The sequence below is a fragment of the Eschscholzia californica genome, unplaced genomic scaffold, assembly GCF_041429995.1.
Source record: "Eschscholzia californica isolate CP2 unplaced genomic scaffold, dmEscCali1.0.p SCAF_1, whole genome shotgun sequence".
Lineage (NCBI taxonomy): Eukaryota > Viridiplantae > Streptophyta > Magnoliopsida > Ranunculales > Papaveraceae > Eschscholzia > Eschscholzia californica.
Genome location: NW_028238198.1, coordinates 73,560,450 through 73,631,727, shown reverse-complemented (window position 1 = coordinate 73,631,727; position 71,278 = coordinate 73,560,450). Strand labels below are relative to the sequence as shown.

General features: G+C 37.5%; 5 protein-coding genes and 1 long non-coding RNA gene across 6 annotated transcripts; 4 read left to right on the top strand and 2 right to left on the bottom strand.

Moving 5' to 3' along the window:
* Positions 1-8,178: 8,178 nt before the first annotated feature.
* Positions 8,179-11,546, top strand: LOC147569017 (cytochrome P450 709B2-like). Its single transcript, XM_086655473.1, has 5 exons — positions 8,179-8,576; positions 9,136-9,359; positions 10,071-10,321; positions 10,407-10,779; positions 10,942-11,546. The coding sequence occupies exons 1-5, from the start codon at positions 8,297-8,299 to the stop codon at positions 11,371-11,373; spliced, it is 1,560 nt and encodes a 519-aa protein (XP_086511599.1). The 5' UTR covers positions 8,179-8,296; the 3' UTR covers positions 11,374-11,546.
* Positions 11,547-13,237: 1,691 nt separating this feature from the next.
* LOC147569016 (cytochrome P450 709B2-like) lies at positions 13,238-18,840 on the top strand. Its single transcript, XM_086671559.1, has 5 exons — positions 13,238-13,711; positions 14,587-14,810; positions 17,207-17,457; positions 17,543-17,915; positions 18,253-18,840. The coding sequence occupies exons 1-5, from the start codon at positions 13,432-13,434 to the stop codon at positions 18,682-18,684; spliced, it is 1,560 nt and encodes a 519-aa protein (XP_086527685.1). The 5' UTR covers positions 13,238-13,431; the 3' UTR covers positions 18,685-18,840.
* Positions 18,841-34,964: 16,124 nt separating this feature from the next.
* Positions 34,965-38,826, top strand: LOC147569015 (cytochrome P450 709B2-like). Its single transcript, XM_086671552.1, has 5 exons — positions 34,965-35,373; positions 35,741-35,964; positions 37,104-37,354; positions 37,441-37,813; positions 38,222-38,826. Exons 1-5 carry the CDS (start codon positions 35,094-35,096, stop codon positions 38,651-38,653), a joined length of 1,560 nt encoding a protein of 519 aa, XP_086527678.1. The 5' UTR covers positions 34,965-35,093; the 3' UTR covers positions 38,654-38,826.
* A 9,084-nt stretch (positions 38,827-47,910) lies between these two features.
* Positions 47,911-50,420, bottom strand: LOC147569014 (uncharacterized). Its single transcript, XR_015231157.1, has 3 exons — positions 50,300-50,420; positions 49,593-49,657; positions 47,911-48,137 (listed from the first exon to the last, which is right to left on the bottom strand). It is a non-coding gene; the product is annotated as an uncharacterized LOC147569014 (long non-coding RNA).
* Positions 50,421-53,069: 2,649 nt separating this feature from the next.
* HYH (HY5-homolog) lies at positions 53,070-57,251 on the top strand. Its single transcript, XM_086655469.1, has 4 exons — positions 53,070-53,404; positions 53,521-53,720; positions 56,732-56,888; positions 56,986-57,251. Exons 1-4 carry the CDS (start codon positions 53,312-53,314, stop codon positions 57,061-57,063), a joined length of 528 nt encoding a protein of 175 aa, XP_086511595.1. The 5' UTR covers positions 53,070-53,311; the 3' UTR covers positions 57,064-57,251.
* Positions 57,252-58,146: 895 nt separating this feature from the next.
* LOC147569012 (uncharacterized) lies at positions 58,147-60,098 on the bottom strand. The gene is made up of 3 exons (XM_086655468.1): positions 59,580-60,098; positions 59,442-59,475; positions 58,147-58,704 (listed from the first exon to the last, which is right to left on the bottom strand). Exons 1-3 carry the CDS (start codon positions 59,932-59,934, stop codon positions 58,326-58,328), a joined length of 768 nt encoding a protein of 255 aa, XP_086511594.1. The 5' UTR covers positions 59,935-60,098; the 3' UTR covers positions 58,147-58,325.
* Between the last annotated feature and the right edge of the window lie 11,180 nt (positions 60,099-71,278).

The window sequence follows — 71,278 nt, the reverse complement described above, 5'->3', positions numbered from 1 at the left end:
AGTAGATATACAAGCAACCCCAGTAATCTGCACTGGAATGCTATCAGTAGAGTTCTAAGATATCTGAGAAAAACTAAAGAATATGGGTTGAATTACACCAAATATCTTAAAGTACTAGAAGAGCACTCCGATTCAAATTGGATCTCAGATACAGATGATAGTTAGTCAACTAGTGGATATGTGTTTACACTAAGTGGGGCTGCCATTTCATTGAAATTTTCAAAGCAGACGTGCATAGCTCGATCCACAATGGAATCTAAATTGCTCTGAATAAAGCATGGGAACAGGCAGAATGGCTGCGAAACTTCCCGGAAGACATTCCAATGGCCCAAGCCTGTGCCTGCAATTAATATACACTAGGATAATGAAGCAGCAATTGCAAAGGCACATAGCAAAATGTATAATGGTAAGTCTCGTCATATAAGACGTTGACATAATACCGTAAAGAAATTGCTCTCGGAAGGAGTCATAACTGTAGATTATGTCAGGTCCAAAGATAACATTGCGGATCGGTTTACAAAAGGGTTATCTTGAGAGCTGTAATTGCATCATCGAGGGGAATGGGGCTACTGCCTAATGAAAATAACTAAAGTCATAACAGAAACCCAACCTAGCTGACTGGAGATCCCAAGATCTAGGTTCAACGAGAAACTGAAGTTATATACTGACTCGATAGAAACGTTGAAGAGACATATCTCTTACCTATTCCTAGGATGAATCAGTGTTGCCTGCAGATAAGATGGATAAACATTTGGCTTCTAGTAATTCCTAATTTTCAGAATTGTATTGCAGGATACCGTTCAAAGAATTACCTATATGTGCGTGAGCTAAGGCCGGTTCTATGAGAAGGTCGTAATGGCAGACTTCCGTTTGAGAACTCTATCAATGCTAACAGTATATTCGAAAGATCAATTTTTATTCATGTGGGAGATTGTTGGAATCGACACTCCAGCAGGAGCATTTTTTTTTGCCTTTTTGATGAGGTTTCCATTGTCGAAACAACTCAAATACGTTGTCTGGGTTTTCCCATGTGTGTCAGCAACCAGTGAGGTTGTGCCGATATTAAAGTGAAGACATTGCCTCAATTTTTGGTAACCCGAGCTATATGGTCCAATGTGACACAACAAATTGCTATCCATCAAATTGCATTCAAAATTGTTAAGAGTTAAACCTTCGAAGAAATAGAAATTTGTCCTAATCGTGAATCATTTCCATGATAAGGCACATTACATAAAAATCTTTTAAGTGGAAGTGGCAACTGCAATGGTAGCTCAATGAAACCCACTTTAGTTGGGTACTTGGGTGGTAATTAACCCATGCATTTATCCACTCCGACAGATCATGATTCAAATCTTATTGTATCTAAAAAAATGAACTGTTTTATATGTTGCATAAAGTCTTTAAATTTTTCCAACATAACCTGAAAAGTGCAAGAAATTTGTTTGAATTTCATAATTTAGTTGGCATGAGGTGGGAAGTAAAATATTATGTTGATAGAGTACATACCCACCGTATTTCCTACCTTACCTCATTTCTTACGCGGACAAAAGGAAAAGAGGTCTTAACGGCATCATAATTTCCAATGTGGATCATTTGGATTATTCTCAACATCTGTTATCATATTGTCCACAAAGAAAATGAAGTAACACGGGAGGTAGCATTATTGTTTGTCAAGAGAATAACATACTTAGAGTGGGTGCATGCATGTTTTCTCAGATGCAATTACTTGTCGTAGTGAAACTCCATGAGATGATAGAAAAGAATGATAGTTTGTAGTACTTATATATGAGATGAATAGAAAGGTTATATTACGAAGGGTTATTTCTCAAATAGCCCCTAACTTTGTGACCAGCTTCCCGCCTAGCCCATAATTTTATCAATAATTTCCGTATGACCCCCTTTTTCAGTTATCTTTAACTTTCCGTTACTCTCTCTCCTCCATCTCATTTCCTCTCTTTGCCACATCAATGATCACGACACATCATCATCTTCCTGGGCGACCTTCAAACAATTAAAAAAAAAAAAAATTTCTTCACTCTCTCTCTAAAAAAAATTTGTCAAATTTTTTTTTTTTTTCCTCTCTCTAGAACAGATCTAGAGAGAGGATTCATCACAAGCAGACCTCTGTTGGTGATGAATCCTCTCTCTAGACCTGTTCTAGAGAGAGAGGAAAGAATTCTTTTTGTAGAGAGAGAAAAAAATTGAAGGTCGTCGGCCGAAAATTTGGCGGCCGGCGACCCCTGCCAGGGACGACGATGATGTGGCGTGATCAATGATGTGGAAGAGAGAGGAAATGAGATGGGGGAGAGAGTAACGGAAAGTTAAAGATAACTGAAAAAATGGTCATACGGGAATTATTGATAAAGTTAGGGGCTAGGCAGGAAGCTGGTCACAAAGTTAGGGGCTATTTAGGAAATAACCCTATTATGAATGACCCCAAACCTCATTGATGTGCTCTCAATCAATAATGAATCTAGTTATATACATTCACAACAAAACAACAAGTAATACCAAAAGAAGAAGAAAAATGAGTCAAAAACTAACCTTACAATTCATACCCACATCCATATCTTTCCATAATAAGATAGAAAGTTGTGTGGGGATGGCAAGGAATCTAGGTGGGGGATGAGTTGAAGCCGGACCATACTATATATTCCTAGGGTTTTAGGCTTTTAGCTCTCGGGGGGACTATTTTCTCTTTTGAGTGGTCCTCCTAAGACACAAAGTAAGCCCTCCCCCAGTTCCAACTCACAATCTCCCACAAATGATCAGTCTGACTGAACCATACATTCCAGATCTTAAGATACATTGATGGTAAGTCATATGATCATAGATTACATATTTATTGTTGCAACTAGGTTGTAGCTTAGTGTTGTGCGGTTCACCCAATGCACTTGCTATTTGATCCAAGAAAAGAATCCCGAAAGGTCCGACAAGGCCAAATTTACACACCACGTTAGCATGACATCAACAATTTGGTTTCACTCAATGCACTTGTTTATGGTCGGCTTTAGAGCAAGGCAATTGTCGGTATTTTATATTGTTTTATGGAAGCTACGCGGACACCATCTTAAATAACACTGGGAAAATTTGTCTCGCGTTGATATGTTTTATCCTTGCTAATAATTTTTTTTTGAGAAATCAACTACGATGTACGTTAGTCTTTACAAGGCATTGATACATCATGAAAATGTGATGAGCACTATAACCGCCTAATTTAAACCATAATGAAAGAGGCCTAAAACCCGACAACATGAAATAAGCCTAAAACCCGACAAATTTATTATACTTTTTACTTATGTATTGCCTAAATTACATGAGGTAAATCTTTATGGCAAACTGCTTCCACCAAGATTCGATCTAACAACCTCATGGGCTTAAAAGGAGTGACCAACCGCTGCACCAAAGGGTGGTGGACTTATCCTTGCTAATAAGATCAAACAATAAAATTGAATGTTTAACCGGTACAAGTTGTTCTGTTTGCATCATGGCATTATTGAACAATAGAGTGGGCAAGAAACCTAAAGTTTTATTCTGTGCTTGTCAAAAACACACACAACCATGGCGGATTTTTTTACATAAGTTTGTCACGAAGAGTTCTTGCAAATTTTCATTTGTATAAACTTGGTGGATTGTTGGAATACCAAGTCTAATAACGGGGAGATCTTCAACTAAGATCAGGGGCGGATCCATGGGAGTGCGAGGGGGATTTTTGGAATACTTAGTTTAAGATGCAATCAGTCATTTGGTAGTCATGATCATGAAGTGAAGATACAATTATTGGCTCTAGAAAGTAGGTCACTAGGGGACTTGCCTTATGTGGTCGCTTAGATTGTCTGAGCATCTTAGAGAGAAGATGTTTGTTCAATCTAGACATGTCAATACTGGCGGCCAACCTATATTCTTACCAACGGTCAGGACATTCAGGGTTGGTCTTCAGATTTTGACGGTCCAAAGCGAGTTTTTAAGAATGTGACCCACATGCTTTTAGTAAAAAAAAAATTCTTATGTCAGAATACTCTACATTTTTCTTACACCTAATGTGGAATTTAAGATAATGAGTCAGTCCTTAGTCGAATTTCGAGAAATTAGGTCAAATTCAGACGAAGTACTAGTCAGTCCTTAGTCGAATTCCCGATTTGGTGGTTTCACGAGCAAGTGAGCAACTCTGTGAGTTTGGCGAAGTTAATAGCTTGGTTGGTTTCCTTCTTCTTTTAAACAAAAAAAAAAAATCAGAAATTAAAAAATAAAAGAACTAAACGATTATGAGTCTTAGAGAAGATGAAGTGAGAGAGCAAAAGTTTCCAGCCTTCTTCTTTCTTTCTCTTTGGTGGTTTAGTGATCTAATGGTGATAATGTTGATTGTGGTATGAAAATGGTGGAGGTGGTGGTTGTGGAGGTAGATGTGTAGTGATATTATGGTTGTGGTAGTGAAGGTGTTGTGGTAGTAGTGGTGTATGTTTAGTAATGGTGACGGTAGGGACAATGGTGGTTGTTTACTTATAGTAGGGGGAGGGGGTGGGTGATGGTGGTAAGGGAGGTATGATGGTGGCTTAGAAAAGAATAGAAAATGACAAAAATGAAGGTTGAGAAAAACTAAACCTTTAAAAAAAGTTAAAATTTTGATTTAAATCAAGTCATAGTTTTTGCGTTATTAAATAAGTAAAGACTTCTTTATTTTTTGTTGTCAAACGACGCCCGACTTGCGTCAACTAAAGTGAGATAAAACAAATATAATGTGAATAAAAAGATGCATTAGGTTGGGATTGAACTTGGAATGTTTGGTGTCATTACCAAATCATTCACCCACTAAGCTAAAGGACAGTTTTTGTTACTATTAAAAATTTTATGTAGAAATATAAAACCAGAGGCCTCCTTCACTTCCATTTTCCGTCTTCCTGGAGACCCTGGGGCCCGAAGCGAGGCTTTACTCGCTTTGACCCTAGGGCCGGCCCTGGGGATAATGGTCGGGCATAACACCGCGGTCGTTTTCAAAATATGTACACCTACCTCAGGGCCGTGGCTGAGAATCGAGAGGCTCAGTGGCAAAAATTTTTTTGGGCCTCTTTTATAATCAAACGTAAAAAATTACGGTTTGACCTTAAAAAGATAATAGATTGAAGAAGAACAATTTTTATATACTATAAATTTTAACCTTTTTTTTTAATTTAAAAGAATAAAAATTGAAGTAAAATAATTTAGATCTTAGAAAAAAAAAATTGAGATAAAAAAAAATGAAAATTTGTAAGGATTATGGAATGTTTTTGTTTTAAATAGTATTAAAATTAGAGAGACTCTAAATATTGAAAATGCATTAAATTTTCGTCACCCTTTTTAATAGGAAGATAAGAAAATTATCTATTAAAGCAAGAGAGAGAAAAGTAGTTTTTTTCCGATCAAGGCTCTTGTGGGCCCAGCATTAATAAGAATCGTGAAAATTTAAGTTACCCGGATTAAAACTACTTTGAAAGACCAAACCGCCCTTTTCAAATATCAAAACCGTCACACCTAAGTACTTTGTAGGTTGATGATAAAGCCATATGGACTCTGAGTAAATCGGATAATTATACTATTAAATCAATGTACAATTATCTCAGAACCAACATGAATGATTCAAATAATGAATTACCAGAATGGAACTACATTTGGAACATGAATACGATGTCGAGAATTAAACTTTTCCTATGGAAATGTTGTACCAACAGTCTTCTTGTGAAAGATAAAATAGGTAAGTTCATAAGGAATGTCTTTACTTGTATTAACTGTAATGCAAATGAAACAATCAAGCATTCGCTACTGCATTGTCACTATGCCAAAGCGATATGATTTTATTTTCAGGTTAGGACGGAACATCTCACTTCGGTAAAACAATGGATTCTTCTTTGGAAGGATCTAGATGAGGAACTAACAAACTTATATGCTAAAATTATGTGGTTTATTTAGAAAGTCAGGTGCGAAACATGCTTCTCAGCAAAAAACAATCTCCTATTCAGACCATTCAATTAATCAAAGCCTCCTGAACAGTCCCACTGAAGATACTAAAGGCAAAGCACCAAAGCAACACCAATGAAGTCCTCCATCGACACCATTTCTTAAAATTAATACGGACGCATCGTTCACAAACTTAGCTGCATCAGCAGGGATCAGATACATTATATTTGTTGCGGAGTCAAATTTTATATCAGCGCTCGCAGATACAGTCAGAGGTCAAAATGCGGAAGAATGGAAATGTTTAGCAATTAAATCGGCTCTCCTATGGGCCATAGATCTTCAGCTTCACCACGTCCATATAGAGAGTGACAACCTCAACGTTATTTCTTATTTGGAAGATTAAAGCTACTCCATTCAATGGCAATCCAGGAAGTACTTAACCGAAATCCTCCAGTTGAAAAGAGAATTTACTAAGATCAAATTCTTCTATATTTCGAGATCGATCAACATAAAAGCGGATGTCTTAGCTAAAAATGTGGAAGGAAACATCAACGAAAGAATATTTGGAACTCCCTACCGACTTTTATTAAGGATGTTGTTTAGTTTCTTTTTGGTTTTTGTTCCCTTTCATTTGTAAGCTCAACAAAAAAAGTACTTTGTAGGTTTCAATTAGTTGGGGGCCCAGTGCGGGCGCCCAACCCGCACTAGGTCATCCACGGGCCTGACCTGCCTAAATACTCCGTCACTAATTTCATAAAGATCGTCTCTCAATTCTCTACTGCAACACAGGGTGGATTCAGGGGAGGGGCGAGGGGGAGCGACCCATTTCTCTTAATGTAGTAATAAAAGAAAATGGAAGAAAATCATGTGTTTTATTTATGTATATGTATTACTTTGTCCTAAAAGAGTGGTAGGTTGGTGGTTGTTGGTTTAGTTGAGACACAAGAGATTAGAGGTCTTAGAGCATCTCCAATGCAACACTCAACTCGAAAAACTCAATTTGACACATAAGATTAGTTGACTTTTTAACTGAAAACACTCTCCAATGCAACACTCTCCAATGCAACACTCAACTAGAATCTCATTATGATGTGGCAACAATAAATGTTGAGTTTTCTTTTGAGTATCTCAACATTTATTGTTGTATCTCCATTGGTCCACATTATCATTTTATATATTAAAATAAGAAACAAGAGTTCATCTAAAGTAAATGTTGAGTTTTTTTGAGTGTTGCATTGGAGAAGAATTTTGAATCGAGTATCTCAATAGTGGCACCTAGGAAAGAGAAACTCAATTCACACTTAACACATTGAATTAATTGAGTTTTTGTTGAGTGTTGCATTGGAGATGCTCTTAGGTTTAGACACCTTACCTTTACTTCTTCTTTTTTTTTTTGTTTTCTTTGAGAAGATAATTTAAAATATTATGAGTTTTAGGTTTCTAAACTATCCTTTGTTTGCCTTTAGAAAACAAATACAACTATTTGTTCAACAATGAACATATATAGTCAAGCAACTGTATTCACACAAAAAAATTTCTGGTCTAAAATTAGTCCTCCGAACTGATTTCCTACTTTTTAATTTATGGTCAGCTCTATCTAACGTAAAATTCTGGCTCAGCTCTTGATTTAATATACAACCGTAATACTCTATACTATATAATTTATTTGTGTTGATAATTTTTTTTTGTTAATTATTGTATTTACAACTTTTTTTCCCATTTCGTATATAAGTTCATTACCTCTGGATCCAAATCCTGGATCCACCATTGCCTCACCGTTGACAAGGTTTGGCTAAATAAGAGAGAGCGAGAGGATAAAATCTGGACGTTTCCGTTAGATTTGGGACTTTCCATTTTTTGGCAATCTTGCTTCTTATACCAAATTTTCTTATTAATCTACTTTCAACCTTGACAAAATTTCGAAATTCTCTTAACTAAAAGGGAATAGAAACAAAAACAGAAGGTTCAAGTTTTCTGTCCAAAGTGAAAGAGAGGAAGTTGGTTAGTCATGTATGGAAGAGAAATGACAAGGTAATGGGTTGTATATAATCCTAAAATAGAACACAATGGAAACAAATGTATTAAGTGCATGAGGTCATTCCCTAACCCTTAAAGATATGAAGGGTCTGATTTATTATATGCATGTCAGCCACGGAAACTTGGTCCATGGTTACACATCTATCATACTTGCCTCAGCAATGACATCATCTTACCTAGGTTTAGCCCTCTCCACACATCCATCATCACATAATACATACATGCATGCATGCAATCACATACACACATATTCAACAATATATAAATACCAAAGGACTAGTATGTCTCTAAATGGCATGGAAAGGAATTGAAAGTGAAGATTGAAATAATGGAGTGGTATCTACAAGCAGGGGTGGCTCTGTTTTCAGTTGTATTGGTTTCAGAGCTATGGAAACTGATTAAGATTCTCATATGGAGGCCTTATTCTTTGACTAAATGTTTTGATAAACAAGGAGTAAGAGGCCCTCCTTACAAATTTATATCTGGTTCTTTAGATGAAATCAACAAGTTGAAGAAAGTAGCAAGAGATATTATATTCATGGATCCTAACTTTCATGACATCACTCCTAAACTCTTACCTCACTACCTCAAATGGTCCTCTCAATTTGGTATCTCTCTCTCTACTCTCTGTATATTTTAATCTCATATCCTCACATGCTTTTTCTTTCTCTATTCTTTTGTTTTGTTAATGTTAGTTTGAGTTGGTGTATATATATGTTTGGAGTGTGTGTGGCTCTTTTTATTATTATTTAAGCCATTCTTGTAGAGTACAAAACAAACAACTAAATAGTGAGGAACTCAATCACTTGAGATATTTGGATACTTTTCCAATGTGTCTCGTGTTTCATTGTCGTTCGTCTCCACTCATTGTCAATTGGTTTTGAATTGGATGACCGCAAACTTAACACAGTTAATACAGTATTTCTTTTTTCTGTAAGATGGTGTATGTGTTTCATCATTGTCTGTCTCCTCCGAATATGAATTGTCTGACTCATTTGAATCTGAGGTGTCTGACTGATTCGAATCTGAATTGTCTGATATATATTCCCATCAGACAGGAGGTCTTAAACATCTCCCTCCCAAAATTAAATAGAAGTAATAGTTTAGATCAGCAGTACCATGTTCCTTAAATCTAACATCTCTGATTTTCACTTTTGTTTCCAACAGGAGAAACATTCCTGTATTGGTTTGGAACAGAACCAAGGATTTGTATTTCTGATCCAGAGCTGGCCAAACAAATTCTGTCGAACAAGTTCGGTTACTACACGAAACCTGATTCAAGGCCGACAGTGATTGCTATGATAGGGAAGGGATTGGCTCTAATCACCGGACTCGAATGGGTTAAACATAGGAGAGTTCTCAATCCTGCCTTTCACATTGACAAACTTAAGGTCCTCTAAACATTCAAATGATCCTCGGGGTTGCTTGTTCTTTTTACTGCCTAAGTCTGGCTCGCTTGAAACTAGCTCGCCGGTGTCTGACTTATTTTGATCAGAGACACAATAGTAATTTCAGGTCATTTTAGACAATGGCCCCATAATTTATACATATATTATATTAGTCTCAACTGCACCCAAAATTAGACTTAGTCAGACATTTAAACAAGTGAAACACACGAGTCAGATAAACACAAACCTTCTAAACTACTGACTCCAGTCAGTTTGAATCTTATTAGACTTCAGAACTAAAATTGAAAAGAAAAAAAAAATTCAAAGAGAAGCAAACACCACATTCCTCTATTGCCTCTAAAGCAATTGCAATTAGTGGAGAGGACTTATATATTATCTTATTGGTTGCAAGTTACCCTTTTCTCTTATGTGGGACTATTCTCACACGCCCACGTGTTTTTCTTTTGTTTCGGGTGGCGTGGAGCAGGTGTGGCTTCTAAGCCTATCACGTGTGGGCCTAGCTCTGATACCATGTTAAGTTTGTGGTCATCCAACTCAAACCCAATTGGCAAAGAGTGGAGATGAATTATATATTATATTCTCGATTGCTAGTTACCACTTCTCCCATGTGGGACTATATATTCTCACAATTATATGCATCATAAGGTATAGCTTCAAACTTCTAACCCGAAAAGTTGGCTTTGGGTATGTTAGGTGATGACAAAAAGAATGGCAGAATGCACTCTGGCCAGGTTTGAGAGCTGGGAAATTCAAATGACTCAGTCAAAGGATCAGCGCAAAGAGATTGAAATTAGAGGAGAATTTCAAGATTTAACTGCTGATATAATTGCACATACCGCCTTCGGAAGTAGCTACAACCAAGGCAAAGGTGTATTTGAGGCGCAACGAGAGCTTCAACGATACGCAGTTGCCTCTAGTACTAAGATTTTCATTCCTGGGAGCCAGTAATTCATTCACTTCCTCATCCTTCACTTTGTAGGACTCTAGATTTCAAATAGACGTCTAATATATCTTCTTATCTGTTTTCAGATACATTCCAACCCGATCAAATCTTCAAATGTGGAAGCTAGAGAAGAAAATAAAGAAGACATTGAGAGCAATCATAGTGAGTAGAACAAGTAAACGTCCAGAATTTGGTTATGGTGATGATCTACTGGGGATGATGATTGGTGTATCTGCAAGTCAAAAGAAGCAAGCAGGTCCGACATTAAACATGGATGAGATTATAGAGGAGTGCAAGACATTCTACTTTGCAGGGCATGAAACCACCTCCAATTTGCTAACATGGACTCTTTTCTTGTTGAGTTTAAATCAAGAATGGCAAGAAAGTCTAAGACAAGAAGTCTTGAAGGAATGTGGAATGGACATTCCGGATTCGGAAATGCTCAACAAATTGAAACTGGTAAGGCCTTCAAAAGTTCTTTTTACAATAAAACTAGAGATCGAAATTGATTATGAAAATTTAACCTAGAAAATGGATAGATTGTTTTTCACAAAAGAAAAATTAACCTAGGAAGTTTTAGCTATTTTCCCACAAAGAACTAACTTGATAGAAACTGTGTAGGTGAACATGGTTGTTCTTGAAACATTGAGGTTGTATTGCCCGGTAATTATGTTGATCAGAAAGGCGTCGGAAGATATAAAGTTGGGGGAATTAATGGTTCCTAAGGACACATCGATATCGATTCCTATAGCGATGATCCATAGGAGCAAAAAGTATTGGGGTGAAGATGCAAACGAGTTTAACCCATGGAGGTTTAGTGATGGGATATCGAAAGCAGCTAAACATCCAAATGCTCTACTTGCGTTTTCAATAGGACCAAGAGCATGTATCGGGCAGAATTTCGCGATGATGGAAGCAAAGATTATAATAGCTATGCTTCTACAGAGGTTCTCTTTCTCTTTATCTCCGAAATACAAACATGCACCGGTCGACAATCTCACTTTGCAACCACAGTTTGGACTTCCGTTAGTACTAAGACCTTTGAATGTCTAACTAAGCATATTCTTCTTTCCTCTCTCTGTTTGGTTATTTTGGTGTTTAAAAATCATAGTTAGGTACTTAAGAAAGAAAGTAAATTATATATCATATATGTAAGAGAGTCTTATAAGTGAGTTTGTTGTTTGTCTAATAAAGTTGGCCCATATCTAATTGGGTTGATTTCACAAGCTTTATGTTTGTTCTAAGAAAAAATAGAAGCCTGAACTAGAAGAATGGATCATGACGTGGGAACAGTTGGAGCCTAACTAGTCAGACAGTATGAAAGAATCATATGGTTCGTATGGAAGGCCAGATGTGAATACTGCTTCCAGCATCAGAAACCAAAACCTCAAAGGATTATCCAAAATATACAACAAATGCCAGACATAACTTTTAAAGTCAATACTAGACCAGAAAGTAAAAGGAAGACCAAATGGAAACCACCGGTGGAACCGTACATAAAAATAAATGTAGATGCGTCTTTTAGTAAACTAACGGAAGCAACAAGAATAGGTTGCATCGCATACAACTCAAATCAACTTTGTATCAAAGCTATAGCCGGAGTTACAAGAGCGCTAGAAATTCAGAGGAATGTGAAGCTAAAGCCATTTTGAGAAGTCAGATGGGCAATGGATTTGGAAAAAGAATACATTCATATAGAAAGCGATAACAAATCTTTAATCGATTACCTACACAAGCCTAAGACAACACCATTGGCAATCAAATAGTGCACCTGAAACAGATAAAGACAGAAGCATCCGAGTTTAAAGGAACCCGGTTCACATATATCCCAAGGCAAGCCAATAAGAAAGCAGATCAGCTAGCTAAATGGGCGAGGAATGGCAATAGATCTTCGAGCTGGAATACCACGCCTAGTTTCCTATTAATGTAATTTTTAGCTTTTGCCTTGTTTGATGTACTGAACGACAAAAAATAAATAAATAGAAGCTCTACCAAAGCAAGAAACCTATGAAACATGCCAACAACCCTTGGCTCAATTGGTAAGAGGTAAGTCTTCCAACTTAAAGGTCAAGGGTTCGAGGCACACGCTTACCAATTCAAAAAAAAAAAAGAAACCTATGAAACATTCTTGGAATTAGAAGCTAGTCTTTAAATTCTAATGGATACTTTTGATTAGAAGCTTATTTATCAATCATGATTCATGAAAAGACAACCTTGTTATCAATCATGAATTCCTAGAAGCTATTTCTTTCAATAAAACATGAGAACCTCTTTCCAAGTTCAAACAAAGAAACAGTACATAGAAATTAGAAAAAGAACGAAAAAAATTTGATTTGCCAATCTTGTTTGAAAGAAAAATCGAAAAAAATATTAAAAGTGGATCTTGTTAGAAAGATAATCCAAAATCCTCTCTAATTAGGTAAGTTTTATTGAGATTCCATTTAATTAAAAAAAAAATTATATATAGGAGTTCAAATTTAAAGAGAAATAGAAAAAAAATCAGTTATGAACTTTTTCTTTTTAGTAATTTGGACTTACGTAATAATTATAAAATACTCTCTCAGTCTCAAAATTAATGACCTATTTTGAAAACTTAACTTATTAAGGGAACATCATTAATTAAGGTTTGACTTTAAAAAATTACATGACATTTCTAATTGTATCCTCACTAACTTTTCTAATTTACAACAAAAAGTTTAATTTACTTTTACATAAAGTTGTCATTAAATTGATAGTAATGGGTACTATTGGAAAGAGTCAAAAGTTCCTCTCTTTATTTTTAGAAATAGGACACAAAATGGGACAACTCAAAATAAAAATTAGGTCATTCAATTTGGGACGGAGGGAGTATTCATTATCTTTTTCCTATTTTGTTTGTCAAATATATAAAAAGAGAAATGATAAGGTGATTGGTTGCATGTAACCCTGAAATGGGAGAAAATGGAGACAAATGTAGGAAGTAAGGTCATTCCCAAACTCTTAAACGGATGAATGTGTGGGATTTATTGCAAATGAAAAGGTTGAACCTTTTCAATCCAAAGTGAGCACTACCCTAACAATAAATACAAGAGAATTGAGTAGGTTTTTGAAGTGAAAGTGAAGATAGAGATAATGGAGTGGTATCTACAAGCAGTGGTGGCTCTGCTTTCAGTTGTATTGATGTCAGAGTTATTGAAACTTATTAAGATTCTCATATGGAGGCCTTATTCTTTGACTAAATGTTTTGAGAAACAGGGAATTAGAGGCCCTCCTTACAAATTCATATCTGGTTCTTTGGATGAAATCAAGAAGTTGAAGAAAGTAGCAAGGGATATCGTATTCATGGACCCTAACTTTCATGACATCACTCCTAAACTCTTACCTCATTACCTCAAATGGTCCTCTCAATTTGGTATCATCCTCTCTCTCTACTCTCTGTATATTTAATCTCACACCCTCACATGTTTTTTTTTTGCCACCGTTTTGGGGAAAGCAGAAAAATTTCCAGGGAAGACAGTGGGAAACCAAAAAAATCAAACCAAACACACCTTTAAGTTGCCGGAAGAAAGTCGCCGGCGACGACCGACATCTTCTCTCTCCCGTTTCTCTCTCTCTTCTCTCTCCTGACTCTCTCTCTATCTGCTCTCTCTCTCTCTCTTCTCTCTCCTGACTCTCTCTCTCTATCTGTCTCCGGCAAAGGGAGGAGCCCCTTCGCCGAAGCTCATCTGGTTACAACCAGACAAGATCTGGTCTGAAGAAACTAGATCCTGTCTGGTTTGCCCCTTCGCCGGAGAGAGAGAGAGAGAGAGAGGGAGAGAGAGAGAGAGAGTAGATAGAGAGAGGATAAAGAGAAACAGAAGAGAGAGTGAGAGAGAGAGAGACAGAGAGAGGCAGAAGAGAGAGAAGGATAAGGAGAGGAAAAAAAGATCTCGCCGGAAATGGTGGAAGTCGCCAGTGATGGTGAAATTCGCCGGAGGTGGTGGTGATAGGTGAAAGGAAGAAGAAGATAAAAAGTGGAGTATAAATATTTGGTTGTTTGGGAGAAACTAAAAATTAGTAATTTTTTTTGTTTCCACCCAAAACTTCACACCCCGGAAAATTTCTTTATTTCCCCATAACGCCGACCTTTTTTTTCTCTATGTTGGTATTTGTGTTTCATCATTGTCTGAATCTAAATTGTTTATCTCGTCGGAATCTGAATTGTCTGACATATATTTCCATCAGACAGGAGGTCTTAAACATCTTCAACCTTATATCTATGATTTTCATTTTTTTTGTTTTCAACAGGAGAAACATTTATGTATTGGTCTGGAACAGTACCAAGGATTTGCATTGTTGATCCAGAGCTGGCCAAACAAGTTTTATCGAACAAGTTTGGTTACTACACGAAACCTGATTCAAGGCCAACAGTGATTGCTATGATAGGGAAGGGATTGGCTCTTATCACCGGACTGGAATGGGTTAAACATAGGAGGGTTCTCAATCCTGCATTTCATATTGACAAACTTAAGGTCCTCTAAACATCCAAATTATCCTCGGTGTTGTTTGTTCCTTTTACTGCCTAAGTCTGGTTCCCCTGAAATTAGCTCTCCCGTGTCTGACTAATTTTTTATTAGAGACACAATAGTAATTTCATGGTGTGTTTGCATGACGGAAACATGAATCCGTGGATTCATGAGTCCTTAGGATTCATAATTCTACGGATTCATGAGTCCAATTTATTTTTCGTGGTTTGTCTGGTAACTAATAAAAATCCTATGACTTATTATTATTTAAGCTTTTTAAACGATTCTTTACATTTTTTTTTTCTTTTTCCCGAAACTCATTTTCTCAAAACTGTTTTTTTTTCAAAAATCGTTTTCTTTGAGAAATTTTTTAAAAATTCTTCATAAATTTTTTTTTTTGAAAATTCTTTTTCCAATTTTTTTCGTTAAAAGTTTTTTTTTCCCGAAGAAACATTTTTTACCCTGAAAACCATTTTATTTCGATAATGAAAATTTCCTGCAAACTGTTTTTTTCACGAAAATTGTTTTTTTCCAAAACAATTTTTACCTTAAAAATGGTCTTCTTAAAACAAAATATTTTTAGCTAATTTCGGTTATCGAAAAAAAATGATGTGTTAGAGAAAAACTGTTTTCATGAAATTTCGGTTAAAGGAAAAAATAGCTTTTAGGGAAAAATTATGTGAGAAAAAATAGTTTGGGGGGGGGGGGGGGGGGGAGGGGGGGTGAAACGATTTTCTAGGAAAAATTCTATTTTCTGGAAGAAATTAACAATTATCTGGGGAAAAAGTTTCAACAAATTTTGGTTATAAAAAAACGTTTCGATAAAAAAAAGGTTTTCGAGGAAATAAAAGGTTTGTGAGAAAAAACAGTTTGTAGGGAAAAATATGTTTTTGGAAAAAAAAATTCGGGAAAAATGGTTTTGGGGGAAAACTGTTTTCTTGAAGAAACTATTTTCGGGGAAAAATATCAGTTTCGGGAAAAAAAATTTATGACAAAAAATTATTTCGGAAAAATGGGTTTCCGGGGAAAAAACGGTTGTCAGAAAAACCTGGTTTTCGGGGAAAAAATGAGTTTTCCTGGAATTTTTTTTGCTGCAGGAAAAATGATTTTTGGAAAAAAAATAATGTTTTTTGAAAAAAATAATAATTATTATTTTGCAGAAAAATATGTTTATAAGGAGATATTTTTTTGTTGATTTAAGTTTGGAATTTAGGTTTATTAATCCAATATCCTAACAATTCTTAGGGGGTAGGATGGAATTTTGTTCAATACAAATTTTGGATTTAAAAATCCTGAGAATTTAAGAGTCCTAAGATTTTTGGTAGCCACCGGAATCTGGATTCTGCAATCAAATGCACCATCAAGTTATTTTAGACTATGTACTCATAATTTATACTTATTTTAGGTTAATCTTAGCTGCATCCAAAGTGAGACACACGAGTAAGATAAAAACAAACCTTCTAAACTACGACTCCAGTCAGTTTGATTCTTAAGTTAGATTTCAGAACTAAAATTGAGAAGAAAAATTATAAGAGAAACAAACACCATCTTCCTCTCTTGCCACTAAAATTAATTGATATTGCATACCAAAGCAGAGATGTATGCTTCACGGTTACACTATTATATCCAGGGACGGATCCAAGATTTTCACTTAGGGAGTGCGGATTTATGTATCTAAATAATTTCTTTTTCAGATATAGTAATTAAAAAAAATACTTATATTCATCAATTATATAAATACATCAACGATTACAAACCCAATTGACCTCTACAAGAGTTTATATTTTGAAATGTTTGCATAATCAACTCATTTTCAATTTCACTAAACACTTTTTTTTCAATAAAGACTACTAAACTATCATTCAGCCACAAATCATTCATCTTGTTTCTTAAGTGAGCTTAACTAGTTTCGTAGCTGAAAAAACTCTTTAAACGGAGCCAGTTGCAACCGGCAAAGTTAATGCTAAAGTGATAAGCAAATAAACTAAATGATATGCTTTATCTCTCTTAGTTTCCACCAATGTTCTAGCAAGAGCTCCAATCCCATCTAAATTTGAGAAATCATCATTCTGCCCCGTATCGTAAATGTAGTTATTAAGCTGAGAATTAAGCAGCATACTGTCAAGCCTAAATAAATTGAAGTTTGTAGGAATATAGGATGGATGGTTGAATTTTATAGGTTTTAGGGTAGTTAATTGATTTTATATGAATTTAGGATAGTTAAATTTAATAATTTCACAACATCAAATTAAAACAGTTAAAAAAGTATGAAGTGGGAATCAAACCCAAAACCTCAAGTTCACTAGTCTACAACGCAAGAACAATTGAGCCACACTCTTGTCCATGTCACCATCACAAGATATAGCTTCAGATTTCTGACCTGAAAAATTGGCTTTGGGTAGGTGATGACAAAAACAATGGCAGAATGCACTCTGTCCAGGTTTGAGAGCTGGGAAATTCAAATGACTCAGTCAAAGGATCAGTGCAAAGAGATTGAAATGAGAAGAGAATTTCAAGATTTAACTGCTGATATAATTGCACATACCGCCTTCAGAAATAGCTACAACCAAGGGAAAGGAGTATTCGAGGCGCAACGAGAGCTTCAACGATACGCAGTTGCCTCTAGTTCTAAGATTATCATTCCTGGGAGCCAGTAATTCATTCACTTCCTTATCCTTCACTGTGTAGGACTCTAGATTTCAAATAGACGTCTAATATATCTCCTTATCTGTTTTCAGATACATTCCGACCCGATCAAATCTTCAAATGTGGAAGCTAGAGAAGAAAATAAAGAAGACATTGAGAGCAATCATAGAGAGTAGAACAAGTAAAGGTCCAGAGTTTGGTTACGGTGATGATCTACTAGGGATGATGATTGGTGTATCTGCAAGTGAAAAGAAGCAAGCAGGTCCAAAATTGAACATGGATGAGATCATAGAGGAGTGCAAGACATTTTACTTTGCAGGGCACGAAACCACCTCCAATTTGCTAACATGGACTCTTTTCTTGTTGAGTTTAAATCAAGAATGGCAAGAAAGTCTAAGACAAGAAGTCTTGAAGGAATGTGGGATGGACATTCCGGACGCTGAAATGCTCAACAAATTGAAACTGGTAAGGCCTTCAAGAGTTCTTTCTACCATAAAACTAGAGATTAGGATTGATTATGAAATAAAACGAAATTGAGTCGAAGACCCCATTTTCTGTTGGTCTTGGTTAAAAGACATGTGAAAAAAATTTACATTTCGGCTCTGTATGGAGACCTAAACAAACTCTGAAATTATGTGCAAATCTTACATACTAAGTGCTTGCAAACTTGTAGGAACCTTACTCCTTGAAATCCTTTGCAAACTTTAGCTATTTTCCCACAAAACAAATAACATGGATAATTGATCAATTTACAATTACTGAGTGTACTTTTTCAAGAACTAACTTGATAGAAACTGTGTAGGTGAACATGGTTGTTCTTGAAACATTGAGGTTGTATTGCCCGGTAATTATGTTGATCAGAAAGGCGTCAGAAGATATAAAGTTGGGGGAATTAATGGTTCCCAAGGACACAGCGATATCGATTCCTATACCAATGATCCACAGGAGCAAAAAGTATTGGGGTGAAGATGCAAACGAGTTTAACCCATGGAGGTTTAGTGATGGGATATCAAAAGCAGCTAAACATCCAAATGCTCTACTTGCGTTCTCAATAGGACCAAGAGCATGTATCGGGCAGAATTTCGCGATGATGGAAGCAAAGATTATAATAGCTATGCTTCTTCGGAGGTTCTCTTTCTCTTTATCTTCGAAGTACAAACACGCACCGGTCAACAATCTCACTTTGCAACCACAGTTTGGACTTCCGTTAGTACTGAGACCTTTGAATGTCTAATTAAGAATATTCTTCTTTGCTCTTTCTGTTGGGTTATTTTGGTGTTTAAAAAACATAGTTAGGTACTTAAGAAATGAAGTATATGATATGTCATATATGTAAGAGAGTCTTATAAGTGAGGTTGTTGTTTGTCTAATAAAGTTGGCTAATATCTAATTGGGTTGAGTCCACAAGCTTTATGTTGGTTCACAGGAGATAGACATTATGGTTCTAAGAAAAAATAGAAGCTCTACCAAAACAAGAAACGTAGTAAACATTTTTGGAATAAAAAGCTAGTCTCTAACTCTCTATATTCTAATGGATACTTGTCTTAAGAAGCTTGAAAAGTAGAAGTATGATTTATTACCTTCTTAATGAAGATCATTACAACACTTTTACTTAATGAAGATAGTCCCACATTGCTCACAAGAGTGTCCAGAGACTGGGCTATATGTGTAAGCTCAAGCTTAGTAAGTACCGAGGCCTTTTGGGTGGGCTTGTGGTGCCTTCGCCAAGAACAAAACCCCGTACCCGTGTGGGCTTGGGCCTGGGTGGTTAAAGCGGGGACAATATCGGCAACTGCTAAGGCTTGGGGCTTTACAAAGTGGTATCAGAGCCGAGGACGGCTCTTCGCTGAGGGTGGGGGATTGTAATAGTCCCACATTGCTCACAAGAGTGTCCAGAGACTGGGCTATATGTGTAAGCTCAAGCTTAGTAAGTGCCGAGGCCTCTTGGGAGGGTCGTGGTGCCTTCGCCAAGACAAAACCTCACACCACGTTGAGTGGTGGCTAAGTGAGGACAAAATCGTTGTGGGGGGGTCCACGGTGTCACTGCGTACTCTGATGGTCGGGTGAATCGTGTGTCGTCGCCCATACCGAGGCCTTTTGGGTGGGCTTGTGGTGCCTTCGCCAAGAACAAAACCCCGTACCCGTGTGGGCTTGGGCCTGGGTGGTTAAAGCGGGGACAATATGTAACGCCCCAAGCCTTAGCAGTTGCCGATATTGTCCCCGCTTTAACCACCCAGGCCCAAGCCCACACGGGTACGGGGTTTTGTTCTTGGCGAAGGCACCACAAGCCCACCCAAAAGGCCTCGGTACTTACTAAGCTTGAGCTTACACATATAGCCCAGTCTCTGGACACTCTTGTGAGCAATGTGGGACTATTACAATCCCCCACCCTCAGCGAAGAGCCGTCCTCGGCTCTGATACCACTTTGTAACGCCCCAAGCCTTAGCAGTTGCCGATATTGTCCCCGCTTTAACCACCCAGGCCCAAGCCCACACGGGTACGGGGTTTTGTCCTTGGCGAAGGCACCACAAGCCCACCCAAAAGGCCTCGGTACTTACTAAGCTTGAGCTTACACATATAGCCCAGTCTCTGGGCACTCTTGTGAGCAATGTGGGACTATTACAATCCCCCACCCTCAGCGAAGAGCCGTCCTCGGCTCTGATACCACTTTGTAACGCCCCAAGCCTTAGCAGTTGCCGATATTGTCCCCGCTTTAACCACCCAGGCCCAAGCCCACACGGGTACGGGGTTTTGTTATTTCCACCTAATTTGATATATATAGAAAATAGGGGTGTTACACAATATCGGCAACTGCTAAGGCTTGGGGCGTTACAAAGTGGTATCAGAGCCGAGGACGGCTCTTCGCTGAGGGTGGGGGATTGTAATAGTCTCACATTGCTCACAAGAGTGTCCAGAGACTGGGCTATATGTGAGCGATGTGGGACTATTACACTTATATAGTGATTACACAAAAGAGAGATTAAGAGAGAGAAGTTAGTTATGATTACCTAACTTCTTGACAGACTAATTTGTTACTTAACTAACTAATTACATGACACACGAGTGAACCACATGAGCACCGAAAGTGCCTTTATAAACTATCATTTCTCTCTATAACTAATCTCGATCTTCTGAAATGGTCCTCTCCCTCTTACAGCCCCCGCCAAACAGATGTTTCAAGGAAGGAAGAAACATAAGTTTTCTGCTAATGAAATTAAAAGCACCAAAAAGAATTCCTTTAGTAAACACATCAACCACATTATTATCAGAAGAAACAAACTTCACTTCTAGATGATGTTGTTGAACCAAATATCTGATAAAATGCAAATCAATTTCCACATGATTTGTCTAGAATGGAAAACAGGATTAGAGGCCAAATACTTGGCTCCCATGTTATTACAGTAGAAAACCATAGGCAATTGGACAGAGACATGAAGCTCCTTGAGCAAATAGGATGTCCATAATAACTCAGATGTAGCAAAGATAAAGCTCTATATTCAGCCTCAGTGTAGGACCCAGAGACTATATTCTGCTTCTTAGATGACCAACAAATCAATGTAGACCCCAGAAAGATGCAATAGCCACTAGTAGACCTTCTTGAATCAAAACAACTATCCTAATCGAGTCTGAGAAGCCACAAAGAGTAGAAACATCACATGAAGATATTGTAGTTCCAACTCCTCGAGTGCCTTTTAGATATCTAAGTACCTTCTAATGCAAAGTTAAATTCACTGGCCTAGGCTTATGCCTAAATTGAGACAAATAGTTCACAACATAAGTCACATCTGGTCTTGTCATTGTAGCATATTGCAAGCCACCAACAATATTCTTATAGAACAGTGGATTATCAATTAGAGTTACATCCAATTTTTATACTCTTTTGCCTTGGGAAACAGGGACTATACGTGGTTTACAGTCAAGTAACTTAGCCTTCTTTAGTAGTTCAACTATATATTTAGTCTCAGTAAGTTGGAGAGCAGTAGAGGGAACAGAATCCTTGTGAACCTCAATACCTAAGAAGAAATAAAGCTCTCTTGACCCTTTCATGGCAAATACTTTACCTAAATCAACAACCAATCCCTGAAGTAGTTGTAAGCTTGAGTCAATAAGAATGATATCATCCACATAGAGAAGAAATATCAACACTTGATTATTGGATGTATAAACAAACATAGAGGAGTCAGAAAAGCTTTTAAGAAAACCCCAATCTACCAAATAATTTACAATTCTAGTGAACCAAGCCCACGGTGCTTGTTAAGCCCATACAAAGACTTGTGTAGATGGCAGACAAAGTTAGGAAACTGAGTATCTGTGAATCCTTGAGGCTACTTCATATAGACATTTTCATGTAAATCCCCATGAAGAAAAGCATTAGACATACCTAGCTGGTGAATTGGCCAATTATGTGAAACTGCTAAAGTAAGAACAATCCTTATTGTTTGAATCTTAACCACATGACTGAAGGTTTTCTGATAATCACCACCACCTTCTCGTTGGTTGTAGCCTTGAGCCACTAGCCTGGCTTTGTATCTTTCCAAAGAACCATTAGATATATATTTCACTTTGAATACCCATTTACTGCCAAGAACATTCACAAATGGTAGAGATCTGATCAGAAGATAGAGGAAGTGAAGGTGAGGAAGACTGAGAAGGATGTGAAGAAATTTCCTAATCAGTGAAAGGGTAATTTGTATTATGGGATACAATAGAAGAATCTAAGGTATGAGGCCAAAATGGTAAGGTGATAATGGTATAAGGGGTAACAGGCTCTTGTACTCTAGAATAAGACAAATTTTTGTTACAGCAAAAGGATATGAAGATTCATCAAACATCACATGCCTAGAAACATTTTCTTTTTGAGGTACTAAGTCCAAACATTTATAACCTTTATGAACAGGACGATAGCCAATGAACACACACTTGGCAGACCTTGAACATAGTTGATCACTTTTAGTATCACCAAGGTAAGGATAGCATACTGACCCAAACCTTAATCATATCATAATGTGGATTTTATGAAATAAAACTTCATAAGGAGTTTTATAGGATAATACCTTACTTGGTTACTGTTAATGAGATAAGTGGCAGTTGAATAAGCATGATTCCAAAAGTGTTTAGGCATGGATGTTGAAATAACAAGGTATTCCCCACAGGTCTATTCTTTCTTTCTGCCTTCCCATTTTGCTCTAGAGTATAGGGACAAGAGCTTCTAAAGAGAATACCACATTTGCTTAAATGAGCTTGAAAATCTCCTTTGGCCAATTCCAATGCACCATCACTCTGAAAACTCCTTATAGGAGCAGATAGCAACCTTTCATAGTGTCTTTGAAAATGTTGAAAACATCTCAAGCTGTCTGATCTTTGTTTCATAGCACAAATCCAAAAAAAATTAATATAGTCATCCTTGAATATGATATAATATGTAACACCCCAAATCCAGATTTCCACGTCGGCCGCCATGAAAACCTAAACTTAAAGCATTTCTCCGCAGAACAGTAAACATATACGATATACTCATCAAGGAGACAAATAGTATCGAACATTAAGCTCAAAAAGTAACGATAAATCATCTAATAAAATTTTACCAAGTTTCTCAAAACTCATAGGATGTCTCTAAATCATCGACACAAATGTCGGACAAGATAAAACATAAATAACACCAAGTGTTTAGGAGATACAACTCCAAATAACTACCTAAAGAAAGACCGAAAACCACTAAAGAAACTCCTCCAAGGCTAACTATGACTCAAGCAGGTGGCACTTCCCGATTTCCTTGTCCTGAAAAAATAAAAGGTTGGGTCAGACCCCAACAAGTAGATTTCGAAACCTCTAAAGCCTCAATAGACAGTTTCAAGAGCTACCAAAACAAATCGACAACCACTTATGATGAGGATATGTCCAAGTATAGTATCCGAGTTGTGACCATTAGAAATAAAATGTACCACATATGTAACAAACAACAAAAAGCGACATGACGAGTTGGTGTCCACCTTATGTAAGAGTGTGGCCCACAAGGTCATCCATTGTGTTAGCGCCGACCCCATACGCTCCATACCTATATCACATCCGGTAGAGAGGGTCGAACCAACCACAATACTCTTACAACCCTTCACCAACTCCATCACGTCACACATACATAATATCACACCATTTGTAATAAAACAACCAAAAGCAATATGACAAGTTGGTATCCACGTTGTATGAGAGTGTGGCCCACAAGGTCATCCATTGTGTTAGCGCCGACCCCATACGCTCCATACCAATATCACATCCGGTAGAGAGGGTCGAACCAACCACAAAACTCTCACAACTCTCCACCAACTCCATCACATCACACACATATAATAGCATCACACCACAACATACATAAATCAAAATCATATCCGATAGCATATTACGACATACGAGTTCCATATATGTAATTTTGCAAGTAATGAATCAATGATGATAATAGCCTAAAATTCTCATATCATGTTGAGTTCTAGGGCATGTTCATGTATCTATATAAAGAGTGTTGTCCAATAGTGAGAGACATATAATTATAGGAGCTATATACCAAAATCATGGCAAATAGAGAGGTTTAGCCCTAAATATCATTGTAATACATGAATCTAGCATGGAAATGTAAATGAAGGTTGTATGGTTCATCAAGTATGACATTATAGCAAATATCCTCAAAATCTAACACATAGATGAGATTCAAAGTGACCAAGAAATGAGTTTGTACAAATATAGATCTACTACTTCTAGCATATATATTCATGTCAAGAACCCTAATCTATGTTCAAGTAATACTAAAATCTAGGGTTTGTGGTGTTATCTAATTTGTCTAGGTTTTCTATAAAAATGGCTATTCAAGCCCTAGAGGAGTAGAAATCTACCTTAGATCCAAAGCTAATGAAGCCCCAAGTGAAGAACAATAAAGAAAAGATAAAGAACTCCAAGCTCCAAGCTCCAAGCCCCAAACCCTCCTTCTTTTTCCCCTTCCCCTACACTTTCTCTCACTAAAAAAACTAATACCCCATCTCTTTCTCAACTCACGGCTGAAATGGGGAAGGAAAGAAAGTTGCCAAAAGTGTTGGCAGTAGGGTTATTAGGGAGGGTGTAAAGGGTATTGCTATAGGCACCACCTAGAATAATAGGGGCATTACAATCTCCCCTCCTAGAAGGAAATTTCGTCCTCGAAATTGAACGTACCTGATGAGAGGAAAAGATGAGGATAACGGAGTTGCATATCATCCTCGCGCTCCCAAGTAACTTCTTTATCGTTGTGATCATTCCACTGAACCTTGACCATGGGAATAGTCTTCCGGCGAAGCACATGCTCTCTACGGTCAACGATGCGAGCGGGTTCCTCCTCATATGCTGCATCTGGTTGGAGTTCTAAGTCATCGTAGCCAATAACTAAATGTTGCTCTTCATCTCTCACATGCTTCCGAAGCATCGATATATGGAATACGTTGTGCACTCTTGCCAAGCTTACAGGCAAGTCAAGACGATAAGCTACTTTGCCTACCTTTTCCACTATTCTGAAAGGTCCAATGTATCTCGGAGCCAATTTTCCTTTCTTACCAAACCGTAAAACACCCTTCATAGGTGACACCTTCAATAACACCTCCTCTCCAACGATAAACTCCAAATCCCTACGTCGTTTGTCAGCATAACTCTTCTGACGGCTCTGAGCTGCTTTGAGCCTACTCCGAATTAACGCAATCTTTTCAGAAGTATCCCGAATCACCTCTGGTCCTTCTAGTTTAGCATCTCCTGTCTCTGTCCAACATAATGGTGATCGACAAGGCCTCCCATATAATGCCTCGAAAGGAGCCATGCCAATGCTAGATTGGTAACTATTATTATATGCGAACTCTACCAAAGGCAAGTGATCTTGCCAACTACCACCAAGATCTAGTATCGAGCACCGTAACATATCCTCGAGTACTTTGTTAACTCTCTCTGTCTGCCCATCGGTCTGAGGGTGAAAGGCTGTACTAAAGTGTAATGATGTTCCCATAGAAGCTTGAAAGCTCTTCCAGAACCGAGAAGTAAAGGATGAATCTCTATCTGACACAATAGACACTGGAACTCCGTGCAGCCTGACAATCTCCTTAATGTAAAATTGTGTCAGTCGATCTCCACTATCTGTCGTTTTCACTGGTAAGAAGTGAGCCGACTTAGTCAGCCTATCAACTATCACCCAAATGGCATCAAAGCCTCGACTCGAACGCGGTAAACCTGTGATGAAGTCCATCGATATGTTCTCCCATTTCCACTCTGGAATAGGCAGCGGTTCTAGAAGTCCCAACGGATGTCGATTTTCTGCTTTCACCATCTGACACACCTCACACTTCCTTACATGTTCAGCAACATCTTTCTTCATTCCGGACCACCAATATTGCCTCTTCAAGTCTTTGTACATCTTGTTACCACCAGGATGAACAGTGTACTTACTCCGATGTGCCTCGTCTAATATATCCCGTCTCAAGACCGGATCTGCCGGTACAAATAACCTCCCCCGGAACCTCAATCCTCCGTCCTGTCCTGTACTGAACTCTGTTTCAGTTTCTTGCATTAACGAAACCTGTTTCTGGCACCACTTATCGTTAACTTGTGCATCCACAATACGGTTTAGTAAGGATGGTCTAACAACCATACTACCCAGAAATAAGGAGCCAACTCCTGACCCAACCATATCAATGTCATATGTTGCCACATCGTCCAACATCTTCCACTGATTCATCATCAATGCGGCTATGATACCCCTCGGTTGTCGACTTAATGCATCAGCTACTACATTAGCCTTACCCGGGTGGTATTGTAGCGAGAAGTCATAGTCTTTCATCAACTCTAACCATCGGCGTTGGCGCATGTTCAACTCCTTTTGCGAGAATAGATACTTGAGGCTCTTATGGTCGGTAAAGAGATCAAACTTTTCTCCGTACAAATAATGTCTCCAAATCTTCAAAGCAAACACTATAGCTGCCAACTCTAAGTCATGAGTTGGATAATTCCGCTCATGCGGTCTCAACTGCCTCGAAGCATAGGCAACCACCTTATCACTCTGCATAAGAACACAACCCAAACCTTGAATTGAAGCATCAGTGTAAATCACTAACCGAACACCACCCTCAGGAATGGTCAAAACTGGTGCAGTAGTCAATCTCGTCTTTAGTTCTTGAAATGCCAAGTCACACTCTGTAGACCATCGAAACGGAACTTCCTTCTTAGTTAGGTTCGTCAAAGGACCTGCAATACTCGAGAACCCCTTGATAAACCGCCTGTAATATCCAGCCAATCCTAGAAAACTACGAATCTCCGTCGCAGATGTGGGTTGCTTCCAATTAAGCACTGCCTCGACCTTAGAAGGGTCGACTGATACTCCGATGCTAGAAATAACATGACCCAAGAACTTTACTTTTTCTTGCCAAAATTCACACTTCTCGAACTTAGCATACAACTGATGTTCCATCAGTCTCTCTAGTACTTGTCGCAAGTGATGCTCATGATCTTCCTTAGTTCTAGAGTAGATAAGGATATCATCAATAAATACGATGACAAACTTATCTAAGAAATCTCGAAATACCCGATTCATCAAATCCATGAAAACTGCTGGAGCATTAGTCAAACCAAAAGGCATAACCAAAAACTCATAAGAACCATAACGTGTCACAAATGCAGTCTTAGGAATGTCTTCTTCTCTAACCCGTAACTGATGATACCCTGATCTCAAGTCAATCTTCGAAAACCACTTGGATCCTCTCAGTTGATCGAATAAGTCATCGATCCTCGGTAAAGGGTACTTATTCCTCACAGTAACCTTATTCAACTCCCTATAATCAATACACAACCTCATCGACCCGTCTTTCTTTTTAACAAAAAGAACAGGCGCACCCCACGGGGAGCTACTCTGGCGTATGAAACCCAAGTCAAGTAACTGTTGAATCTGGTCCTTGAGCTCACGTAGTTCAACTGGAGCCATTCGGTAATGAGTTTTAGCTATCGGTGCAGTACCCGGTTCCAACTCTATGCAGAAGTCAACCTCTCTGCGTGGTGGCAACCCTGGTATATCGCTGAACACCCCATGGTACTCACATACCACATCAATCATCTCTAGCGTCTTACCCATCACCGGATGCTCTATCAGTTCCACGTTACCCAAGTGCATCTCCCTCATCTGTCTCGTAAGTCCAGACACAACCAACACCTCTTCACTCGGAAGAGAAAGTGTGACCGTCTTGGCAAAACAGTCCACAAGTGCATGATATGAAGCAAGCCAATCCATGCCTAGGATGACATCATAGTAAACTAACTGAAGTACAAAGAGGTCTGAAGCAAACTCTCGTTCACCTAACTTAATAATGCACCCCCGACAAATGTGGTCTATCACTATAGACCTACCCCATGGTGACGACACAATAAAAGGGCTCACACATCGATCTAACACAATAGGCAAAGTGCGTACAAAAGAAGTAGAAATAAATGTACCCATGGCACCAGGATCAAATAATACTCTTCCCAGATTACTATGAATAAGAAATGTACCTTCAACCACCTCAGCAGGTGCTCCAACATCCCTAGGAACTACGGCATTCAGCTGCAGCTGCTGACCCCGTCCCTGCAACCTCCCTTGTTGATTATGATCATGTTGTCGCCCTTGATTACCAATTCGAGTCTCATTCTTCTTAGGACAATCAATTGCTCTATGACCCTGCCCATGACAAGTGTAACAAATTCCCTGGAAAGCTCTCTGTCTTCCCCAGTTGCCATTCAGTGGTTCTGGTTGTCCACCAGTTGCTACCACTGCTCTATCATCCCGATCTGTACGAGGCCTCTTGCCATCACGCTGTCCATGATAGCGGTCACTTCGATTCTTACCACCGTTCTTGTGGTTATTACCAATCCATTTCTGGTTATGTCCCATCTCTCCCTTGCCACTCCTCTGCTTCCTCATCTCTTGAATGTAGTCATCTTGTGCCTTAGCACATGTCACCACTTTCTGATAAGTGTCAAAACTAGGTTGCCCAATGATTTGTCTCGCAATGTTAGGGAGCAACCCATTCACAAACCTCTCAATCTTATATTGTTCAGTAGGGATCAAGTGAGTAGCAAACAATGACAGTCGATGAAACTCCTGCTCATACTCTAAGACTGTCTGATTCTCTCCCTGCTTCAAATTTTGAAATTCTCTTGATACTTTCTGTTGTGTTGAATATGGAAAGTAATTTGCCTTGAATACATCCTTAAACTGTGTCCATGTCATAGCCATAGGATCTACTAACCGAGCCTCTGTATCCCACCAAGAAGCGGCATTTCCTTCCAACTGAAACACTGCCATTCTCTGCTTATACACATCTGAGCACTCGAGATTCTGCAAAATCTTATCCATCTTCTGGCACCATGCATGTGCTCCTAAAGGTCCCGCGGTTCCATCAAATACAGGTGGCCCCATCTTCTTGAAATGGTGATAATGCTGCACCCAAGTCATCTCAGTCGGTGGTCTCTGATTCACCATAGGTACCACAGGACCTTCTGTTTCCCGTGTTGGAACCTGAACCCGATCTCGCTCCCGCATTTTAGCCTCCGCTGCAATGTTGATCAAATCTTGCAATGCAGTTGCGTCAATGGTCACCGTTGCCCCTCCATTCGGATTTTGAACTGGAGTTGCACTGCTCTCAGCCTGCGCCGTTGTACCCACAGTTCCTGTTGATCCTCTTTCCTCGGCAAGGACTCCTCGACCTATCGCCTTGCCTGCACCTCGGCCTGTCCCCCTGCCTACACCTCAGCCTGTACCTCGGCCTCGGATGCGAGCACTACGACGTCCCCTACCAATAACTCCATCTCCGTCCATGAATCTAATGAAGAGAAGAATAAGGAGATAAACTAAATTAATGTCACGCACAAAAACCAAGGAAAGATCAAAGTGCCACTACTGCTTCTAACTGTCTAATAGCCCTAGACACAATCCCTAGGATTTATGAACCTAGAGCTCTGATACCACTTTGTAACACCCCAAATCCATATTTCCACGTCGGCCGCCATGAAAACCTAAACTTAAAGCATTTCTCCGCAGAACAGTAAACATATACGATATACTCATCAAGGAGACAAATAGTATCGAACATGAAGCTCAAAAAGTAACGATAAATCATCTAATAAAATTTTACCAAGTTTCTCAAAACTCATAGGATGTCTCTAAATCATCGACACAAATGTCGGACAAGATAAAACATAAATAACACCAAGTGTTTAGGAGATACAACTCCAAATAACTACCTAAAGGAAGAAAGAAAAACCACTAAAGAAACTCCTCCAAGGCTAACTATGACTCAAGCAGGTGGCACTTCCCGATTTCCTTGTCCTGAAAAATAAAAGGTTGGGTCAGACCCCAACAAGTAGATTTCGAAACCTCTAAAGCCTCAATAGACAGTTTCAAGAGCTACCAAAACAAATAGACAACCACTTATCATGAGAAGATGTCCAAGTATAGTATCCGAGTTGTGACCATTAGAAATAAAATGTACCACATATGTAACAAACAACAAAAAAGCGACATGACGAGTTGGTGTCCACCTTATGTAAGAGTGTGGCCCACAAGGTCATCCATTGTGTTAGCGCCGACCCCATACGCTCCATACCTATATCACATCCGGTAGAGAGGGTCGAACCAACCACAATACTCTTACAACCCTTCACCAACTCCATCACGTCACACATACATAATATCACACCATTTGTAATAAAACAACCAAAAGCAATATGACAAGTTGGTATCCACGTTGTATGAGAGTGTGGCCCACAAGGTCATCCATTGTGTTAGCGCCGACCCCATACGCTCCATACCAATATCACATCCGGTAGAGAGGGTCGAACCAACCACAAAACTCTCACAACTCTCCACCAACTCCATCACATCACACACATATAATAGCATCACACCACAACATACATAAATCAAAATCATATCCGATAGCATATTACGACATACGAGTTCCATATATGTAATTTTGCAAGTAATGAATCAATGATGATAATAGCCTAAAATTCTCATATCATGTTGAGTTCTAGGGCATGTTCATGTATCTATATAAAGAGTGTTGTCCAATAGTGAGAGACATATAATTATAGGAGCTATATACCAAAATCATGGCAAATAGAGAGGTTTAGCCCTAAATATCATTGTAATACATGAATCTAGCATGGAAATGTAAATGAAGGTTGTATGGTTCATCAAGTATGACATTATAGCAAATATCCTCAAAATCTAACACATAGATGAGATTCAAAGTGACCAAGAAATGAGTTTGTACAAATATAGATCTACTACTTCTAGCATATATATTCATGTCAAGAACCCTAATCTATGTTCAAGTAATACTAAAATCTAGGGTTTGTGGTGTTATCTAATTTGTCTAGGTTTTCTATAAAAATGGCTATTCAAGCTCTAGAGGAGTAGAAATCTACCTTAGATCCAAAGCTAATGAAGCCCCAAGTGAAGAACAATAAAGAAAAGATAAAGAACTCCAAGCTCCAAGCCCCAAACCCTCCTTCTTTTTCCCCTTCCCCTACACTTTCTCTCACTAAAAAAACTAATACCCCATCTCTTTCTCAACTCACGGCTGAAATGGGGAAGGAAAGAAAGTGGCCAAAAGTGTTGGCAGTAGGGTTATTAGGGAGGGTGTAAAGGGTATTGCTATAGGCACCACCTAGAATAATAGGGGCATTACATAATATCTGATGCCTGACTTGGTAATGATAGGGGTTGGTCCCTATATATCACAATGAACCAGTTGAAGTGGTTCAGAAGAGATATTAGCTGATGAAGATAAAGGAAGTTTCTGACTTTTCTCTAATTGACATGACGATGGAAAAGGAAGTTTCAGACTTTTCCCTGATTGACATGATGAGCAAATATCATGCAAATCTCTTGAGGAAAGTTTAATTTTATGATTCCTTTCTAAAGCTAGAATGACTTCTTTTGAGGGATGTCCAAGTCTGTTGTGCTAAATTTTGTGTATGGGCCAAAATACGTCACCAGGTACGCCCCCAGAAATCCACGATTGGTGGGCTTACGCGGTGACCAAGCCCATGAATTAATGGTCAATGGGCCCGACCCATTTATTTCAGGCACCCCGAAGCAACGTTAAAGTACGGAAATACGTCCAGTTCTGAATAAAGAGGTTCGTCCTCGCCAGCAGACCAAAGTGCGGAAATACATTCAACTCTGGATAAAGAGGTCCGTCCTCACCAGCAGACAAAAGTGCGGAACTACATCCAACTCTGGATAAAGAGGTCGTACTCACCACCTCAGCAAACCAAAATACGAAAATACATCCAGCTCTTGATAGAAGAGGTTCGTCCTCTCCTCCTCAGCTGACCTCTCTTCATATATCCGTTTGGGAAGCATTACCGTCATTCAAGATGACAATATCCCCAATATATCCGTTGGATGGGAGTTACGATATCCCCATTCATGGTAATAACTCTGTGTGTTACCATATTCAAGGCAACATCTCACGACCAGGTGACGGTTGACAAAAAAACAGTTGACCACAAAACTCTATATAAGGATCAACTGGGAATCGACTAAGGAATCCAACGACGGATAACAACACCCGGCTTCCAAATTCACTCGTAATCAACTAACCACTTATTTTATCTCTCCTATCTATCATCCAAACCACTGGTAGTCAACCATCGTCTGCTTAAGGAAGACGAGCGATCATTCTCTTTCATAACGATCACCTTCTCAAGGAATACGGTTGATCATTCTCTCTCCTTACGATCACTTGTTCAAAGAAGGCGACTGATCTTTCTCTCTCCTAACGACCAACTGTTCAAGGGTGACGACTGATCATTTCTCTCACCGCACGACTAAGGGGTGCAAGCGCTTTAATTTGATAGACGACCAGAGAACTAAGGCAGGCATACACTTGGCTGTGTCACCTTTTCTCCCAACGACCGACTCGCTCAAGCAACATATTTAAATCTATAGCTCAAACTCTGGTTTACAGTTCTTATTTACCCTCTATGTAGTTCAATGACTTGACCGTCGGAGCCCCCTTAGACCGGCACCATCCCGGTGTCCCCTAAGATCTCACGGTCACGTGTGTTGGTGTCTCTTTTGTCACAGGTTAAGCCCAAAGACGGCGTCGGTGCCCGCAAAATTATTAACAGGTAGAGGTTCGACTTCCGGTCAATGACCCGGTCTCCGCTGACTTCTTGACCCGCGAATTCTTACTCTCGCATTCTGGCTGAAGCAGTCACAGCATGTGCCTCTTCAAATTTTTCTTCTTTCGGACTGTAATAAAGACTCATTGTAAAGCCAATGTTATACAAATTGTTGACCATTGGTCCATCTACAAGAATCTCTTTAGACCATAGGTTTCTAATAAGAAAGCCCCAAGGTAGAAATTCAACACCACAAAAATTCTCCTTCGTGAATTTTGAAATAAATAACAGGTTTTTTTGGATAGTTGGGACCTGTAGCACCTTTTAGAGTTGAAAGGAGTGTGCACCAGCTATCACAGTATCTTTTTCAGCATTGTTAATGTCTAAACAATGTCCATTACCTATCATAACCCTATTTTCACCTTTACAAGGAGTACTAACATGAAGATTTTTTTTTTGTGTGTCATATGACTTGTAGCCCCTGTGTCAGCTATCCATTTCTCATCTTTTGCACTAGCACAAGTCAAATTTAACTCCTCAGTAGTTCTAGAGGTTGCCTTGTGATTGTTCATCACAGCTCTAAAATGAGTCTCGCTATTATTCTACTTCATGTTGCTCTACAAATTCATCCCCTTCATCATATCTTCTTCCAATTCTTGCAAATGCAAATATGCAAAGTTTCTAGGAGGAGGTTTGGTTGAGGAGGAAGAGGATTCTGAGAAGTCTCTTAACCTCATTCGACATTGTCTGGTTGTGTGGCCCCATTTATATTAAATGTCACACGGAATAGTAGTATAATCAAAGAAATTATTTCATATTTGGGGAGAGTTTCGTCTTGGTTGAAATTTTGAACCAGACTCAAGAGCTTGATTCTGGTTTATTGATCTTTGACTTTGAAAAAGTGATCTGCCCATACCCTTATTTCGAAACTTTTTCACAAAATATGACTCATTGTCATCATTGGTTTCTTGTTCCTTTAACCAATGTTCATGGTGAGTAAGTCGACTTCTCAGTTCAGCAAAATTCAAGACCTCTTTTCTATTTTGAATAGTTATGACAAATTGAGAATACTCTTTGCCAAGACCCTGAGGTGTTATCCTAGACAATTCAGAATAACTAACTCTATCATTCACTGCAACAAGAGAATCACCCAGATTCTTTATCTTACTAAGATATTCAGAAATCGAAGCAGACGCTTTCTTTATATTTTGAAGCTTAATTCTCAGAGAAAGTTTCTTGGCTTCAAATTCTTGAAGATATATTAATTCAAGGTAGTTCCAAATGTCTCTAGCTATTTTCAATCCTAATATATCTGAAGGTATTGAATGAGTAATTGTGGCTTTAATACATTATTTTACAAAGCTATCATTTTTCCACCATCAAAGGTAAGCTGGATTAACAACATCTCTACCTTCAAGAACAATAAGTTGTGGGGGTTCTGCATAAGTGCCACCTACATAACATATTAGGTCATTTCCAATTAGGGCATTTTCAATTTGGTCTTTCCAAATCGAAAAATTAGAACGATCTAATCTAGCCGAGATAAGACTTGTTATATTGGCATTATGAGAGTACTGACCTAAAATAGGGTTCATATTTTGTGTTTGAGGATGGAAAATTGCTCCTGAATTCTCCATTTGTGATGAGATTATGTCTCTGATTCCTTGATAACAGAAGTTTCAACTCTTTTCTTCGTAGGGTTTGTTTCTCTGATTCGTTGATAACAGAAGATTCAATCTCGAATTCAACTCTTTGCTTTCTTGATTTTAGTTCCAATTGGTTATCCTGAACTTTTCGATTTAAAAAAAAAAACTCACTAGGGCTCCAATACCATGAAAAGGAGAAGTATGATTTATTACTTTCTTAATGAAGATCATTACAACACTTCTACTAATTTGTTACTTAACTAACTAATTACATGACACACGAGTCAACCACATGAGCGCAGAGAGTGCCTTTATAAACTGTCATTTCTCTCTTCAACCCTTAACTAATCTCGATCTTTTGAAATGGTCCTCTCTCTGTTACAAAGCTTATTTGTCATCCATGATTCATAAAAACACAACAGTGTTATCAATCATGAATTCCTAGAAGCTATTTATTCGAATAAAATATGAGAATCTCATTCCAAGTTTAATCCAAGAAATACTTGAGTTTGCAAAAAAAGTTGTTAAAACACCGGTTTATTTTTTTTAGAAAAGTATTAAAAGTGGATCTTTTTAAATAATAATGCAAAATCCTCTCTAATTAGGTAAATTTTCTTGAGATCACATTTAATAAAAAAATATAATTATGAAATATTCATTGTCCTTTTCCTATTTTGTTTGTCAAATATATAGAAACAGAGATGATGAGACAAGATTTACTTTTTTTTAGTAATTTTGACAGAATCTTTTTCTGTCCAAAGTGAACGTTTCTCTAACAATAAATACAAGAGAATTGAGGTAGGGTTTGGAAGTGAAAGTGAAGATAGTGATAATGGAGTGGTATCTAGCAGCAATTGTGACTCTGTTTTCAGTTGTATTGGTTTCAGAGTTATTGAAACTGTTTAGGATTCTCATTTGGAGGCCTTATTCTTTGACTAAATATTTTGAGAAACAAGGAATTAGAGGCCCTCCTCACAAATTCATATATGGTTCTTTAGATGAAATCAAGAAGCTAAAGAAGGTAGCAAGGGATACTGTATTCATGGATCCTAATTTTCATGACACCACTCCTAAACTCATACCTCATTACCTCAAATGGTCCTCTCAATTTGGTCTCTCTCTCTCTCTTTACTCTCTCTATATTTTAATCTCATATTCTCACATGTTTTTTTTTCTTTCTCTATTCTTTTCTTTTGTTAATGTTTTTTTTTGTTAATGTTAGTCAAAGATTGAGGATGTGTTATTGGTACATACTACATGTTTGGTGGATGGGTCTTTTTTTATGTTGTGTTTGTGTTTCATCATTGTCTGAATCTGAATTGTTTATCTCGTCGGGATCTAAATTGTCTGACATATATTTCCTTCAGAGGAGGTCTTAAACATCTTCAACCCTAAATAAAATAGATTTAGATCAGCAGTACTTTGTTCTTTACATCTAATATCTATGATTTTCATTTTTTTTTTTTTGGTTTCCAACAGGAGAAACATTTATGTATTGGGCTGGACCAGAACCAAGGATTTGCATTGCTGATCCAGAGCTGGTCAAACAAGTTCTATCGAACAAGTTTGGTTACTACACGAAACTTAATTTAAGGCCAACAATAATTGCTATGGTAGGAAAGGGATTACCTGTACTCACTGGACTGGAATGGGTTAAACACAGAAGAATTCTCAATCCTGCATTTCATATTGACAAACTTAAGGTCCTCTAACCACTCATATTATCTTCAGAGTTGTTTTTTTTTTTGCTGTCCCAGTCTAGCTCACCTAAATCTGGTTTTCCCGAGTCTGACTTATTTTGATCAGACATAGTAGTCATTTCAGGTTATTTCAGACAAAAGACTCTTTCTTTGCACTCAGAGGTAGAAGCATGTGAAAACTAACCCAGACTACAACCTATGTTAAATCTTATTATCTCCACACCAAATCCTTAACAATTAAGGGAGTTGGCCTGGCTGGTATAAACTTGAACTTAGCACCTAATAAATAGGCCACGGGGTTCGAGTTCATCTAGTGGAGTTACAAATCTTTTTTAATATAAATAACGAATAATTTAATTTTTGACCCCCAATTTACAACGAAGTCCTGAGTTTACCTTAATTCGTAACCAACTACCATTTTGACACTCAATTGTGTCTAGAATTCCCTTTTGCCCCCGTTTCTTTTCTCACTTCGTAATTTAAATTTTTTTGGTATTCTTACATTATTTATTTTCTTGTATCTGTCTTTCATTTCATCTTTCTTCTTCTACACTTCATCTTTACTCTTCCTACACTTCATCTTTCTCTATTTTTCTTTGTCTTTCTCCACTTTCCATTAATTTTGTGAACTCATCAGTTATGACTTTCTGTTAATTTGTGTGAATATTTAAGTTTTTGTTCAGAAAATATACATAAATGTGAGATGATCGTTAGCTACATATTGTTATCACTTGAAATTACCTTTAAATAACACTTTGACATGTATCACAGGTAAAAACTTACTTATAGTGACTTTCATTAAAATTTAGGCTACTGTGAAGTTAAAGCTTAGTCCTGTATAAATTGAAATCCTGGCTCCGCCCCTATTTGCACTTATTTTATGTCTCGCACGAGTCAGATAAAAACTAACTTACTAAAATATGATTTGAATTTTAAGTTAGATTTCAGAATAAAATTTGAAAAGAAAAATTAACCGAGACGTAAACACTACCTTCCTCTCTTGCCACTAAAACTAATCATATTGCATACCAAAGCAGAGAAGGAAAAAAAGGCTAGAATGCATTCATCGTAACACTATTATATCCATGACAAGGTATAAAGCTCCAAACGTTAAACCTGAAAATTGCCTTTGGGTTTGTTAGGTGATGACAAAAATAATGGCAGAATGCACTCTGTCTAGGTTCGGTAGTTGGGAAACTCAAATCAGTCAGTCAAAGGATCAGTCCAAAGAGATTGAAATGAAAGTCGAATTTCAAGATTTAACTGCTGATATAATCGCTCATACCGCCTTCGGAAGTAGCTACAACCAAGGGAAAGGAGTATTCGAGGCACAACGAGAGCTTCAACGATATGTAGCTGCTTCTAGTACTGAGATTTTCATTCCTGGGAGCCAGTAATTCATTCACTTCCTTATCTTTAACTTTTTAGGACTCTAGAATTCATATAGATATCTAATGAATCTCCTTATCTTGTCTTCAGATATCTTCCGACTCGGTTAAATCTTCAAATGTGGAAGCTAGAGAAGAAAATAAGGAAGACATTGAGCGCAATCATAGAGAGTCGAACAATGGAAAGTCCAAAATTTGGTTATGGTGATGATCTACTGGGGATGATGATTGGTGTATCTGAATTTGAAAAGAACGAAGCAGGTCCAAAATTGAATATGGATGATATTATAGAGGAGTGCAAGACATTTTACTTTACAGGGCATGAAACCACCTCCAATTTGCTAACATGGACTCTTTTCTTGTTGAGTTTAAATCAAGAATGGCAAGAAAGTCTAAGACAAGAAGTCTTGAAGGAATGTGGAATGGACATTCCGGATGCGGAAATGCTCAACAAATTGAAACTGGTAAGTCCTTCAAAAGTTCTTTCTACTATAAAACTAGAGACTGAGATTGATTATGGAACAAAAGGAAATTGAGCCGAAGACCAATTTTCTGTTGGTCTTGATTAAAAGACATGTGCATAATTTTCAGATTCCGGCTCTGTATGGAGACCTAAGCAAACTATATAACTATGTGCAAATCTTACATACTAAGTGCTTGCAAACTTGGAGGAAACTTACTATATGCAATCCTGTGCAAACTTTACATAGGGAGCTGAAGCCTAAAAAATGGATAGATTGTTTTTGACAAAAGAAAATTAAACCTAGGAAGTTTTAGCTATTTTCCCACAAAACAAATAACATGGATAATTGAACAATTCACAATTACTGAGTGTACTTTTTTCAGGAACTAACTTGATAGAAACTGTGTAGGTGAACATGGTTGTTCTTGAAACATTGAGGTTGTATTGCCCCGTAATTATGTTGATCAGAAAGGCGTTGGAAGATATAAAGTTGGGGGAGTTAATGGTTCCTAAGGATACATCGGTATCGATTCCTATAGCGATGATCCACAGGAGCAAAAAATATTGGGGTGAAGATGCAAACGAGTTTAACCCATGGAGGTTTAGTGATGGGATATCAAAAGCAGCTAAACATCCAAATGCTCTACTTGCGTTTTCGATTGGACCAAGAGCATGTATAGGGCAGAATTTTGCGATGATGGAATCAAAGCTTATAATAGCTATGCTTCTTCAGAGGTTCTCTTTCTCTTTATCTCCGAACTACAAACATGCACCAATCGACAATTTCACTGTGCAACCACAGTTTGGACTTCCGTTAGTAGTGAGACCTTTGAATGTCTAATTAAGCATATTCTTCTTTGTTCTTTCTGTTTTGTTATTTTGGTGTTTAATAATCTTAGTTAGGTACTTAAGAAAGAAAGTATATGATATATCATATATGTAAGAGAGTCTTATAAGTGAGCTTGTTGTTTGTGTAATAAAGTTGGTCTACATCTAATCAACACAATTTCTCAAGATTTATGGTGGTCCATAGTAAATAGACATAATGGTTCTATGAAAAAGTAGAAGCTCTACAAAAACAAAAAAAACCTAGAAAACATTATTGGAATTAGAAGCTTTTTTTTTTTTTTTTTTGTTGAAACATTCTCATAGATTAAACCAAACAGTTATTACAGTATTTCGAAACTAACATATAAGGTACATTTTTCCAAGTTCTATTTGTATTCTTCTTCCTTGACCATTTTGCCAGGATGTCCGCGCTAGAGTTTCCCGCTCTCTGGATGTAGTAGAATTTCACTTCTTCAAATTCTTTAAGTCTATCTTGGATTTTCTGCACATGTATAAGAGATTGCCAGTGTATAGAGTGTTTCCTATTGTGGAGATGTTTTATGAGATTGACATTATCATTTTCCACTATTATATTTTTATGATTATTCTCTGCGGCCCATTCGAGCCCAAATAAAATTGCTTGGGCTTCGCCTTCTTCGCTGTTTCTTGCTCTAGTGATTTTAACCTGTGCTTCGATAAATTTAGAATCTGCATTGTGAACAATTAGGCTAATTCCCACATTAGAATTAAGATTTGTATAAGATGCATCAACATTCAACTTGATAAAATTTTGAGGAGGCGGTTGCCAATTCACATGTGATCTGTGTTTACAAATTTTGAGGTTAGTATTGCATTTTGGGAAATTGTCGATCATTCTGATAATATAACTGAGATCAGTAATCTCATGTTGGAAGCAGTGGCCACATCTCACTTTCCAAATAACCCATAAAATGGTAGAAAAGTGAATATTATTGTTAGTATAACTACGATTAATATTATCTTCCCACGAGAATATCCAGTCGGAAATAGAAGAGATGTTTTCCGAGATGATGTTATAATAGAACCATATATTCTTAGCTAAAGTACAATGGAGCAGAGCATGTTCAATAGATTCAGATAGATTGCAATTCGGGCAATTGGTGATATTGTTAATATATTTTCCTATTCTTTCTCTCACAGGGAGAGCTTTGGAGCAAATCTTCCAGATGAATAACTTGATACGCGGGATAGCCGATAAAGACCAGATAAAGTTCCAGTTCAGGTTGCTATTATTATGATTGCTATTATTGACACTGAGGTGCTGATACATAGAAGCTACCGTGAATTTACCCGATTCGGTAAGTTTCCAAATAGGCCGGTCTCTACCTCTACTATTAATCGGAATGGTTCTAATCAGATTCTGGGTGTTATCGTCAAAGTTTTTCCCTCAGCGCATCTTTATTCCAACTATCATTGGTGATAAGTTGAGCAACGTTAATAAGATTGGACTGATTATTGTTCTGAATGGTCCCGTTGATTTCAGGGATCCAGTTGTCATTCCAGATATTAATATTTGTCCCTGACTGAACTTCCCACGTGGTAAGATCTTCAATTCTCTCAAGGTGTTTTCGGAGCGTTTTCCAATTCCAAGAATGTTGAGCTTTAGCTGGGCCCGGGATGTTGGAAACTATTGGAATTAGAAGCTAGTTAATCATTAAATTCTAAGTGGATACTTATGATTAGAAGCACATTATCAATCATGAATTCGTAGAGGCTATTTTTTGAGTAAAACATGGAAACCTTATTCGAAGTTTAAACAAAGAATAATTTACATAGAAAAGAAGAAAAAACAAAATCGAAATGGGTCGTAGATGGTAATACAAACAGAAATTTTGTATCCTAAGTTGTTAAACTAGGTCGAGTTATTAGATATCAAAATGTTCAAACTTCCGTAACTCCTAACCAAACGCAAATTGTATTTTCAGAAAGAAAAAAAAAAAGAGTTCACAAGATCTACAAACCTAATTTGTCACGTGATTTGCAGACCTAAGAAAGGCATTTAAAGTGGATATTGTTAGAGATAATGAAAAATTCTTTTTGGATATTTAAGTTTTATCAAAATCACATTTAATTATTATATGAATTTAAAATAAAAATAAAAAAGAAAATAAGTTAACTACACACAATGGTATGTTTTTTAGTGTTTAAGTATATAAACTTTGACCTAAATGATAATTATGAAAGTTCGTTACCCAAAAATGGGACAAAATGGAGACAAAAGTACGAAGTGATGTTGGATAAATGGCTTCCAAAGCCTTTAAGTCTGATAGTTCCACTTGAAGAGAATAAACGGTCTGACCAACACGGGTCGGGTCGGGTTTGAGAGTTCTGAAGTGTGGGGGAATTTAGAATAAAATAAATATTCATTTGGTATTATTCTTTCCAAAACTCTAATATTTGTTTCTTGTAGAACAATTAAAGGATTCCCTCAAATCCACAACTTCCTAAACCAGAATAGAGAAATAGAACACTAAGAGGGATTCATCGTCTACAAAATATTGAGCCGATTTTTTGCTTCTCCAATATCATCTTCTTCAGTGCAGTTGAAGATGGTAGTTGTGGTAAATGCTTGGGGAGTGTTCGGAGTTACACAATTTGCATCGAGGTTGTACCGAAATCACTTACTAGCATACATTTGCATGTGAAGATGCCTAATAGTATGCCTCCCTCTAGTTCTGGATTGATAACATCATAAGACGAAACAGAACTTAGGAAAAGTAAGAGACACAGGATAGAGAAGAACCTTGACCTAGACTTTATCATTGCTTTTCTGACTAAAGGTTTAGACTTGCTGAGTGATCAGTTTGTGTCCAGTTTCTTGATTGAACTTGACCCAAAGACTTATCATGAGGCCATAACTTCATTAGATTAAAGCTTGTGGAAAGAGACCATGAAGAGTGAGATAGACTTTATCCTAATTAATCACACTCGGGATCTGGTTGACTTACCTAAAGGGTGTAAATCCATCAATAGTAAATGGTTGTTTAAGAGAAAGCTAAGGCTCGTGAGGACCATAGAAAGGTATAAAGCTCGACTTGTGAATAAAGGTTTTACGCAAAATGAAGGACTTAACTACTTTGATACTTATTCTCCTATGACAAAAATCACTGTTAGGTCACTTATTGTCTTGGTTGCCTTGAATGACTTGGTAACACATCAAATGGATGTCAAGACAACCTTCTTGATTAGAGACCTAACTAGGAAATTTACATGTTTCAACTTAATAGGTTTGTGGTCATTGGACAAGGGGGGAAGATGCGTAGACTGTAGAAGTCCGAACATGGTCTGGAACAGACACCCAATAATTGGTATGAGAAAATTGATAATACTCTATTGAGTAATAGTTTTACTGTGAATAATTTTGAATTGTGTGTTTATTCTAAACAGTATAATTATGGGTATGTGACAATATGTTTATCTATTGATGACATATTTATTTCTGGTTCTAACGTGAATGATACTTGATGAGACCATAGATAAGTATAAAATCAGACTAGTGATTAGAGGTTTACACGGAAGAGAAACTTGACTACTTCGACACTTACTCTCTAGTGACCAAAATTACTACGATCAAGCCACTTTTTGCGTTGGTTGTCTTTGCATGACTTGGTAACACATCAAATGGATGTAAAGACAACCTTCATGAATGTAGACCAAGATGAGGAGATTTATATGTCTCAACCCGAGGGATTTGTAATCCCTGGTCAGGAGAGTAATGTGTGAAGATTGAAGAAGTCCTAGTATGGTATAAAACAAGCACCTAACAAATGGTAAGAGAATCGATAAAACCATGGTAAGCAATGACTTCACTGTGAATAACTTAGACTCGTGTGTATATTCAAAACAGTGTAAGTCTGGATATGTCATCATCTGTCAGTATGATTGATGGCATGCTTATCTTTGGTGCTAATTTAGATTACGTGAATGAGGTCAAGACCTTTCTATCATCTAAGTTTGAGATAGAGGACTTAATAGAGGAAAATGACTTTCTTGAGGTTAGGTTTAAGAGAAACCCAAATTTCATCTCTTTAAGTATATCTCACTATGTTGAACGAATATTGAGAAAGTTCGAATATACAATGTGATGGGTCATGAAAATGTCCCATCGGAGTCGTTTAATTTAGCCAAGTTAGTCGGTTTCGAGTCTTTATTATAATAAAATGGTTGGTTTTCTTGATTAGGTGTCTTTTGTAGAGTTATGTGTGAAAAGCGATTAAAAACGAGAGGAAGTTACTTGAAGGGCATTTTGGTCTTTTGGACACAAGGGTATTATGATAATTTTGGCCAATACAAGTACATGGGTGAAAAGTAGAGGTCGAGACGAGTCCGTAGGAGAAAACAGAAGTCAAATCGGAGTCCGGATGAGTGAAATATGCAAAGTCAAAGATGGGTCAAATTCTGTTGACCAGGTGGGACACGTGTCGATGGGCGGAGGCCGGTATATGCGATTCCCGTGTTAGCGCAAAGCAGCGAAATGGCCCAAAGAGATTGATCCAGTGTAGCGCGTCGCAACTTAACCCGGTAGCCCCAATCCCATATTTTAATCATGGCCGTTACCCTCCGCGTTTTCAAGATCTAACGGCTCCTGTGCATCCGTCCCTTTTATTGTTTATTCCATGCACCCGAAACAACTTAAAAGCGTGCTCCCGGCTACGTGGCTATCTCATGTCCGTCTAGATCCCGCGTCTTCTAATCTGACGGCCTCTATGTGACCCGCAACTTTACACCGTGAACCCGGTTACACCAAATCACCCGAATTCCCAAGTTAAAACCCTAGCCGCCAGTCCAACTAGGGTTTTACCCTTTTTAAACCCTCCTATTACCCTTTTAGCCCTCAAACTTCCCACTTTTTACCACTTTAACCCCAACCAAACCCTAACTCTATATAAAGACTTTTAGAGAACCAACCAAGCCTCTCCCCTCTTAGCCTCTCTTATTCTCTTTCCCCTCTTTTCCATTCTTTATCCATCTTTCTCTACTACTACTACTTCCTCTCTACCACTATTATTCTTCTATTAATAGTCATCTCCTTCTTTCTTCCATATTTTTCTATCATCTTTATCCCCTTTCATCTCTTCTTTCCAACTTCTTTCTACATCTACTTTCTTCCTTTTTCTTATTTTGGTGCAATAAAATAGCTATTACTTGGGATTCTTGGAGTAAAATTCTTGATGACAAATGGAGCAAATTTTGGATAAAATGGAGATACATGGGAATATGGATTTTGAACATTCTTGGTGATTTCTTTCCATTAATCTTTTGTAATTCCATTTACTTTATAAATTCAATGAATATTACTTTAGATTCCATGAGTAGCTAAATTCGTATCTAGGGTGTAGAGGAAACTCATATTTGGGCTTATTTTGAGATGTGTTAATGATTAGTAAATCCTTTTATTGAGCTTCAATATTTATTAGTTGTCATTTCATATTGATTCTATGATCTTTTCATCATTCATGCATTATAATTAGATATTTCATGCTTTTATTAGATTATTAGATGAGATATGCTTTTTAGATAATGAATGATAGTTTAGGAATCTAGATATATATGATAGTCAATCAAATATATATGGTTTTGAATTGAGTTATTAAAGAATATATTCCGGAATCTAAATAGTTTATTATGTTAGATTTTGAGTTATACATGAGAAAAGGGATTTGTTGGTTATTGCATGTTTTAAGTAGTCCATTTATGTGGTGAAATCGAAAACCCTAGATTCTTCTTCTCACCTTGATTTCATTCTTATTAGTCTATTAGTATTGCTTTCTTTTTTTTAAGTAGTTTCCAAATCAAATCAAAAATTTGAAAGGGGGTTTTAATTCGAGATTTAGGTAAAATAGCTTGTCCTTTGGAACGATACTCGATCTTATTAGAAATACTATAACTTGACCCCTACACTTGGGGAATGGACCTAATTTTAGGCCTATCACAATGTGACACATGTGAGAACTCCATATGACCTTAGTATAGCTCTAGTTAAGAATGAATGCGTTACTTTTCTCAACCAGAGTATGCTAAGATCAAGGGAAGTGTTATGTTTTTCATGAATTACACTATACCTGATATTGTCATTGCGGTTAACAGACTCACTAGATATAACCATAATCTAGTAAGGAACACTAAAATGTTCTTCATCGTTTGCTTAAGTACTTAAGAGGCATTATTGACCTAGGTTTTCGTTACAATAAGTTTTCGGCAGCTTTGGAAGGTTATTGTGATGCTAATTGAATCATTAACAATGATGAAATTTGCCCAACTAGTGGTTATGTTTTTATATTTGGTGGAGGTGTTGTGTCATTGAAGTCTTGCAAACTGACATGCATAACACGCGCTACTATGAAGTCTGAATTTATTGCTTTTCACTTGACAGGTCAGGAAGTTGAGTGGTTGAGAAGTCTTTTTAGGAAGACGTGCCACAGTGGGGAAGAGAGATGTCGTCGATCTCTCTTCATAGTAACTTAGATGCAACCATTGTGATATCAATGAATTATGTGTACAATGGTGATATGAGACACATGCTGATAAGGCATGTTGCAGTAGAGCATATGCTGAAGAATGGTGCAATAGCTCTGGACTATATGTGGTTTGAGCAGAAATTGACAGACCCACAACCTAAAGGTTTCACGATGAGATTGATTCTTGAGAAGTCGAGATAGATGAGATAAAACTTTCGTGCTAATTTCTTACTCCTATAGCGCGGAGCAGAGCTAGCTGAGGATAGAGCCCAGCAGAGCTTCGCTGAGCAAGTCAGAGAGTTGGACAAGGTTGAGCATAAGGCTCTTAATGCATTTATAACCCTTTGTGGTGGTCCTATTGAGACGGACTTGATGAATGCACCGATAGCTGATATATCCATAACCATAATGGTGGTCCTATTGAGACGGACTATATGGGTGTATAGCTGGTGATGATGATGAGGATGAACTTACCAAATTTTTTAATGATTTCATGACCCGAGAGAGGGGTCAGTGTCTACACTGAGGTAGACTTAAGGAAATTACCTACGTGAGCCCGAGGGTGGGAGACCGCCTTCTATGGAAGACAGACAGCAGTCTTCTTAAAAACTCATTAGACCCAAGGTATGTTCAGGGCCTACTAAATGAACATGAACGAATCGTGGAGAACGTAGAAAGTCGACGGGTATCGTATGTGCTGTGAGGGTCTCAACCAAGAATCGCCAAGTTCAAGAGTAATTTCACTTAAGTGTTTTATTTTGGTTGTTGCCTCACTTCACTATGTGTCAATTCAAATCGAAAGATATTAAACACTTAAGTACATGTCTCACTTCTGCTCGGTATTTAGAAGTCTTTGTAATCCTTTAGTGGGGGACTGTTGAATAAATGGCTTCTAAAGCATTTAAGTCTGATAGTTCCACTTGAAGAGAATAGTCGGTCTGACCAACACGAGTCGGGTCGGATTTGAGAGTTCTGAAGTTTGGGGGAATTTGAAATAAAAATTTATTCTTTACAAAACTCTAATGTTTGTTTTCTTGTTGAACAAGTAAAGGATTCTCTCAAATCCACAACTTCATTATTCTCCTCCATGTTTTCTGAGAAACCCCAATAGAGTTTGCTTGGTCTATAAATAAGACCGAAACCATAATAGAGAAATAGAACACTAAGAGGGATTGATCGTCTAATAAATATTGAGTCGATTTTCTGCTTCTCCAATATCATCTTCTTCAGTGCAGTTGACAATGGTTGTGGTAAATCCTTGGGGAGTGTTCGGAATTATACAATTTGCACCGAGGTTGTACCGAAATCACTTTCAAGGCAGTGGTCTCCATACCACGACACAGTAAAGTTCGTTCTTGATTTTCTGAGAGAGAATACTTTTCATTGATCTAACCCTAAATTTCCAACAAGGGAAGTCATTCCCAAACTCTTAAACAGACGAATGGGGGGATTTAGTGCATATGAAAAGGTTGAAGCTTTTATGTCCAAAGGAAGCATTTCTCTAACAATAAATAAGAGAGAATTCAATCAGTTTTGGAAGTAGTGAAGAAAGAAATGCCGTGGTATCCACTAATGGTGGCTCTGTTATCAGTTTTATTGGTCTCAGAGCTCTGGAAACTGATTAAGGTTCTCGTGTGGAGGCCTCATTCTTTGACTAAATTTTGAGCAATAATGGATAAGAGGCCCTTCTTACAAATTCATTTGTGGTTCTTTGGATGAAATCAAGAAGTTGAAGATGTGGTTCTTTGGATGAAATCAAGAAGTTGAAGAAAGTAGCAAGAGATATCATATTCATGGATCCTAACTTTCATGACACCACTCCTAAATTCTTACCCTACTACCTCAAATGGTCCTCTCAATTTGGAATCTCTCTAGGGGTGGGAATCGGTCTGGATCAGACTTGTCAGGTTCATATCATTCTTCAGGTCGGGTTGGTCGGGGTTTGAAACTCTTTGTCCATTCGAATTCTCAGACTCAATCGGGCGGGTTATTTTAAAAATCTTTTATACAGTATGAATTAAGGTATTCGTGTAGAGTTGTAGGGTACAAAACAAACTATACAACCCAAGCAATGAGATTCGTAGTAAATAGACAATATGGTTCTAAGAAAAAACAAAAGCTCTACTAAAACAAAAAAAAAACCTACAAAACATTCTTGGAATTAGAAGTTAGTCTCTCTTAATGGATACTTGTTATTAGAAATTAGAGATGCTAAGATTGGAACCATGATCTCTCTAGTGGAGACTAATATATGTGAGGGCTCAACTAATGTGAACTTCACATCATAAGGTTATTTAGGCACCTCAAGCCAAATTTAAATAAACAAAGATAAATACTAAATAATGACTAACAAAAAAGAAATTGATGTTGGGTGTCAAGTAGTAATGCAAATGAAAGTGTTGTACATAAAATTGTGGTCGGTGTAGATACCGTTTGTGACGCCCCGTGTTCCGAATCACGGTTTGCCAGGCAGTTTATAAAAGAAACTCGGTCTCAGACTCACTAAAACCAGTTTCAAATATAAACCCAAGCCAAAACTCTCATCACGGGTTACAAATCAAGAACAAACACAGCGGAAAATCAAATATAGTTTAAACCTTTTGAAAATATGCTCGGAAAATATGTAACCCAAAATAGTTTTCATAAAGAGAAAAAAAACAACTTGAATTCATGTTTATAAAAAGTTCACAGAAGAGACTGAATTAGGACAGAGTCTCCTCTATAAATTGAACATATCAAACCTGAAAAACCTGTCAAACATTCATCATACATATCTCACAAACTTCTAAATATCAATAGCATCAAATAGAAAGTGATAATGTGCATACTATTTACATGTGTACAATCGCAAACGAGTGAGAGAACGATCCTAACTATTCTAGATGATACATATATAATATTAACGTTGTGATTATGTTGAAAATACAATAGAAGTTATAATCTTACATAATGTGAGCCGTCGAAGTAAACTATGTCACTCCGGGTCACCAATACCTGCAACTGAACAACAACAAATAGGAATGAGATAACCCGAAGGTCAGCTCAGTAGGATACCTAGACATCCTACCCGCACCACACACATCAACATTTTAATATATTAATAGTTATAAGTGTTACATATATACAGATATATATACAGAGATATCAATATGCACACGAAGCAAAACAATATAGCAAGATAATTCTTCTAGCTTACCAAGATCACGACTGAATACGCCCTCAGTCGGGGTCACCCACTATTCGGCTAGGAAGAACCGGTAGGCCTTTGTTAGTGCGTAGGCAGGCGGCGCCTTATCGAACGTTTGACTACTGCAGTGTACACATGGATCCACGTAATACCCCGGTAAGAGCTTCCGTAACTCTCCCTTCGTCATCATCGCCCATCGGGCTGGCTTGTGATCTCAATACGCATCGAATAGTAAATCTCACCCAAACAATGATACGCTTAGAATATGTCATGACTTACCCAGACGACTATAAGAGTATCGTCGCTTAGTAGAGCCATATACCCACGGCGATACAATTATCTCGTCTTGAGGCGCGTCCTATCTCCGGCCAGATCTGACGCTTCCTCGCAAGGTAACTCATTGACCATTCGAAGAATACCCAAACATATGCATGAACCTATAATAATATTAAATGATCTGATAGGCTCCCAAAGCTACAAGAACAGAGCCCTCCTAACAAGTCCCATCAACCGAAGGAGAAGAGCGTTCTTGTGTCTCAAGGTAGGGTAAACCCTGTTTAAAGCCAAGCTTTTACAAGTTTTCACTTTCAGGGATTAAGTATTTTCTTTTAAGAAAACTTGGGTAAACACCCTCTTTCGGTTCGGTGAAACATTGTACGTATCAAACACAAGACATTACAGAATTCAAACCACACTTACCAGTGGCTTAGCAGAATAAATAAACAAACATGGCACTGGTCAGTCCCCTAATCACTCTAAGGGTCGGAATACCCCAACTCCCAATCTCTCTCCGGACCCCATTCCGGGTAAACTAGAATGGTCGTTACCAAACGGCTGGCCACGAACCGAGTGTAACCCTTGACATAATTCATGGCTAATCCATAACATAAAATAAACAAGGGGACCAACCAATGCCCGACGTCAAACAATCAATACACGTAACACAGATCAAGCGATTCCGCCTCCATGTTATACACGCAGCTCAAGCGATTCCGCCACCACGTGTTTACAATTCACACAAAAAGATCACACAGATCAAGCGATTCCGCCTCCATGTGATTATTTTACAGAAAAACCAATTTGTTTTTAAAAGAGAAACATCCATAACATAGAGCACACCACATACATACATATCATACCATATCATATCATAAATTGAACTAGAGAACTATAAAAAGAAGAAAATTACTAACTATATATATATATATATATATATAATGGTGAAACGGGGAATACCCGTGCTCCAAGTAAGATTCATAGGATCCTACCTCTTCTTTCGCTTCCAATGATGCTCCTGAGTAAGCTCCACTTCTCCTCGAGCTCCCTAGTCCTACTGAAATATGAAAGGGCAAAACGGTCATTTGACAGCTACATAACTGTCAAGAGTCCTCTTGCAAAGCAAGAATGCATCAAATGAATGAAACTATACTAGGAATGTCCTATTGGCACTATAGAGTCCATTGAGATGTTCCATCGAGCACTTGAAATATATACAAAAAAATCAACCAACCAACTTCCCACAAACTTTATTAGACATTTCGGAGTCTTCATAAGCTGACAAATTATATAACACACCAAATACCATGAATCTTGAACTATCAAATCATAAAATGAACCCAATGTTACGAATCCATAACTCAACCTATCCATTTATGTGAAATATGACATAGTTCGGGTAACCATTTCTATTCCAATTCATTTCCAAAACTATTCCAAATATGAAATTCGAGCAGTAAAATAATTCGGCAGCAACCCGTCTATATTTGGACACCCCAAAATAGTTTATAACTTCCTAAACAGGGTCCTGAACACTCATCATTCGACGAAACTAAAGAATAACTGCTCCAAATCATGAACCCAAAAGAAACTAGTACAACTATACAGTATTCGAAATAGCTATCCTAAAACCATCAAATTTGGACGAAATTGAAAATTCTGAACCGCTAAATATGTAGAACAAGTCGAATAAGATTACCTGGAAGGAGTTTCATTGAATTCCGACTAAAATTCGCGAAGAAATCAACCGCACCAATCGAACCGTTAAAACCACCTTTCCACTCTCGGGTTCTCTCTTTCCATTCTCTGGTTTGGTGGATAAGTAAAGAAGATGGGAGTGAAATGTTTTCAAAATAGCCGGCGGGGTCCACAATAAAAAGCTGGTTAAAACACCATTTGCCACCACTTACCACGTTTTCATGCAAAGCCAACACAACACCCCCTTTATTTACTTTCAATTAATTTTCATAAAATCCATTTCACTTTTAAAAGCTTTTGACTCATTGACTTTTCAAATTGGTTTATTTTATTTATACTAAAATACTACTAACTAATCTAAATAGCATAATAAAACCCATTTAAAATCAAAGTATGTTTGTGTCTTATTTTGATACTAATTATTTAATTTAAGTAAAACATATATAAGTTCAATTAAGTAGAAACTTAAACCAAATTGTTTTACAAATATGATCATTTTTATTTGTAAACTATTTTACTCGAGAATAACGAAAAGAAAGTAAATATTATTTTCACTCACAAAAAAAATCTTCTCACCCGATTACTGGTCGACTTTTCTCATTCACAGTGACTTCTACCCGCTATCTATCGAAGTCAAAAACGTCGGGACCTCACAAATAGCTAGCCAAATTCCTGGTTTCTCGAAATCTGCATGGTGAATCCCCAAGCTCAACCAAACAAGTGTTCAAAACCAAATCCTATAAATCACGAGCTCTTCTCGGTGGTCTAACTCGTCTGATTCTCCAACTCAAAGATCTGGGTGTTACACCGTTGACACACAGAATGGTTATAGGCGAGTTGTCCACGAGCTCAATTGTGGAAATTGGAAAACCTGCAAGTTGTCCACGAGCTCAATTGTGGAAATTGGAAAACCTGCAAGCTGGCGTCTCGCAGGAATGTACATATAGATATGCAAATTTTTTTCCTAACATGAAAGCAGATCTCCGAAAATATGTATTGAAGATGATATAACCTGTGTCTGTGGGTACAGTTCTATAATTTGTCCCATAATTTCGCTATAGCCAGGCACCTCCTTATGCATGAATTCTTCTAAAATTTTAGTTGTGTAGAGCACTTCTGTCATTAATGTGGGTCAATAGAACTACCCAATCTAATTTCGTGTCGAGTCGACCGCCTAAAGAATAATAAGCGGGAGATGCTACAGTTACTTAGAGGATTACTTATAGGATGACGTAATGACGTGGAATTCACTAAAACACAAAGTTTTTTCAGAGTTTGATTCCAGTGGAGACGACTTTTGTTTCCAAATGAGAAAACATGTCATCCTCTAAGTAACAAATTCTAAGTAACTCTATCATTTTCTATATCTCCTTTATGACACGGGGTTGCTTTGCCTAACGAATAAGACGAGAGACATTTTGGTATTTCTTTTTAGGATTAATTTCATTTTGACCCCCTAAAGGTGACCAATTTATCAAAATGACCCCTAAAGATGACCAACTTCTAATTTAGCTCCCTTTTTATTTTTTCGTCAGATATTAGTGAGTTGTCTTTTTATATTTGAAATACCCCTGTCGAATCTTATTGTCAGCCATAACATTTTAGATTCCCAAGAGTCATTATAACATGTCAAGTCAACCCTTTACTTTTTTCAATTTTCAAAAATCTACTTTTTTCTTCTGTTTCCCTTCTCATCAACTCTTTAAATTTCTACAATTTTTGTATTAATTCATTGTTTCTGATCTCAACTCTCTCTCTCTCTCTCTCTCTCTAACCCACCAATATAATAATGATCTACAACCAAAAAGACAACCCAATTTTAATTGTTCTCATATTCAAGAGTAGTAAAATAATTCAAAAGAAGAAGCAAGAAGTTCAATTAACCATGTGATCCATGTTCTCTGAAGATAACATTGCATGATCTTAAGGAGTTTATTGTATTAACATTGCATGATCTTAAGGAGTTTATTGTATAAAAGCATACCCTTTTGATCTCTTTCAAGATTCATCTTTGGCTAGTTTAACTGTCACAGCGGTTATTAGTTGGTTAAATAACTACATAACCACATCTTTCTTACTCTTAAGTTACTACATTTTTTGTACTGGTATCAAATGTTAGTTAAATTGGCATAGAATTAGTGTTATTAATAGACTTTCTTTTAGAAGATATCAAGATCCACTAATGTTTGTGATCCTTTATCAGAAAAATTGAGGTGTCAATGCAATCTATGATTAGATCAATCTCAATTTTTTCAATTTAAGAAAAAGTTCAAGAATAGAATAAGAACAAGATAAATTCCATGAATGCTCTGTTTGTTTAAATGAATTTCAAGAAGAAGAAAATTTAAGAATTCTTCCTAGTTCGAGTCATGCTTTTCAAGAGATAGAGAGAGAGGGTTTAGATCAGAAACATCAAATTAAATACCATCATTGCAAAAAAATTAAAGAGTTGATGAGAAGGGAGAGTGGAGAAAAAAAAATAGATTTTTGAAAATTGAAAAAAGTAAAGGGTTGATTTGACATGTTAGAAAATTAGAATGAGTCTTGGGACTCTAGAATGGTATGCTTGACAATAAGATTCAAGCAAGGGTATTTTAGATATAAAAAGACAGCTCACTAACATCTGACGAAAAAAATGACGGAAATAAAAAAAGGGGGCTAAATTAGAAGCTAGTCGTCTAGAAGGGGTCATTTTGGTGAGTTGATCATCTTTAGGGGGTCAAAATGGAATTAACCCTTCTTATAATCAACCAATGGTATAAACCGAGGAAGTACTAGTTGTACTAGCTAGTGTGGGAAAAGAAAGTGGAGGTAATGAATTAGTGAACGTGTTCTCTTCAATACCAATCACCATTCCTTTCTCCACCCTCACATAGTCACATACTCTCTCTCTCTCTCTTCTGGGTTCTCTTCTGGTTTGAACAACATTTTTTCTTCTCTATCTCTAATCCTCCTCCTCCCCCCAACCCAAACTCTCTCTCTCTATCTGGATATCCACCACCACCCACCCACCATGTCTCATCCCGACGGAAACCCATCGTCTAGTTACGACCAAAGTTCTTCATGGATGAAGTCATTTCCTCCCACCACCCGAGATAAGAATAAAGTGGGTTCTCAACTCTCTCTCTCTCTCTCTCCTTAATTTGTTTTTCCTATTTAATTATCATTGGAGAAAGGGTTGTTAGGGTTTTGTAAGTAATACTGGATGGTACTGTTTTATAGTGTGTTTCAGAGGATAGTGATGAAGAAGATCTGTTCACGGTTCCTGATATTGAAGCAGCAGCAAGACCTACTACTGAATCTTCTGCTGCTGGTAAGGCCATTGAGGGTTCACAGCTTAACAATACCACCAGTTTAGCGGCCAATGGGAAGCGTCGGAGAGGACGTAATCCCGCTGATAGAGAGTATAGAAGGCTTAAGAGGTATTCTAACTCTCTCGCTCTCTCTTTCTACCTCATTATGTCTAAGGTTGAATAATCGGAAACGTAGACATTCTAGAGTGGGAATGAATCCAGACATAATAGAAAAAAATAAGTTGTGAGAATAATCCCACATGGACAAAGGGTAACTCGTACATTCTATAGATCCTGTCCACTTTCTTTTTTGAAGAAGAGATTATATATTATATTAACATTAGTGATGAAAAAGCACTAATAAATTACAAGTAGGGTTACATGTTATGGAGTACAGATTGGGTCCACGATAATCTGTTTGATCGAACAATCAACTTCTGTGAAGATCCACGGAATACTTCTCTTTCCACATTGCCCACCATATTGCACAAGGAATAGTAGTAGTCAAGTAGCCTTTTGAAGGATTAATTCCTTTTATCTACTTTCCATAGTCTAATAAACTTGCTAAATCTTGAGCCATTTGGTCGGAAACACGTTATTTACTAGAGTAGGAGATATTCTAGATTCGAGCAGTTACTGAACACATTAGTATTAGATGATTAACTCCTTCACATTGACACAAGACACAACAATTCCGCAATTGAAAACCTCTTTCGTTTAGCATATTATAAGTTGGGATAGAGTTTAAAAGAGCTGCCCCAATAAAGAAAGATATCTTGGAAGGAATCATCCTTCTTCTCCACTGTTTATTAGCCGGAAATGAAATCATATCAGATATTGATCTTGATATATGATTTTAGTTAACGATATTATATAAAATGAGTCATGTTGCTCAAGTTTCCGTGAACACTTATCTTCCTCCTTCATTAAGAAAAGGTGGATCGCCAATCTCCTGGAAACCTATAATTCGAACCCTTTGACTTAAACCCACACCCCATGAACAATTTCTATCTTCATTAACCATGGTGCAATCTTATTATCTTTCATTTTGTTTGGCTGAATAACTCTCAAGTAATTGAAACATTTCTTCAAAACTTCCTCTCCCTCTCCAAACATCTTCCCAATAATAAAATTTTCATTTTGTATCACAACTTGGAGTTTTTTTGAATTGTTACCCAAGTAAGAGTCGAACCCAACAAATGTTGCTCCATTTGTAGACGCCTTAGAGCTGCAGCTATTTTAAAGTTTTCAAGTTAGTTTCTTAGCTTTACCAAAGTATCACAACTTGGAGTAGGAGGAGTATCGCTTTTAAACGAAGAATATATTTCCAAGATCCAAGATCATATGGAAATATAGTGCCATGTTGGAAAAATTAGATTTGTCATCTGCATGCATGTGTTTAGATCTTGTTGACTTGTTACCTTTGAGTTTGTTAAACACAAACTTAACATGGTATCAGAGAGAGGCTAATGCGTGGTAGGCCTAAAGGAACTTGTTAGAAGAGGCGTGTAAGAACAACGTTTGTACTCTTAGCAGATTGGTTTTGAGTTATTGGATGATCACAAACTTAACATATGTATCTTAAAAGTCACATTAAATGGAGAAAAGGATTATAGAAAATGATATCTTGATTCTTTCTCATCCTAATAAATAAAGATAGAAAATCAAGAATATGTAGTCTTTACAAAAGAAATAAAGATGGGAGTAACTGGGGTGACATGTTCAGTGAAGATAGAGTGGGTCTTCATTATAATGACATCTAACACCTTGCTAACACCTCTTATACACAGTGAAGCATCTTTGGTTAGCTCCTCTTGTACCTCACATGCTCTTGATAACCTTTTCGATGTTGTTTGAGGCACGAGGCTTGGTGAGTGATAAGCCTCACGGCCACTAAGCTAACCTGATCATGCGCAAGGCACGTAGGAGAAACTTCTTGACTTGTTGCCAAAAGTTTTTAGTGTCACGGGTTGTTAAGTCAACTCAATATAACATCCTTAAAGCACAAGGATTGAAGTGTGAAAGTTAAAATCCAAATCCTAACGTTTATGCGGCTCTCTGCACTCCCTCCTAGTACATAGGCAGCCTACCCTGACATCTCGGAGGCATGGTGACCTTTAAGTCATCTTGGCTTTGCCAATGATGCGACACGACACCTTAGTGTCCCAACATGTGAGCTACACTCACGCCATCCCGTATGAAGCTTCCCATCTCGTCTCGAGCTTCGGCATATACGCATCTCGACTTACCGTATGGAATTTGGATATATGAGCATACCATCTTGCATAAGCTATCTTAGGTCCAATATACCCAACATAGCACATTAAGGTCTGGCCTCTTGAATAGTTTCATCCTCCCAACGCTAGAAGTTAGCATGCAGCACGACCTGGCTCAGCACGTGAAGATGAAGCATCTAGCCCAAAGGGAGGTCATAGTACACTATCGTCAGGGATTGTCCTAAGCCATGTCTTATGACAAGAGACCCGTGCAATATGCCTCTTTGACATATGTTAAGCCAGCTCTAGGGGTTGCGCAGGCCTATGCACATAGCACGGGTACGAAGGGAGACCACCCCCCCTCTTATATATACAAAAACCCATTTTGTCTATTTCAAACAAGAGAAACGCCAATCTTGTAACCAGACATACTTTTCGTATAAATGACGCCTATGTCCCTTTTCCAGACTTGAATGCAATAGACATCTTTCATTCCCATGTCAAACGAGAGTTCCTGGTCCCTACGACCCCGTCTTGAGTCTTGACACACATGCCTATTTGCGGTTGCTATCATAGTAGCACACGTAATGACATAAGCTTCTCCAAGCTAAGAGGTCGTGACTCTAGGATCTGGGAGATATGTGTGAAGGTTTTGTTACATTGAATGTAAAGTTGTAGTTATTTTGGTGTAACATAAGAGTTATGAAAACAGTTATTGGGGCAAACCAACAATTATGCACAAAGAAAAGTTTTCGTAAGCATTGTTTTGACTGAAGTAATCGTTCACTTTGGTAGCATGTTTTACGTCCATCTTTCAATATTTGTACTTCGGCCTATAAAGTATTCCCGTTCGATATAAGATTAATTGAATAAGTATATATAGTTTTGTGTTCCTTACTAATATAGTCTGCACTTGGAAACCAGGTTGCTTAGGAACAGAGTCTCTGCTCAACAGGCCCGTGAAAGGAAGAAGGCCTACGTCAACGATTTGGAATCAAAAGCCAAAGATTTACAAGACAAGAATTCAAATTTAGAGGAAAAGATTTCAACTTTGATCAATGAAAACACCATGCTTAGGAAGGTGAGAAATATGGGTCTACTCACTATTTGTTTATCTACTCAGTTTTTACTACAAGATACCCTAATTCCGGATCTCATTACTTGTTTAAAAATTGCAGGTCCTTATGAACACTAGACCTAAAGTTGATGAGAGTAGTGATTCCAAACAAGATCAATCTGTAAGAGCTGATTCTTAATGTCCCAGAACTTTGTTTAGAGACATATGCTTGTAATTGTACATCAGATGTTTATATTTGCTTGATGATGATATTGGTTCACAAGTTTCTTGATCAATTGGATAGAGAACATGGGTATTTAGATATTCGCTTGTTCAATAAATGGTTTGGCTAGATTTATTAATTAAGTTAAAGTTGTGGTTGAAAAAGCTTTTGATTAAGTTGGCATACGAAAATTAGTCTTAGTTGAAGAAAGATGAAATACAAGTTAATAGAGAAGCAAAACTATATGATGAGTTATTCTTTCAAATTTGAAGGAAGATTTATGTTTTGCAATTGGAAGGAACTTTTTCAGAATATCAGACAAGTCCAGACCTAGAATGTCGTTTTGAACACGGACGACCTAGATCTTAATCTGACTCGTCAAACTAGTGGCATGTATTGCATTAGGGAGAAGGGAATCTTCCCAAACGCCGGTGTCCTGGTTAAAAACAACAGGCCCTTCTTCCGTAATGAGCCACTGGCAGCGACTCCTGCACCTACAAGAATCCCTCTTATACGAGTAGACATCGAAATGATACCAGCCTTCTCCACCGGTATCTCCCCATTCTACATCACAATAGAAAAGTGTGGTTCTAAATATATTCACCGAGAACTTCCACTCAATGAAATCACCATTTTCAACCATCATTAGCCCTAGGTCATCGTCTTTCGATTGACATTCTATTCTCATGCTCTTGTTATTTCTCAGTCTATTTGTAATATGTACTGTCACATGAATCCCTGCAACACCCACACAATTCTCCCCCACAAACATGTACAATAACAATATCCAAAATACGATAATGTTATTGCGGCTATCTCTCTTATTATTATTCGTCATCTCTTATGATCAAATGAATTTGAAACTCTTCTCCTAATACTTACGACTCCATTCAACTATATATAAACACTTGCAATCTCTATGTATCATGAAATATGTGAAATTTTCTTCGGGCTACCTAACTCTCTTTAATTTGGTCTTGATCCATGATCAATATAAGCATCTAGTTATTGTTGGTTCATTCACAAAGTTTTTGCCATCAACAAAATGCAAAGATGCCCTGAAATGTTATAACAAATATATTATACATAATTTTGTAAGGAAAATTTAAAATGCTAAAAAACTAATCTATCGTCTTTAACCGATCACCAATGCTTAAAACCTTAACATAGTAGATTCTTCCTAAACTAGCAGAATTGCAGCAAAAAAAAAGTCATAACTAGAATGGCGCCCTATACCTTTATGAATATTGGAATTGTTTAGATAGAAACAAAAGAAGGAATAGAGTTGAAACGAAAGGAAGAACAAAGGAACTAACTGAAGGACTCGACGATGACGCGGAGGTGCCTGTAGTAGTTATGGGTGTTGATCCGCCACTAGGAGTCATCGGTATGTTTTGGTTGTTGTTATTTATACCTCCGCCAGTGTCGCCTCCTCCGCCCCCTGCTCCAATGGTGCCTCCTCCACCACCTACTCCGACGCCTCCTCCAGTGTCGCCTCCTCCAGTGTCGCCTCCTCCGCCCCCTGCTCCAATGGTGCCTCCTCCACCACCCACTCCGACACCTCCGCCGCCTCCTCCGATGCCTCCTCCCGCACCTCCTCCGATACCTCCAGCATTCCTTCCAATACCGAATCGATTGTATAGAAATTTCAAAACCGTAATTATAACAAGTAAATATTCCAAGTAACATGATAGAACAAAAAAGAGGTAACATGACTCTTTATAAGCCCATAGACACTTCCAGACAATATAAAACAAGAAAAGCAAATACAACCCAAAGACAAAGCATAGAAGAATAAATTTTCAATTCAAAATTCCAAAAGGGTTAAAAACCCCTTTTCATTTTTGAACCATGATTTCTTTATTTCTTTATTTCTTTTCCAGCTCAAAAGTGTGGGGGTGGTAAGAGAAAAAGTGGGAGAATAAGTAGCCTTTTTCTATCATACTTTGAAGAGGATATAAAAACTCTTTTTTGTTCACTTAGAGAAAAAAAAAGACTAATGAGGGTGCAAAAATTACAAACATTCTAACTAACACAAATTAGAATGAGAAAAGCTAATTGGCCCGGCCAAAACTCGGGGCCACCACTGCCAACATCCGATGTGTTCCGCTCTCATTGTTCTCCCAGCCACATAAACTTTTGCCCAGTAGTCGGCCATAATTTCGGCCCAAATAGCATTTTCTAATTAGAATTATTAGTTCATATTAGTAAAAGATTAGGAGAAATAGGTCTTTTACTTGTTACCCCCTTAACATAGATATTTAACATTAACAAATACAATCTTTTGAAATAATTTTTTCAAATCCCCAATTCTTCAAAAACCCATAATGAAAAAAAATAAGGAAGTTCCATACCTTGGAGATGATGGGTACACACAAGATCCATAACCTACATATTACAACAATCACAACCATAAATTACAACCCTTCACAGGAAAGAGTGTTAGAGAGAGAAAGGGTTAGAGAGAGAGAGAGAGAGAGAGAGTAATTTACTAGGATCAGTGACAGCAATAGTAGCAGAACCAGCAAAAACACAAGCAGTAGGAGACATTGAGTTGCGTTGATAATAACTATTAAAAGCATAAGAAGCATGAGCTTGAATTGTATTAGGAAGAAAACAGAGACCCATTGATTGAATAGGTATACAATCTGCTCCAGCTCCACATGCATAATCTAAACCTCTCTGTAATTCTTTTTCACTTGCATCACTCCTTGCCACACACCAACTTCCTCCTCCTCCTCCTCCTTCTACCACTCCCCTCATCAATAACCCCCCTATACACACCAATATCACCAGTTTCCTCCATTTATCATCTCTTCTACTAGTAGTAGTTGCTCTCATCGCCATTAAACAGACCACCCACTATTTAGTAAAGCTATAGAGAGAGAGAGAGTTTGTTTTCCTTTTTATGCTCTGTTTCCTTATATACTACTCTGGTTTCTTAAAATTGATCACATTCTAGAATCCAGTATTAAGTAATAAAGTTCCTCCCAAATTTAGGCATGGGAGCCTCTAATAGCACTTGCTAAAATTGTTGTTAGCACTCTCTGTAGGCACCCCGCCTATCCTCTTTTCTTTCTCTTGTTCTCCTTCTTCTCTTTCTTCTTCTTCTGCATATTTTCTCCTTCTAATCATCAGCAACACTTTATCATGGAAACAATCTTGTATCTAAACATACCATCACCAATCAACAATGAGGAGGGTTAGGAGATAAAGAACTTTGTTTTAGAGAGAGAGAAAGAGGGAAATCATTATGAAAATAACTTTGATTTGAACCAACCTTGATCTATGATGTGGCGTTAGAGAGAAAGAACCTTGATCCAAAACCACCATTAAAACACAGATTTTTTAATCACAGACTAGCCTCGGACCAACCTGTTAAGTTTCAGACAGGACAGTCTGAACCCCAAAACAAGGACTCGGACCGTCCTGTCTAAAACTTGTAAGATTTGTTCGAGTCTGAAGCCTTGTTTTAAGTTTCGGACGGGTCGATCCGTGTACAACAATTTCAGTTGGTGCCAACAGATGGTTGTGGTCAAAAGAGATTGACATTGGTCAATCTCCTCCACCGGAGACTAACAGCAATTTCGACGAGTGCTTTTAGCCGCTCCCTTTTGGCATTCAATTAGGTTAGGATCTATAAATTTTAGTACTATGTGTCACTTCTAAATTGTTAAGAAATTATTTTTTTGGTAATTTTCGACTTGTTTCTTGCAAGTCCAAACATCTATCGGTAAATCCAATTCTTAAGGGTTTGCTACCAGACATTTGTGTGCCTTTATAAATCTTTTCTATTTCGACATGTACTAGTGTAACCGATTAGCCAAAGTTAAATGCTAGGAGTACAACCAGTTTCACCATAGACATACATTGTTGAAGGCATATAAGAGAAAATAAGAGGGGTAGTCAATCCGGACTTTAGTAGACATTCCAAAATCTGTGAATATCTGCGGCATTCAATCGCTGACATTTCAAAGTCTGTGAATCTTTGTGGCATTCAATCACGGACATTTTGAAGTTCGTGAATGTCCAAGACACTCAATCACAGACATTTTAAAGTTTGTGAATGTTAGCGGCATTCTCAAATCCATAGACTTTGGTAGATTTGGATTTTCATTGAAATTTTGGTGGATACTAGTGCAAAAATAGAGTCGAATTTGTCAACCAAAAAATGATTGACTTTCATGAACATTTTCAATTTTCGTGCGTTCTAGCTTAACAGCAAAAAAATAATGATAATGATAAACCCAATAATGATATGATAAAAGAAATACTAATAACAATAATAAATATCACGATAATATGTATTAAACTCATGTAGGGCTAGCCTGATCTTACAAGTGTTAGTCGGCCCACGACTTGCGATGACGTTTATGTGAAGCATTTTCAAGAAAAAATGAAGCGAAATGTGTTTGCCAAAAAGACACTAGACATTATCTCTATTCAATTAGGACAATGATAATTGGCAATTAATACCAATAATGGTAATTTAATAATATACCAGGGTATATCCCATGCCCTACGAACAGTTGTATAAATCAAATTTAACGAAATTTTCTTTTTTCTTAAATTAGTTGTTTTACTTAAAGAGAGAGATTTCAATTTCCTTTTTACAACCCTCGCAATTTATTTTGTTTCCTTTTCTCTTAAATTAGTTATTTTATTTCTAAGAAGAACACGGTTTTATTTAGAAAGAAAGATTTCAATTTCCCTTTTTTAAACTTTGCAATTTGTTTTGGCCAGCGCTTTGGGGAAAGCTAAAAAGTTTCCGGGGTGTGAAGACTTGGTAAAAAATTGGTCAAATTTGTTTGACAATTTTATTTAGGGGAAAGCAAAATAGCTTTTCCACCTCACCTCTCTCTCTCTCTCCACCTCACCTCTCTCTCTCTCTCTCTCCACCTCACCTCTCTCTCTCTCTCTCTCCACCTCACCTCTCTCTCTCTCCACCTCACCTCTATCTTCTCCGATTAGGTCGCCGGCCGGAAAATTTTCCGGCCGGCGACCATTTTAAAAAAAAAAAAAACAAATTTTCACTCTCTCTCTCTCTCTAGAAACTCCGGCGAAGGGGTTTCCCTTCGCCGGAGTTCCGGTCTGTTGAAGAACAGACCGGAACTGGTTTGTTCTTCAACAGACCAGATCTGGCCTGTTGAAGAACAGACCAGATCGGGCTGTTCTTCAACAGACCGGAAGTGGTCTGTTGAAGAACAGACCAGTCCGGTCTGTTCTTCAACAGATCCGGTCTTCAACAGGCCGGATCTGTTGAAGAACAGACCGGACTGGTCTGTTGAAGAACAGACCAGTTCCGGTCTGTTCTTCAACAGACCGGAACTCCGGCGAAGGGAAACCCCTTCGCCGGAGTTTCTAGAGAGAGAGAGAGAGTGAAATTTTTTTTTTTTTTTTTTTTTAATGGTCGCCGGCCGGAAAATTTTCCGGCCGGCGACCTAATCGGAGAAGATAGAGGTGAGGTGGAGAGAGAGAGAGGTGAGGTGGAGATAGATTGAGGTGAGGTGGAGTGTTTTTTTTTATTTCCCCTTAAAATTTATTTCCCCGGAAAATCTCTAAAATTATACATATTCCCTTTAAAATTTCACACCCCGGAAACTATTTAGCTTTCCCCAAAGCGCTAGCCTTTGTTTTACTTTGCAATTTGTTTTGTTTCGCTTTTTCTTAAATTAGTTATTTTATTTCTAAAAAGGACACAGTTATTTTTTTTAAGTACGTTATTTTATTTCTGAGAAGGACTATAGTTCAAAATTTTGGGAATGACTTCTAAACAATATCATTTATTAAAAAGGGATGTTTGTCCCCGTCAGCATTTTTCCGTTCTGTTTTATTATATAGATTGTTATTGATATTTCAAAAGTATCTTCGTATTTCGAATATATGTTGCGCGGGCTAACTCGTCTTTTTTATGCGTCAGTCGACCCAAATTACAGCACTACCTTAATAATAGCATGTATTACTATATTATTATATTGTTATATAATAATATATTATTGGCATTATACAAACAATATGTTACACTTTCATTATCATGAAATCCATGAAAGTTCATACAATGTCAATGAGAGTCGATGAAAATTTATACAATGTCACTGAAATTTAGAATCAATGAAAGTCTTTATATGGCTCATCAAAAAAAAAAAAGTCTTTATATTCTTCGTTGACAATAAAAATGTACATAGACGTGAAATTTGTGAATGTCAACCAAACTCTTCTCCGAATACTTAGGACTCATTGCAATTACGTATAAACACTTGTAATCTCTATCTATCAAAATATGGAGTATAACATTTTCGTGGAGTAGATAGCTACCTAACTTTCTTTAATTTGGTCTTAATCCATGATCAAAATAAGCATCTAGTTATTGTTGGTTCATTCACAAAGTTTTTGCCATCAACAAAATGCAAATTAAGATGCCCTCAAATGCTATAACAATATATTTTACATAATTTTGTATGGAAAATTTAAAATGCTAAAAAACTAATTTATCATCTTTAATCAATTGCAGATGCTTAAAACCTTAACATAGTAGATTCCTCGTAAACGAGAAGAATTGCTCCAAAAACAAAGTCATAACTAGAATGGCACCTTATACCTTTATGAAAATTAGAATGGGGTTGGGCAAAAGGCCCAAAATCAGCCCAACAATATGTATCAGGCCCACTGCAGATAAAGAATGAGGGGCAGGTCCAAAAAAGTCAGGCTAGGGGTGAAATTTCCGAAACACCCTTCTTCTTTTTGAAATTTACGAAACGACCATCGAAAAATTCCCGGGAAACTCGAAAATTTCTGACAAATAATCTGACACGCCTCCCATCAGACTGTGTACTTTCCATAAATTCACAAAATTGCCACCGAAAAATTCCCGGGAAATGCGAATTTTTTTGAAAAATAGTCTGATGCACCTGACATTAAACCTTGTACTTTCCACGAATTTACAGAATTGCCATTATAAAATTTACCAACTTGCCATTTTCGTTCTTTTTTCCAGATTTATTTCTTATTTCTTTTTTATTTTCTCCACACATATTTCTCTCTCCAATCTCAACAAATTTCGTTCTTTTTTTCCAGATTTATTTCTGATCTCTTTCCAATCTCAACAAATTTCTTCATTTTTGGTAGTATTTCATTGATTTGTATAAAGAAATTTTCTTGTGTACCGGGAACTATTTAGTGTACTGGTCATTTTTTAGATATGTACTACACATTTTTGTACTGGGAATTTTCTTGTGTACCGGGAATTGTTCTGTGTACAAGCCATTTGGTTATGTACTAGAAATTTTTGTAGTGAGAATTTTCTTGTGTACCGGGAATTGTTCTGTGTACACGCCATTTGGTTATGTACTAGACATTTTTGTACTGGGGAATTTTCTTGTGCACCGGGAATTGTTCTATGTACTGGCCATTTGGTTTAGTACTGGACACTTTTGAACTGAGAAATTTCTCTTGTACCGGAAATGGTTCTGTGCACTGGACATTTGGTTATGTACTTTGATGTTTTTAGAGATGAAGAAGATAAAATGTGAAACAAATAAGAGTGATGAAGAAGAAAAATAAGAACATAAAACTTTTAGAGAGAGAAAGACAGAAAACTTTAATGTTTTTAGAGATTGAAAGAGATGAAGAAGATAAAATGTGAAACAAAATAAGAATGATGAACACCCAAAAATGAGAACATAAAACTTTTAGAGAAAGTAAGAACAGAAAATTGATGTTTTTAGAGATTGAAAGAGATGAAGAAAATAAAATGTGAAACAAAAAAGAATGATGAACATCCAAAAATAAGAAAATAAAACTTTTAGAGAGAGAAAGAAAAGAAAATTTATGTTTTTAGAGATTGAAAGAGATGAAGAAGATAAAATGTGAAAAACAAAATAAGAATGATGAAGAAGATTTTTGGATGTATAAATAAGAAGAAAGAAGGAGTTGAAACAAAATATAATGGGAGGGATCCAAAAAAATTGGCTGAAATTTCGTCAAAAAATGGCGCCATTTTTGAATTTTCAGAAAATCTGAATGTTTCTCTGACATGACGTCATGTACGGAGAATTAATTGCTTCGCTGTCGTCCGTCAGATTGTCAAAAAACACAGAACTTTCCCGTGGAGGGGTAAAAGAGGGATAAATAAAATAAAAACCAGAAAACTGTGAGCTGTCCTGACAATTTGGACTGGGTTCTAATTTTTTTTTTGGACTGGGGGTAATGCTTATTTACCCTCCATTCTTTGGGCCTCTCACTCAAAAATCCTTGTTTAGATAGAAACAAAAGAAGGAGTAGAGTTGAAACTAAAGGAAGATTAAGGAACTAACTGAAAGACTCAACCATGACTCGGAGGTGCATGTAGTAGTTGTAGGCTTTGATCTTCCTCCAGAAGGTATCGGTGTGTTTGGTTGTTGTTATTTGTACCTCTGCCAATGTCGCCTCCTCCGCCCCTTGCTCCGATGGTGCCTCCTCCACCACCTTCTCCAATGGCTCTTTCACCACCTCCTCCCACGCCTCCTCCATCACCTCCTCTGATGCCTCCTGCAGCATTCCTTCCAATACTCGTTTGGGTTATTTTCCAAATGGCCTCCTAGTTTATGACCAGCTTCCCGCCTAATTTTTTAGTTTATCGAAAATATCCAGATGGCTCTCTTTTTGCCGTTTCTGTCACAAGACCGTTAACTTTGAATTTTTTATTCAAAACTTACCCCCTCCGTGTCATTAGCGGCCCAAGTTCCAGTTTCCACGTCGATAGTCCTAAAAACCAAGATATAGGGTATTTCGCCACAGATATATAACATAATAATAATGAAAGTCAACTAAATGGCAAACCAATACATCATGGAGCTCATAAGAAATCATAAATCAAACTAACGAATAATGAATTAATCATAATCTCTGAAATATCTGTTTACATCAATTGGTAAACGAAACTAAAAGGAAATACTTTGAAAGAAACTCCGAGCTGACGAACTGAGATCAAACTGGTGACAATCCCTAGTCTCTATCACTTGAAAAATGGTAGGCCAGAATCCAATAAGTAGATTTCCAAATGTCTAAAATCTCGATAGACCAAATCATAACCAAACAAAAATCCGAATAGACGAGAGGAAACAACAGTCTTAAACCAAAGCACGACTTTCATGCCAAATAACACCTACTCAACCTATCAGAGCTTTGAGGAAGGTTTTCACAACATAACTTCCCACATGATGGGTTACAACTAATTTTCGAAATTCACTAGTCGGCTTGATTTGGGCCTCGTGTTTGAATCGACTTAAACCTCTCAATAGACAAGGGATACCTCCCAAAAAGGGAATCCGTGCGACACGAGCATAGTGCAACACGAGCACTTCACATATGAGCAGGAGGCGCGTCAACTTCTAATTGGTAACATGCTTCTGAGATAAGAAGTATTATGTGTGGTCCACAAGTTTGTACAATACATACAATTACCCGGCTCTTCTCCTCTGATTATTCCTCTTCTTTCAGGTTTGCTTTCTTTGAAGTTTCTCGTCAACAAAAAAAAACTAGAATAGGTGTTTATTTGTTTGGATTGTTTTTATTTATTTATTTACCGTTTGGAAATTGGATGGTTTGTTTTGTGGATTTTTTGAATTTTTAAGTTACAAAGATGTTTGCCATGTGGACAAAAGGAACAAAATGGTGTTTATGATTGGTCGGTAATTTTATGAATATCATGGCGATAAACGATAAGAAATATCTAGAAAAGTAACATTGATCAAATTTAGTTTACACTTATTACTCTAACATGAATCGATTTCCAACTTGAAACTTCGGTGCTCAAGTGAAATCTCTTATGTGAAGTGCTCGTGTTATGATTTGTAACAAATTCAACAACAAAGGTCAACCTCTAATTACATATTATTTTAGGGGCCAAAAATAATAGTAATATCATGGCTTTGACCCCTAAAATAATAGCAATACCAGAACTAATAATTTGTTTGTCACCTTAAAAAACTAAAAAAAATGCTAAAATCACAAAAGATTTTGACAAAAGAAGTTGTTCAGTGATAGGCCTAAAAATAGGTCTATTCCCGCAAGTATACGGGGTCAAGTTATAGTATTGAAAATAAGATCGAGTATCGTCCCAAGGACAAGCTATTTTATCTAAATCTCGAATTAAAACCCCCTTTCATTAATTTTGACTTGTTTTTCCTTTCTTTTTGTAGATTCACAAAGGAGGGAGCATCGAGGAAGAGGACATCAAGAAGACCCTTTTTAGTTATTTTTACTTTATTTTTATTTTGGTGAGAGAGTGTTATAATTTTTTTTTTTTTTTTGTATTTCTTTATTTTTGTTGTTTTGTAATAAGGCCTTTATTGTTTTGACCCTAAATTAGAGGGCATTTAATTTGTAACCGAAACTAAGAAGCCTCGGGTTCGCACACTTGCGGGAAGAGTGGCCCGGGTCGTCTACAAAGGTCGTCGCCCGTCTTGAACGGGAGGTAACTTCTAGATCACCCACGAATCTCCTGTAAGTGGGTACTTGTGATGTTTTTGCTTGCCTAATTGATTGTCGAACTGTTAGTTTAATTATCATATTAGTAAGGGCATTAACCCATTACAAGATAGGAGTCGGATTTCATCACCGGTCTCTTGCCCATCTAGGTAACAACATCGCCGATCCCAAGCCTCACTTAAAATTAAAAATCGATTTAGACATTGGCCAAAGGGTAACGAGCTTATAGGACATTCTTGACAAATCTCGAACTTGATTAGTATTTGGAGTTTTCCCAGGAAGAGGGAACGATCCAAGAACACAATTCTTGATCGTTGTACTGTGACGGAGTAACTCCTCATAAGAATCATAGTTCAAGTTTTGGTAAGAAGTAGAAGCTGTCTAAATCAATTTTTAGGTGAAAAAGACTACCCGGTCGTCTAGATTGTGTCTAGGTTGCTTGGTGGAGTCAGCTTGCTTGCTTTGTTGTTTTCCTTAGGATCTTCGTAGTTTCGTTACTCTTAATAAAAAATAAAAAATAAAAAATAAAAAATAAAAATCAAATCAAAAGAGTCCTTTGTCTAGTCTTTTGGTGTATGCCTCCTAGGTTGTGTGATGAGAGGGGTCATTTTGTTAAGAGTCTGATTTGAGTGTTTTACTTGAAAACCTTTCTTTAAGCGAGACTATGAAGGATCACATTGATCAAGCTAGGACCGAGAATCAACCTATGACTCTCAAAGATTACATGCACCCAACTATGGTTTGTCAGCCATCATGCATTAGGTTACCCTCGACTAACACTTATTTCCAGATAAAGTCAGGGATTATCAACATGCTTCCAGTGTTTCGTGGTCTAGAGAATGAGAACCCGTATTATCATGTTAGGGAATTTGAGGACGTATGTAAGACTATGAACGTCCCTAACTCGATAGATGCCGTTACACTTAGGTTGTTCCCTTTTTCTCTAAAGGATAAAGCAAAGTCTTGGTTTTATGCCTTAAAACCAGAGTCTATTTCTACGTGGGCAGAACTTAGTGGTGTATTTCTACAAAAGTTCTTTTCCACGCATAAAACCAGAGCTTTAAGGCTGAGTCTGCTAAATTTTGAGCAACTCGAAGGAGAGTCTCTCCATACATATCTTGAGAGATTCAAAGATGTTCTACTAGAGTGTCCCCACCATGGGTTCGGAAAAATGAAACTAGTCCAAATATTGTATGAAGGACTAGATTATCCTACCATATCCCTGGTTGAATCATTCTGTAATGGCGGGTTTTCTAATAAAACCGCCGACGAGGGCATGGCCTTCTTAGAGGAACTAGCCGTGCAATCTCATCAATGGGGAACTTCGAGAGAACTTGTGTGTAATACATATAATTCAAGCTGGAGAAATCATCCCAATCTCTCTTGGTCTAAAGGTCAATACCAGAGTCAGCCTAGCACTTCTATGAACCATCCTGATTTCGTTGCCCCTAGCGATCCTTATGCTCAATCCAGTGTCCAACGTTCTTCTGAAAAGAAGATGACATTAGAGGACACCATGAACACGCCAGAGTTTATGCAAGCGACCACTCAGACATTAATTAGTCTAAAAAACCAGGTGTGTCAACTTCAAGAAGCCTTTAGTCAGATAGAAAATGGTGAGGTTCTGAGCCAACCAGGGCAGGGATCAGAATGTACATTGGCTAGACAACCACCCGATCAAGCCAATGTAGTTACCACCCTTAGGAGAGGTAGAGTTCTTGACAAGAGAGTAAGAGTTCATGAGGATAACAAGTTACACCCTCGTGATAATCCTGAGAAGGCTCGTGAGTCTGAGAGTCCACCTCCAACGTTTGAACCTTATGTTCCTAGAGCTCCATACCCTCAGCGTCTAATGGAGACGATGAAGTTACCTCAATCTGATGAGGTAGTGAAATTGTTCAAACATGTCAACATCAATGTTCCATTATCATACGAGTCCATTGTTGAGCAAACTCTTGAGCCACTTTTAGAAGATCCAAAAGCTGAGTCTGTATTATTTCTTGATTCTCAATCTTTTACTACACTTAGTCATGATGATACCCTTTTGAGTCCAATTGGAGGTATTACAGAAGATGAAGATGATGAGTTATGGCTTGCAGAAATGTCTAAAGAGAGTGATGACTCATTTGACTTAGGTGAAACCTTAGAATTCTTTAAGGACACCGATGACATCATAATAAGAGAAATTTTAGAAAGTTTTTCAGAGTCTTTACCTAAGTCAGACTCAAATGAGCTAGTACCTAACTTGGAGGTGATTTTACAACGAGCCAATGAGGTCATTTTAGAACCTCCTAGTTTGAGTGTTGATCTAGATGAGTCCAATCTCTTAAATAGTTATGCACCATGTCCCTCGGAAGTTCAAGTTACCCCGTTGCAATCGCTTGTAAACTCTACCATGGTCTCTCAATCCATTTGTCATGTTTATGAGGATCCGTTTTATCCAATGTCTTTCAACTTTAGTTTATCGCCAAACTTAATGATTGTCGCTTCATCTAAGTTTGGGGATAAATCATTCACATTGGAAGTCTCACTTAAACTGCCATATCATTCCATGGACGTGCGACTGAACCTTCTTGGATACTTCATCTTTTGGGTTGACCCTCAAATCTTCCGATTACTATTGTATGGGGAGTCATCAACCCTTATTCCAGTAGGTTTACAGTAACTTTTCTTTCCTTTTTCTTTCATCATCGTCTGGCTGAAGACGATAAACTTAGCGCTTCTTGGGAGGCAACCCATGCTTCTGATATAGGACAGTGGAGTCTGGTAATATCTTTCCTCTCATCTTTTTATTTTGGCATAGTCTTCAGAACATTGGGGACAATGTTCGGTTTAAGTTTGGGGATAGGGAAGAACTTTTTGCTAAGTCCTTCATTTCGAAAATTCAAGAGGGTTCAAAATTTTTTCAATTTTGGACCGAAAATGTGAGTCTAGTGGTTGTTTTTGGCTTGTTAATAGTTATAGAGTCGAGTTGATCGTACTATCCGGTTGTTAAAGGTTTCTTCATGAATGTCGTGTCTTGAGGTCGTCTGTGTGCTAGCCATGTGAGTATTATGAAAGTGAAGGGTAGACGGTTCTAAGAGAACTAGATTAATCATTAGTGGAGACTTAACCCTTGTGAGATTTCTGAGCCTTTCTATTACCTTTGAGTGTACTCTTCTGCGCTGATTCCGAGTAGAGTGAAGAGCTACTCAACCTCGCAACTTTGTTAAAAGAGCTCATTTGATCTCGTGTGCTCAACTTCCATAGCCACTAAGAGTGACATCAGGATAGCGAATAAACCTTACTCTTGTAGTCCATGAAACCCGATAATAGTGTCAACTTTAGGAAGACGGATACTCCACCATCCATTCATCATATGACTCCCGAGAATGAAGGCATGAAAAGTAAAGAAAGAAGAATATGAAAGCAAAGTGCGGAAAATAGAAAAGTCGATTGTTGAGAATACTAATGTTGGTATTGTGGTGTTGCATTGTTTGTATTGTTTATAGTTAGATTCAAAAAATAAATAAATAAATAAATAAATAAATAAAAAAAATGAAAAATGAAGTGAAAATCTCTGAAAAAGAAAGTTTGTGTAAAAGAAAGTTCATGTGAACTTTAGTTTGTTATGTAAAATAAGTGTTCGAAGCAAAAAAGCTAAGTATGGAAGTTGCTTGAAGTTCTCTAGCATTGAAGGCGTCGACATTCTCGGGATCTCATCACCATCCATCTCATCACTTGT

What these genes read in the sequence shown, in the direction of transcription:
- LOC147569017 (XM_086655473.1), top strand. Translation starts at nt 8,297, where the DNA reads ATGGAGTGGTATCTACAAGCAGGGGTGGCTCTGTTTTCAGTTGTATTG. An exon ending in TTCACATTGACAAACTTAAG is followed by an intron (nt 9,360 to 10,070) that starts GTCCTCTAAACA and finishes TGGGTATGTTAG; the next exon opens with GTGATGACAAAAAGAATGGC. An exon ending in TGCTCAACAAATTGAAACTG is followed by an intron (nt 10,780 to 10,941) that starts GTAAGGCCTTCA and finishes GAAACTGTGTAG; the next exon opens with GTGAACATGGTTGTTCTTGA.
- LOC147569016 (XM_086671559.1), top strand. Translation starts at nt 13,432, where the DNA reads ATGGAGTGGTATCTACAAGCAGTGGTGGCTCTGCTTTCAGTTGTATTG. An exon ending in TTCATATTGACAAACTTAAG is followed by an intron (nt 14,811 to 17,206) that starts GTCCTCTAAACA and finishes GGCTTTGGGTAG; the next exon opens with GTGATGACAAAAACAATGGC. An exon ending in ATTATCATTCCTGGGAGCCA is followed by an intron (nt 17,458 to 17,542) that starts GTAATTCATTCA and finishes ATCTGTTTTCAG; the next exon opens with ATACATTCCGACCCGATCAA.
- LOC147569015 (XM_086671552.1), top strand. Translation starts at nt 35,094, where the DNA reads ATGGAGTGGTATCTAGCAGCAATTGTGACTCTGTTTTCAGTTGTATTG. An exon ending in TTCATATTGACAAACTTAAG is followed by an intron (nt 35,965 to 37,103) that starts GTCCTCTAACCA and finishes TGGGTTTGTTAG; the next exon opens with GTGATGACAAAAATAATGGC. An exon ending in ATTTTCATTCCTGGGAGCCA is followed by an intron (nt 37,355 to 37,440) that starts GTAATTCATTCA and finishes TCTTGTCTTCAG; the next exon opens with ATATCTTCCGACTCGGTTAA.
- HYH (XM_086655469.1), top strand. Translation starts at nt 53,312, where the DNA reads ATGTCTCATCCCGACGGAAACCCATCGTCTAGTTACGACCAAAGTTCT. An exon ending in CCACCCGAGATAAGAATAAA is followed by an intron (nt 53,405 to 53,520) that starts GTGGGTTCTCAA and finishes ACTGTTTTATAG; the next exon opens with TGTGTTTCAGAGGATAGTGA. An exon ending in AAAACACCATGCTTAGGAAG is followed by an intron (nt 56,889 to 56,985) that starts GTGAGAAATATG and finishes TAAAAATTGCAG; the next exon opens with GTCCTTATGAACACTAGACC.
- LOC147569012 (XM_086655468.1), bottom strand. Translation starts at nt 59,934, where the DNA reads ATGGCGATGAGAGCAACTACTACTAGTAGAAGAGATGATAAATGGAGG. An exon ending in TATTGCTGTCACTGATCCTA is followed by an intron (nt 59,476 to 59,579) that starts GTAAATTACTCT and finishes TGTAATATGTAG; the next exon opens with GTTATGGATCTTGTGTGTAC. An exon ending in GTGTACCCATCATCTCCAAG is followed by an intron (nt 58,705 to 59,441) that starts GTATGGAACTTC and finishes CGGTATTGGAAG; the next exon opens with GAATGCTGGAGGTATCGGAG.